Source organism: Apium graveolens, chromosome 1 (assembly GCF_009905375.1).
Source record: "Apium graveolens cultivar Ventura chromosome 1, ASM990537v1, whole genome shotgun sequence".
Lineage (NCBI taxonomy): Eukaryota > Viridiplantae > Streptophyta > Magnoliopsida > Apiales > Apiaceae > Apium > Apium graveolens.
The window spans coordinates 61240531-61312619 of record NC_133647.1 but is presented as its reverse complement, the minus strand read 5'-3'; the positions used below and the strand labels follow the sequence as shown (position 1 = coordinate 61312619).

The 72089-nt window shown below is 35.6% G+C and overlaps 1 protein-coding gene and 1 non-coding gene across 2 annotated transcripts; one reads left to right on the top strand and one right to left on the bottom strand.

Moving 5' to 3' along the window:
- Positions 1-30618: 30618 nt before the first annotated feature.
- On the top strand, positions 30619-30725 carry LOC141683367 (small nucleolar RNA R71). Its single transcript, XR_012560248.1, has one exon. It is a non-coding gene; the product is annotated as a small nucleolar RNA R71 (small nucleolar RNA).
- Positions 30726-47083: 16358 nt separating this feature from the next.
- On the bottom strand, positions 47084-48281 carry LOC141673051 (uncharacterized). Its single transcript, XM_074479817.1, has 3 exons — positions 47427-48281; positions 47260-47337; positions 47084-47167 (listed from the first exon to the last, which is right to left on the bottom strand). Exons 1-3 carry the CDS (start codon positions 48279-48281, stop codon positions 47084-47086), a joined length of 1017 nt encoding a protein of 338 aa, XP_074335918.1.
- Positions 48282-72089: the final 23808 nt, after the last annotated feature.

The following is a 72089-nucleotide window of genomic DNA, read 5'->3' as shown; positions in this document are numbered from 1 at the left end:
GTTATCCGCTTTTCTTGCCTAATTTGGTAACGATAACAAGGATGTTCTGGAAGATATTGGTCGTGTTCAACGTGAACCTCTTCTTAATAATTCCTTATTTACTTTTATTGTTTATCTCAACAGTCACCTCAATGTTGGGATATCTTTCATACCTGGCGTCTCCCTTTCTGGGTATCGAGCCACCGGTCTTACACTTCACATTCTTGAAGGTCACTTCCTTCATCCAATTTTCCTAATTTCTTACTTCCTTGTCTCCTCAGTCTATCCGCGTCTCATTATTTATCCTTCGAATTATCTCAAGCTTTCCTCGAATCCTCCCAACTTACAGGGGATAAAATATATGTATCACTTATGCCTTCAACCATCAATTTTTAACTCATGCTGAATCACCCTCATCCTGATGATTACATACTTTTCTATTTCTATTGCTACGAGTCTTTAGGGTTTCCTCATACCCAACTCCCTTATCATTCCTCAAACTCTATTGCCTTTATATTCCTTTCCACTTCAATTCCTTTTTATTTTCCTTTCTCTTATCATTATTTCATGAACCAACACAACATAAGCATTGATTTCAGATATCCCGTCATTCTGGATTCGTGTCTTCAGAACGAATCTTGACAACTTTTACAGCTTAGATTCATAATTCATCATACTCGTCCGCCTTTGTTCTGGCTCTAAAGCTTTTACACCATCTCCATAACCTTGGGAAGTACTTTCCTGAAAACAATTGACTGAACTTTAATCAGTTTATTGTAACCTCTTGCTCCATGCTTTTCTTGGTCTTTCACCAGTGGGTGGTCTCTCTCTTAGGAGGGTAAGTGACAAAAACACTCTTTTGTGATTCCTCAATCATTTAGAATCTCAAATGATTCCTGTATTTCCTTTAGCCAGGCTCTTGCCTCGACTGGGTCAGCTTGTTCCTTGGAACTCTGAGAGCTTAGCGACATAAAGAACCTGAAAGAATTTCTCACCGCATTGTTTCCTCAGGGTGGTGGTTGGGGATAATAGTATAAGTTATGTTTAGGCAGGTCCATGAATTGCCCAATAGGAGTACCATCCTGATTCTCCCTACCTTGTTCAACTTCTGTTTTCTCAGTATGAAATGTTCCAACCTTCTCCCATAATCGGGGTTATCTTATACGTTAAAAATCCTTGTTTTCCACTTCATTATGTTATGGGTTCCTTCTATCTTGATGTCGACCTCCCTGACTATCATGTTCAGGGTTTGCTCTAAATCTTATTCCTCAAACTAGCTTTCATCTAAGATCTCATCTTTAAGTTCTTGAACATTTGGAACCCAAATTCTGTAGAAATGCCTCATTATTCCCTTATCATCTTTCTCGGTATTAATCTCTTATCTATTTGTTGGCTTTCTGCCTTTATTCATCACTTTTTCTTGCACAATATGTTCTTTTCCAATAATTCGGGCTGTATTGCAATCTCAAACAGCTTTTCGGTACCGGCTCCGGTTACCTTCACTTCTATTTCCATTTTCTCAAAATCTCTTATAACTCTCCCAAAGACATTATAATCTTGAGTCTCTTCTTTTTACTAAGGGCATCAGCCACCACATTGGCTTTCCCCGAATGATAAAGAATCTCCCAATCATAATTCTTGATTAGCTCTAACCGCCTCCTCTGGTGTATGTTGAGCTCTTTCTACGTGAAAATGAACTAGAGCACTTATGGCTTAGGTAATTCTCGCACTTCTCTCCATACAAGTAGTGCCTCCAATCTTTAGGGTAAAACTATTGCCATGAGCCCAATCTCATAGGTGGGGATATCGAATTTTATATTCCCTTAATTTTCTTGACGCGTACGCGATTACCTTGCTGTGCTGTATAAGAAGCACCCTAATTCCTTATACGAAGCGTCAATACAAATCACAAAATCTCCTTTTTCCATCCGGCAATGCCAACATATGGGCCATCACCAATCTTTGCTTCAGTTCTTGAAAGCTGTTCTCGCATTTCTCTGTCCATTCAAACTTCTCAGTCTTACGAGTAAGCCGCGTTAAAGGGGCTACTATTGTTGGGTCCCAATGTGTTTGTAGAAGGGGGGGTTGAATACAAACAGTACCGAATAATCGAATTAAATGCGGAATAAAAAATGTGAAACAAAATTCAAGTTAAATAAAAATATTATTAAACTTGAAAGGTGTTACAACAACTGTATCGATTACAAGGAATTAATCTCAAATTAATTATCACAAATCTAGAATAAATTCGACATGAACTTTTTCTATTTTTGTAATAAAAAGATTCAAATGCTAAACGCAATTTGAGATTAAGTTCTAGGGATTTTGATCCGCTAGATTGTTACACAAGAACAAGATAAATAATTCTAGTGGTTTGGATTTAACATTAACAAACTAGAAATTGATCTTGAATTTCTGCAGAGAAGATGATTTTATATTTCAAGGCGGCTGCTCTTTTTTGTTCTTTGTTCTTCTGTTTGAATGATTGAGATTATGAAAGAAAAGTCTTCTGCTTCTTTTTAAATCAGCAAAACAATACAATTGAATTGGCATGACAATCCTATAGCTTGTATGACTTTCGGTAGGACAATTGAATGAACTAGCAAGACAATCTGAATGAACTAGAATGACAATCAGAATGAACTAGCAAGACAATCATCCTCCTAGAGTGACTTTCGGTGAGACAATGTAAAATGGCCTAGCATGACAATCGGTATGACAATCCTGATTGTCATGCTAGTTCATTTTCAATTGTCTTGCTGATTTAAGCCTTGAATTTAATCCAATTAAACTTCTGAAAATTCCTAAAATTCCTAGAATTAATTCAGAATTAATTAATCAATTAATTCAATTAATAAATAAATTATTCTTCGCAGATATAATTTATTTTCTTAATTAAATTAGATGACTTAATTAATTAATAGAGAATTAATTCTAGTCTTGAGCAGCAACCATTCTTCTGCAAATCTTCTGAAAATCACTGAAAATTATGAATCAATTCCATCACTTCAACGTTGACACTCGATGTACTGTCTGGTTCATGAGTGACTAACTTCCGTGACGTTTCTTCATGTCTTGACTTTGACACTTTGATTTTCTTCAGATTAAATCCTTGTAATTTAATGATACCCTGACGAGATCTCTGTCACTTGATTAAATCCACGATCTTGATTTATATCACTGAGGCATGATCAACTTCTTGAACTTCTTCCAGTGAATTAACTCCTCAAGTCTGTAGATGAACCTTGTCTCTGAATCCTTTGACAGATATTACTTTGCGAGATCTCTCTGACGGTCGATCCACTATTTACTTATTACATTCTTATTTGAGTTGAGTTGAATCCTCGAATATACAAATAGGTCTATGACATATGACTTACAATCTCCCCCTATTTGTTTGTTAGACAATAACACACAAATACCTAGAGGATAACTCAACTAACAAATAAGAAAAAGATATAAACATACATGCAAAGTAAATAGCAGAAAATTTCTGGATGAGATTTAACATTTTCCAGATTCCAAGTAGATGTTCCTCTAGACTGAACATATCTTCAAGTAGTTCCATCTTCATTTGTACAACCACATTTCCTGTTGAGAAGCCCATATCTCTTGCTTCTCCCCCTATGAGAATCAACTGATTAAAGAAGATCACCTTCGTTTTACCACCTCTCCCGTACAATAGGATCCGCAGATAAAAACCAATGGTACTCCCCTAACAGCTTCTTCCCTTATCAGAAAATCACCTTGTGTTTACCACCTCTCCCGTACAATAGGATCCGTAGTTAGAAACAACAATGGTGTGGTATCGATTACAAGGAATTAATCTCAAATTAATTATCACAAATCTAGAATAAATTCGACATGAACTTTTTCTATTTTTGTAATAAAAAGATTCAAATGCTAAACGCAATTTGAGATTAAGTTCTAGGGATTTTGATCCGCTAGATTGTTACACAAGAACAAGATAAATAATTCTAGTGGTTTGGATTTAACATTAACAAACTAGAAATTGATCTTGAATTTCTGCAGAGAAGATGATTTTATATTTCAAGGCGGCTGCTCTTTTTTGTTCTTTGTTCTTCTGTTTGAATGATTGAGATTATGAAAGAAAAGTCTTCTGCTTCTTTTTAAATCAGCAAAACAATACAATTGAATTGGCATGACAATCCTATAGCTTGTATGACTTTCGGTAGGACAATTGAATGAACTAGCAAGACAATCTGAATGAACTAGAATGACAATCAGAATGAACTAGCAAGACAATCATCCTCCTAGAGTGACTTTCGGTGAGACAATGTAAAATGGCCTAGCATGACAATCGGTATGACAATCCTGATTGTCATGCTAGTTCATTTTCAATTGTCTTGCTGATTTAAGCCTTGAATTTAATCCAATTAAACTTCTGAAAATTCCTAAAATTCCTAGAATTAATTCAGAATTAATTAATCAATTAATTCAATTAATAAATAAATTATTCTTCGCAGATATAATTTATTTTCTTAATTAAATTAGATGACTTAATTAATTAATAGAGAATTAATTCTAGTCTTGAGCAGCAACCATTCTTCTGCAAATCTTCTGAAAATCACTGAAAATTATGAATCAATTCCATCACTTCAACGTTGACACTCGATGTACTGTCTGGTTCATGAGTGACTAACTTCCGTGACGTTTCTTCATGTCTTGACTTTGACACTTTGATTTTCTTCAGATTAAATCCTTGTAATTTAATGATACCCTGACGAGATCTCTGTCACTTGATTAAATCCACGATCTTGATTTATATCACTGAGGCATGATCAACTTCTTGAACTTCTTCCAGTGAATTAACTCCTCAAGTCTGTAGATGAACCTTGTCTCTGAATCCTTTGACAGATATTACTTTGCGAGATCTCTCTGACGGTCGATCCACTATTTACTTATTACATTCTTATTTGAGTTGAGTTGAATCCTCGAATATACAAATAGGTCTATGACATATGACTTACAATCTCCCCCTATTTGTTTGTTAGACAATAACACACAAATACCTAGAGGATAACTCAACTAACAAATAAGAAAAAGATATAAACATACATGCAAAGTAAATAGCAGAAAATTTCTGGATGAGATTTAACATTTTCCAGATTCCAAGTAGATGTTCCTCTAGACTGAACATATCTTCAAGTAGTTCCATCTTCATTTGTACAACCACATTTCCTGTTGAGAAGCCCATATCTCTTGCTTCTCCCCCTATGAGAATCAACTGATTAAAGAAGATCACCTTCGTTTTACCACCTCTCCCGTACAATAGGATCCGCAGATAAAAACCAATGGTACTCCCCTAACAGCTTCTTCCCTTATCAGAAAATCACCTTGTGTTTACCACCTCTCCCGTACAATAGGATCCGTAGTTAGAAACAACAATGGTGTGGTGTAGTGTACATTTTTAGGATCTTTTTCTTCCTCCTTGCTATTTCTCCCCCTTAGTTGAGGAATCCTCCAAACTATTTCTTAAGCTTTTATCTCCCCCTTAAAGAAGGAATGTATGCCGTCGTCTGAAGGAGTTCTCATATTTCACTTGGTTGGAAAAGAAATAACAAGTGTTTCTCTTTCTTCCTCACTGTGAGTGTGTGATTGTGTTTTAGTGTACCTCACATGTGTTTCACTCTTCTCTCCACTCATGTTTACACTCATTCTCACAAGTGTATCACTCCTCTCATAGCTCCATAATCCAGCTATACCTGCAAGGAAAATCACCTTAGCCATCCTTAAGGAGGTCACAGGTGGTGCAATGGGAGTTCACAAATCCCCATCCTTGTTAAACTCGTCAGATGAATCTGAGTCATAATTTACAAGTTGCTAGTTTCCTTTTTAGGGTTCCAGATTTGAATTCTGGGAAGGTAAACAATGATCCAAAGAATTTAGCATAAAGATCACAGTTCCCTTCTAATGCCTGTGAAGACATTTCCTTGTGACTCATCAGGTAATATCTGAATCATTGTCAACAAGTTGCCGATCTGCACCTATGTCAGATCCACTATCCGCAGATGCATCCAGGGGATTTAAGCCTGGGGAGGTAGACACTGACCACTGACATATGGCTTTTGGATCAGTATCCTCTCCTAACACCTGTAAAGGCAATTGGTCCACTAACGAACCTTGAACAATCGAATCTGACCTTAAAATGGTCGAAACTCTTGTTTCCGTCAACTCATCCTTTGTGTGTGTAACCTCTCCTTGTGCATCAAGAATTGTTTATTTTTGAAGTGATGACACTACATCGGATACCTTGGCCGACAGGCAAAATTCAATAGACTCATCCTGTTGAGAGAATGAATCTAGTAACTGTTTTTATGCCTTTTCAACCATTACATCTTTTTGAGAAGATGTATGGGGGCTAGCAGTTGTCTCGGTTTAAATACTACTCATCTATGTAGGAGACAGAGCTACTGGGTTGACTACAGAACCTTCCTTATGTGGTGCACTAAGGCACTATCTCCCTCACGCTCATTCATACTACATTTAGTGGTAAGAGAGTGTTGGTTGGTTCTGTTTTTGTGTTTGTCTTTACAGTCTGGGATAGACGTTGTGGGTTTTCAACCTCATGACTGTCAATGAAAGAAAGTCATTGGAGACTGAACCTGTAACACAGAATATATGGTAATAGAGAGAAAATGATTTACAATAGTGATTTCAAAAGATTTTACATGAAATAAGAAATCACTAATGTAGAAAGAAGTTTAATTTTTGTTTTTCAATATGAATGAGTTTTTGATAAAACATTGATCACTTAGGGTAAAGTCTAAGTAATTCTCATTCATGTCAAAAGCTTACAAATATCTGCAACATAATGTTAACAAGATATCATTGACCGATACTTGTCAAGTACTTTAGATACTAATTGTTATGTTGCATAACCAATATACCACTGCACATATAAAACAATATGATTGTGCTTAGTGATAAGATAGTTATAAATATGACGACTCTACTAGTTCATATAAAATTATAACTTCTGTTAGAGTGCCATACCATGTCCTTGACGATTGCTTGAGCAGTATACTAGTTCATACCAACCTGAAGTGAGATTGTGAAGAAGAGATTGCATAGTCCAATAGATCTGCAGCTGCAAAGTCCATGAACTGTGGTGCACTGACTTCTTCTTTTAACTCACCAATCAGGAGTACACTTGTACACATCTTACTAGAGTACAATTCCAAGTGTAATGTGCAGCAGGTGCCTGATATGTCGTAATATTCTCAAGTCTCGTCACTGGTGCTATATGTTAGATACTGCTTCCTGATAATAACCTAGCACAATATACAAAATTACAATGATAACATTCCCAGCTTGCAAACAGCCATATCCCTCAGATAAACCTTTGCTGTTATCTCCAAAGGTAACCATGGGGCCAGCTTTCTCAACCACATTTGATAGCAGGGCTCTATCTCCGGTCATATGTCTTGATGATCCACTGTCAAGAATCCACACTACCGGTTATACTTGTTTAATGCCCTGCACTACAAATGGATTAGACCTTCTTCGGAACCCAAACTTGGTTGGGCCCGGCATACTTGTAGAACTGTCCTTTGTCAGACAAAACAACATTTTTAATTTTAACGATCTCAACATTCTCAATGACTGAACATTTGACCTTGTAAACAGCCTTAACAAATTTCTGTTTAAGCTTAGGCACAAATGTCTCCTTTCTAGCCTTAGAAGGACTAACAGTCTTAGACCTATCATGCTTCTTGTTATTCACATGCTGACGAGGAGTAGTCTTATCATTAGACACATACTTACCATTAAAATAAGCATACATCATATTAAAAGCACAAGACATACAATTAGCAACACCACATGCTTTATGAGAGTGATTAACATCAGGCAATTTATGCATGGTAGACATGGCATTATTGTTATCCAACTCATGTGTGTCTGAGTTAGTCTCAGTTGCTTTCACAACTTTGACTGAAACTTTCGACTCACTTGACTTGGAAACAATCTTCTCATAAGCATGATCCTCAGCACGTATTTCTTCTTGAATAACAGAAGAGGTCGCATCAAATGGTTCAGCAATTGATGCTTTATAGAGGGGTTCATCAACACCCTTAAGCACATGTGGTACTTCCCTCCCTTTAGCACAGACATGAGGAGGGGAGTTTATGCCTAATTCTCCAATAGCAGCATTGTAATCATATCCTATTCCAGATGTTTGATTAACAGCTTGCTTACTGTAGAACTCTTTAGCCTTCGAACAAGAATTGAAGTAGGCTCTAACCTTAGTCTCAAGACCGGTGATCTTGTCTTTGAGAATAGTTTCGAGTTTTCTATAACAGTCAACTCTATTCTCTAGAAAAGATACCTGTTCTTTTAATTTGTCTTGATTAATGTGCACAAGTCTTAATTCATTGACCTCTTTCTCAAGGTCTGTGATCTGTAAACTTAACAGTTCATTATCACGACGTGCACAATCTAAGTTACCTCTTAGATGATAAACCATTTCAGCATCAGAAAGTTTTACCTCTATTCTTGACGATGAAGCTTTTCCATCAATAGCCATAAGAGCAAGATTTCCTTCATCTTCATCTTCACTGTCAGTATCATCCCAGCTTCTTCCCTTTGCCAGATAAGCCCTTTCAGAGTTCTTTCTTACTTGCTTTGGCTTCCTACATTCTGTGGCAAAGTGTCCCAACTCATTGCAGTTATAGCATCTAATGGTGCTTCGATCAACCATCCCTGTTTTGTACCCACCACTGCTGGTGTTAGAGGATGAAGATCCACCTTTCTGGAATTTGTTGTAGTTGGACTTGTACTTAAGCTTGGGATTCCTCCTGAATCTGACATGGGAGAATCTCTTGACAATTTGGGCCATTGATTCATCTTCCAATTGCTCCAGCTCTTCCAAGGAATAAAAATCATCACTTGATTGATTTGTAGTAGGAGGATCATATTCTGCTACTAACTCATTTTCCTCACCCTTGGAAAACTGTACCATTCTTTCTAACTGTTGAGATTGTTGTTGTTGTTGACCTTCAGCTACAAGTGCAGTAGATGTGCTGACCATTCTATCCTTCCCGTAGACTTCCTTCTGTTGAATCTGCTCCAACTCATAGGTTTTTAACACTCCATAGAGCCTGTCCAAAGAAATCTCACTCAGATCTCTAGCTTCTCTAATGGCAGTGATTCTATGTTCAAGATGAGCTGGCAGTGTTAAAAGGAACTTTTTGTTGACCTCCCTGATTGAATAATACTTTCCATTGATGTTCAGGTTGTTGATCAACGCATTGTACCTCTCAAACACTTCAGTAATTCCTTCTCCTGGATTTGATTTGAAATGTTCATATTCAGAGGTTAGGATTTCCAACTTGTTCTCCCTAACTTCCTCTGTGCCTTCATTAATCACCTCAATAGTTTCCCACATGTGTTTGGAATTTTTACAGTTCATCACATGTCTGTTCATCAAGGGATCAAGGGAATCAATTAATATTAATTGAAGGCTGGCATCCAAGGAGGCTTCTTCCTTCTCAGCAGGAGTAAAATCTTCAGGCTCTTTTGGATAGGTTCTAGCTTCAGTAGTCACCACACCATCTATTATTACCTCCGGTTCAATAACCATCGGAGTTTTTATACCCTTCTTTAACAAGTTTGAATATTTGGGATTAGCAACTTGTAAAAATAATAGCATCTTCTTCTTCCACATGATATAATTCTCTTTATCAAATTGTGGAATTTTAACGGTTCCAACTTTATGTGAAGTCATTATGAATTTTTGAATGAATAAAAATTCAAGGAGTTGAAAAATCACAAAAGTCTAGGATCTTGATTTGTTCGTTAATCAGAAGGCTCTGATACCAATTGTTGGGTCCCAATGTGTTTGTAGAAGGGGGGGTTGAATACAAACAGTACCGAATAATCGAATTAAATGCGGAATAAAAAATGTGAAACAAAATTCAAGTTAAATAAAAATATTATTAAACTTGAAAGGTGTTACAACAACTGTATCGATTACAAGGAATTAATCTCAAATTAATTATCACAAATCTAGAATAAATTCGACATGAACTTTTTCTATTTTTGTAATAAAAAGATTCAAATGCTAAACGCAATTTGAGATTAAGTTCTAGGGATTTTGATCCGCTAGATTGTTACACAAGAACAAGATAAATAATTCTAGTGGTTTGGATTTAACATTAACAAACTAGAAATTGATCTTGAATTTCTGCAGAGAAGATGATTTTATATTTCAAGGCGGCTGCTCTTTTTTGTTCTTTGTTCTTCTGTTTGAATGATTGAGATTATGAAAGAAAAGTCTTCTGCTTCTTTTTAAATCAGCAAAACAATACAATTGAATTGGCATGACAATCCTATAGCTTGTATGACTTTCGGTAGGACAATTGAATGAACTAGCAAGACAATCTGAATGAACTAGAATGACAATCAGAATGAACTAGCAAGACAATCATCCTCCTAGAGTGACTTTCGGTGAGACAATGTAAAATGGCCTAGCATGACAATCGGTATGACAATCCTGATTGTCATGCTAGTTCATTTTCAATTGTCTTGCTGATTTAAGCCTTGAATTTAATCCAATTAAACTTCTGAAAATTCCTAAAATTCCTAGAATTAATTCAGAATTAATTAATCAATTAATTCAATTAATAAATAAATTATTCTTCGCAGATATAATTTATTTTCTTAATTAAATTAGATGACTTAATTAATTAATAGAGAATTAATTCTAGTCTTGAGCAGCAACCATTCTTCTGCAAATCTTCTGAAAATCACTGAAAATTATGAATCAATTCCATCACTTCAACGTTGACACTCGATGTACTGTCTGGTTCATGAGTGACTAACTTCCGTGACGTTTCTTCATGTCTTGACTTTGACACTTTGATTTTCTTCAGATTAAATCCTTGTAATTTAATGATACCCTGACGAGATCTCTGTCACTTGATTAAATCCACGATCTTGATTTATATCACTGAGGCATGATCAACTTCTTGAACTTCTTCCAGTGAATTAACTCCTCAAGTCTGTAGATGAACCTTGTCTCTGAATCCTTTGACAGATATTACTTTGCGAGATCTCTCTGACGGTCGATCCACTATTTACTTATTACATTCTTATTTGAGTTGAGTTGAATCCTCGAATATACAAATAGGTCTATGACATATGACTTACAACTATCTTTTCAAACTTGAACGAACCTCCGGTAGTGACCAGCCAATCCTACCTCTGGTAATTCCCCTAACCATGGTCATCAATTCCTTAGTGGTCCTTTATTCATTCTTGTCAGGACCCTCCACGGGATTCTTCTCAACAACAATCCCTTCTAGGACAACATCCTCAACCGCTACATCCTCAATATGAACATCATCCGGTCCTTCATTAGGGTGTTCCATTGGATCCACAATCTGATGTCCAATAACTAATAAAACATCATCGCGTTGTTGCTCCTCAACCTCAGGGTTCGGAGTCCCGCTACCATATATGATAACGAACTACGCTTCTATCACGATATTTATAAGGGTTCCCATAAGGGTTTTAACTGTTAGTACTACGTTAGGTAGCCCGACTATGAACTTGGCAAGAGTTCTTATTATCTTTGTGAACTTATTATCTTAACGTCACATCATCTCTGAGGTTTATAACGCTTAGCTCTGATACCATTTCTGTAACACCCCCAAATCCGGGGTCAGGGATTCGGGTTGTCACGAGTTCCATTTCCCTTAATAACACCCAATCTTAATAAACAATCAACTACTCTGTACTGTGACCCCATAATAAACACACACACCACAAGTTATAGTCTCAGAGATGAATATCCAAAAATAACACGAGTCATTTTATTCCAAAATTATGTGCCATTACACCTTAAAAGGGTTTCTGAATAGATTTACATTTCTTTGCCATTATTACAATTGATAAAGATACATAAGTCTGGTACATCAAAAGTTGAAAGCCTAGCCTATTGGTAGTTCCTACCTCAGCTACAACGACATCAACGCCTATAGGAAACTGCGAAACGTTTCCTATCCGCTCGCGAATTGGGAGCTTGGTTCTGTTCATCTTTTCTATCTGTTGTTGTGTGATGAAAGAAGAAAGCAAGGGTGAGTAACAAGCCCACCAAAATAATATGTATAGTGATTTACAATATATGAGCATTCTCATAGTACTCATGAAAGTCTTGGTCAAGAAGAAATGAACAAAGTTTGATATCTTACCGCGACCAAGTCACAAAATATTCAGTATATATGTACATATATACTTTTCACAATCTTTGAAATCCTCTGACATGTATAATATACACAGAGTTCCCGTTTATAACTATATAAAATATCGTTGCAAGGTGATCTCATATATCTAACCTTGTCTCAACATTTTTCCGAAAACCTTTGACATGCACAAGATAATCATTTACTAGATATAAGTTTAAAAGATGAAGTTACAAGATACTCCAATATACTTATATCCGAATACTACTTGAACTACCACCGTTCAAGTTATAATCAGTTTCAAAAGTTCATCACCCGGATGAGACTACAAGATAAGACTTGAATAGATTCAATCTTTGAAATATCATTATAAATAATGAAGTTACGAGATACTTCATTAAGTCCCGATATATATATACACCTATATATATATACATTTCATACACTCCTTGAAAACCTCTGTTATGAAAATTATAAACAGAGTTGCAATATCCAATGAATTTTGGAAAGGAGAAAACCTTGGCATAAACTTGATATCTTGCTGATCAGGCAAAGATACCAATAAGTAACCTTTTCTACTAGTAGATGGATGAATCCCCCACCGGTCATCACCCTGGCCACATAAGGACCTTGTGCTGGACCGCCACCCGGCCTGTTACGCGTTGATAGACTACCACCCAACCGCTTACACTTTGGTAGACCGTACCCCGGCCTGTCGCTTATGCCGACTCAATTAGATGGACTTACTTCCCGAACGTTGTGCAAGTAATCAAATTGGTTTCTCAAAACAGCAACCACGTTGCGAATGTAAAATACACCACAGAGCCGGATCCCCCAGGTTTTGAGCGAGTATTTAAATCCCCTTCGAAAGGAGGATCTTAAATATAAAAGAATGAGTTTTGGGATCCGCCCTAACTTTTAGAAATCATTTTGAAGACTCGAAAACAGTTTTAAGAATATTTGGAGTACTGCTGATTTATTAAAATAAATCAGTCCTGATATATTAGAAATATCTGAATATTATTATTTAAATAATATTCTCATAAAGATAATCCTTATAAAAATAATCGAAGTAGAAGTTTTAAAACTCATACTTGAAATGAATATTAAATAACCAATGATATACTTATACGAAAGTACTATCTTTATTTGAATAATCAAAAATAAGTTTGATTATCGAAACATTATTCTTTAATAAAATAAAGAATATTATTAAATAATAAGCGGAGTCATAATACCTCGAATGAATATTATAAATAATATTTATTAAATAAAATAAACGGAGTCATACATCCTCAAATGAATATCCAATTAATTATCATTAAATAGAATAAACAGAGTCATAAGTCCTCGAATGAATATTCAAATAATATTCATTAAATAAAATAAAGTTCTAGAATAAACCTTATTCGATCAATAGTTTTGAAAACTATATCCATATATATATAAATATATATATAATATACTCGGGAACATCGACTCCCGGTTTAGAAATATGTTCACCTTTGGGTCCCCTATACTAAGGGTATACGCAACTACTGCTTATCTCTAGCATAGGTATTATGCAACTATAAGCATTGAAATCAACAGATAGATAACCAGATTATGAAACAGACATGCATATATACCATATTAGCATGCTCCAATAAATCGCAAAATTTTCTAATAACCATCATGCACTTATCACAAGATAATGCATATATATATATATTTACATCACAACAACAGTATTACGGGTAGAAAACTTTCCTGAGTGTTCCCGGATTAGACTCAAGCTTAGAGTGGGTCCGGTAACCTATGAACAACAACATAAGCCGAAATTAAACCACGGTCGCTTAAGAAACTAGACTTTAACCATTTAGAGCCCTTTCGCTTTCACGCTTAACGACTCACTTAAGTCGCTCGAGTACCCTCGGCTCCACCATTTTTAATAAATTAACCATTAAGGGTTTTAAGGCGATTCTTTCAAAGTAAGGCGAGGGGTAATGGTTCGGTCGCGAAACGTCGTTACTTAAAACGGTCGTTTCTCCTAAACCGTACATCGGAATCAAACGAACTACATATCAAAACGAAGCTCGTAACATGAACTATCTAATCATGGAAATGGTCAAATCCTAGAAGTGAGTTCACGGGTCCTAATGGTAAGAACAAAAACAGCCTAAAGTAAATCGGACATTACGACGGCTATGTTTACGCGATTACCAAAATTTAAAACACTCCAATTCAACCCACAATCGATCCACAATCACAACCCAATCAAAACTCCATCCATACCATACTACAACAGCCCCAACAACTCAATATTACCAATTCATAGTTATTTCTCAATCATGAACTAAGAGTTTACTTAAGTTCATTAACTAATAACCAAGATTTCCAACTCCAAAAACATCACAAAACCAACCAATCTCTAAGCACACAATAATCATGCCTCTCATCAACTAAACTACTCATAACAAGCTCTAAACATGATTACACACCCATTACACTAACCCATCATCTAAACATTAGGAAATCTAAACAACAAAACTTAAGACTAAGATCATGAAGAGTTATACCTTCCTTGAAGCTTCTAATCCATTAAAGATCCTTGGAATGCCCATGGAAGCCTTAATCTAACCTCCTACAAGCTCGATCTTTCAAAGAAATCAAGAACACAAAAATTAATTTCAAGAAAGTACTATTCACCATCTTCTTGAATGATTTATAGGAAATGCTAGGAAAGGATTTTGAAGCTAAGATTCCTAGGAAGTATGTAATTTAACTAGGAGAAGCTAGGATAATTACCTTGTAAATTAGCAAGTGGAGGAGCTTGGACTTCCCTTTTGCTAAGAAAGAAGCCGAGAGCTTCATGAAGAAAAGAGAGAAAATGAACTTTTTTGCTTGCTTGGTGTATTTGTGTGGTGTTTTGTTAGCTTGGTTAGTTTAGAATTTACCATGGTAAATAATGCTTGGCTACAAATCAACAGACAAAACAATCTCACTTATCATGCTTATGTCACATTTCTTTTGTAATCCATTTGCCACATGTCTTTGTCTTGTGGTTTGATGATGTCACAATCCTTGGCTTCTTGTACAAGCTTGTCTCTTGGTCGCTTATTTGTTTTACGGTTTGCTTAACTTTCGTTCGCGTTTATCGTTCGGGGGATCATATCCGGGATCTTATTACTTGGGCTTCCCCTAAACCTTTCTCAATATTTTATATTCCATTTATGATCCTCTCTTAAAATCCTTGAATTTAAATCCTTTTTATAATGTTACCTTATACTCAATTCTTTCTGTATCTGGTAGATTTCCGGAAAAAATCAAAGTGTTCGAATTTGGATTCTGACGATCTTTACATACACTTATATATCATATAGAGTACTAATAAGATCTCAGAATAACAATAAAAGAACCCCTACATAGTGTGGCATGAAAAGTTTTTCTTATTCAGCATAATCAGCAAAATCACTATTCATAAGGGTTTCAAAAAAATTCGAAAAATTGGGGTTATTACACCTGGCTCTAGTTTCATTTGGCAAGGTATCATGGCAGCAAGAGATGTAGTTCTCCCATGGTATAGGTGGATTCTAGGGCATGGAAATTTAATTAACTACATTAAGGACCCGTGGTTATGTGGTAAAGTAGGGTTTAAAGTTGATCAGGACAGAGAGTATGTTGGTAACATGTTGACTGTCTCTCATTTGTTCCAGCAGAATAGTCGAGCGTGAGATGAAACCAAGATCTCTGATATATTCTAGGTAAGTGATGCTAGTCTGATTTTGTCAACTCGTATCCCCCTAATCAAGTAGCAGATCGTTTGACATGGTCTTTAACTATGAATGGTAAATACTCTGTGAAGACGGGCTATCAGCTATGGCACTCCTCTAATGTTGGTATTGGTTCGATTCCTCAGGTTAGTGGATGGAGTAAACTTTGGAGGCTGGACCTACCTCATAAGGCCAAGTTGTTTATTTGGCATTTTTGCAGGAATAATGTTCCCATTTGTAGCAGATAAAATTCTAAGGGAGTTCATTTGCCTCTTAATTTCCCAATATGTGATTCGAGTATTGAAGACCTTGTGCGTCTATTTTTTACTTGTCCCTTTATTGTGGCGTGTTGGTAATACTCGGGGTTGAGTGTTGATATATCTGGTGGGGATTATCCTCCATCCTTGTTATCATCCCATCTGAGTTGTGAGGACACTAGTCGAGTTCTTGGCATAGCTAAAGTGTTATGGGGTATATGGTTTTTTCGAAAGAAAAAAGTGTGGAAGGATAAGGTAGTAACAACAGCATTAGCCATGGACTGAAGTTCAAAAAATATTACGGAATGGAGGGATGCAAGAGATAGTCAGTCTACAAAGGCTTCATCAAACCTGAGTGTTTCTGTTAGATTACCTACTAAATGGGTTTGTACGGACCCTGGTACTTTTAAACTCAACGTAAATGCAGCTTTTTGTCCGGCAGCTGCATCATTTTCAGTTGGTTTAGTCATTCGTAACCATGCTGGTGAATTTATGGCTAATAAAACCTCATGTCAAGCCATGGTGTCCACTGTTGTTGAAGCAGAAGCCCAAGCCATCCTCGAAGGCCTGTAATGGGTTAGCTCGATGCCATATGAAGTGGTAGCTATCGAATCTGATTCTCTGGTTAATGTGAGAGCTTTTCAAGGAGCCTCAGACAATTTACTGGAGGTTGGGCATATTTTGGATGCTTGCCGTGTTATTCTTGATTCTACGCCAAGTTATGCCATTTCTTTTTTTAAAACACAAGCGAATAAGGTTGCTCATTTGGTAGCAAAATTGCCTTGTTCTCTAAATTGTCAAAACGTGTTGACATCTCCTTCAAACTTGTTGTTGGAGGCTCTTTTGTATGACTTTTCGTGGTAATGATATTGTCTTTTTCTTCAAAAAAATAAGTAAGAGATCTTTAAAAAGATAAAGATATTTATTAAAAATTAGGAATTAAGTGATATTATTAGTGATATAATAAATTATCTAAATATTATTAAAGTGATTCTTTTTAATTTTTTTCTTCATTAAAATTAAGTCGATTAAAATTAAGTTAAGAGTATGGATATTTACCCAATCCAACTTATTCTAAGGTTCTCAAAATGGAAGCAATGTGTATGTAATTAAATTTTTTGTAAGAAATGGAATAATTAAACTAATTAATTCTAAATTACATTTGCTTTTGAAAAACAGACAAATAAGAAGATTAAAATAAGAGAAGTAGTTGAGACTTGAGAGTACTTCAAAGCAGATTCATTCGTTATTTTCTTTCGTTAAAATAGAAAATTTAATAATATCACTTATGTTATAATATGATATAATAATGATTGTCGAAACTTAATAAAAAAGACTCATAAAACTTATCGAAGAAGTCTCTCAAAACTTATCGAGGAAGACCCGCGCAGTTTCTCAAAGAAGAAACTTATTAAAGAAGAATTGTAAAGTTTATTAAGGAACACTTACAAAATTTACTAGTGAAGAAGTACAATACTTATCAAAGAATATTTATATAACTTTCTTAGTAAGATTTGTCAACCAGCCTCTATAATTAGGATTTTCAGTTATTGGAATTATATATACTGAAATATATTGAAATACAATTCTCATTTCAACTTTTATTCTCTTCATATATGCAATTATTAAGTTATTCATAATCAAGTAATTCAAGATTTACAATACGTTATTTACACCACGTTATCAGCACGAGTCTCTGTCCGAGCAAACTTTATTCACGAATGAGGTATTGTCCAAGTAAGCTCTATTCACGAAGGTGGTATTACTAGAATAAATTTCGTTTAATGAAGAAGGTATGTTAGGTAATAAATGACACACGGGGGTGGGGGGGTGAATGTGTTTTAGTATTTTTATGCTTTTCTTGATTTATGAATGGTGATGAACAAAGTAAATTTAATCTTGTAGTGAAATGTGTTTAAACATAAAACAATTATAACACCGATCTTTCAAAACTCACTTAATTTTATATTAAAATTAAGAATGTCTTGCTACAAAATTTCTAGGCTTTTTTTCTTAGCTTCTTCCTTGAGAGAATACAATATTTTTCTTATCTAAATTGTTACTTCTAACAAAGCATCCAGTGTTAACTTTATAGAACAGTAAACACTGGTTATTACACAACATGCAATAACATGTACTAAACCCTATTTTTGGATAATCAAATAATTCTATTTCTGCCTTAGTGTATTTTTGCTAATCTTGCACGCCTGTGACTTTGCTTTGCCAGTTAATCTTGGCCCTTCATCTTGTACTCTTCAAGCTGCTTTTGTAGACTTGTCAATCCAACTGATTAGATTGTTTGTTGCTTGATAATCTTGAATATTGAACTGGTCTGCAATTTGTACTTTGAGAAGTACCTCGAGATTTCCAGTTAGGCATATAGAGAACTTGACATCTCGATAAGTATATTGGCTTATCAAGATCTCTCATCACTCTATAGTTGTTTTGACTTATAGAGGTCTTTGAGTTCTCTATAAGAGAATTTAGCTTGTCGAGATCTCTCATCTTCATGTCTTCACTTTGACTTATCGATATCCTGAGATCTCTAGTGATATTTTGGCTTGTCGATATCTCAGATATCTCTAGTGATATTTGACTTGTCGATATCTCTAGAGTTCTCTGGTGAAGGAATGACTTGTCGATATCTCCAATCTTCATGTCTTCAATTTGGTTTGTCGATATCTCTGAGTTCTCTAGTAGCTTTCTTGACTTTTCGATAAGTCTTTTGGAGTTCTCGAATGACTTCTCTATAATACTTAATCTGTGACTTGTAGAGAAATTGACTTAAAATATTTTTCCCAAAACAGATTTATTCAACTCCAAGCTTCTTCATAATTCTTCTGAGGCATGATCTTCTTGATCTTCTTCAAGATAGAATTCTTAGGCTTGATACTGTTTACCGAAAAAGACTCCAGTCTGCTCTTGAACATTTTTACAGACTTCAGAATTACAATACATAATGCAAACACAGATTATCATATAACTTACTTAGGGTTGTCAATTTGACCTAGTCTTGTTAATATACAGGCATGTCTTGCACAACAATCTTCCCCAATTTATGAGAAGATTGCTTAACATAAATTCATGCCTATTAACAAGACTAAACCCAAGCTAAAATGGAAAATAAGACTAACATATAAAAATGGACACAATTACAATCATTCACACATTTAGGTAAAAACTGTTTTTACTTCTGCTTCTTCTCTAATGAGATCCTTTAAGTACACAAGAATTTCTAGTTCTTCTATGATTGGAGTCCCACTTTGAGCTTCCACAAGCTTGAGTCTGTCTGGCTTTGGATAGACATCTAGTATATCAATCCTAAACCTTGTGAATTTGCCATCTTTTACATTTAGCATTTTTCCGTCCTTGGAAATTCTACTCATTCCTTTTTCCTTGAGTTCTTCTGATCTTTTGATGAACATTTCAATCTCCTCATCATACTTCCTTTTTCTTTCCTCATACTCAGCCTCATTCCTTTTTCTTCTTTCCTCCCTTACAATCAACCACTCAGTGAAAACAGATTTCCATGCTCTTGTAGCCGTATCCTTATCTTTCAGCAAACTTATCACTCTCTTGATTTCTGTGGGAGAGAGAGAGTCCATAAAGTGCAGCCAAGAAATCTGAAAGACCCATCTTTATAGTAGATTCTTACTTCCCTTAGAGTTACAACCCAGACTCTAACTATTTCCTCAGCTAGTTGTTGAAAATATAATTCATTTGAGATGCACCAATTTAAGGGTAGAAAGTTACTTTGCTTGAAACAGTTCCAGATGACCCTTTCAGTAACTTGTACTTTTTCAGCATCCTTAGCCTTCTTAGGTTTCCTCCCAACAGTTTTGTAGTGAATTTTGAGTGAAGGCTTGTCATAAGGTAAGTTTGTAATTTTCTTGAAAGATGTTTGGCTTGAGGTGATTGGTTTTTTAGGAAGGTGTTTGTAGTTTATTTGTATAGAAATTTTGGATTAGAGGTTAGAGGTGGTTTGATGATTGAGGTTGTTGGATTTGAAGGTTGAGCTAGATTTGTTTGGATTTTTAGGGTTTGTTGTAGTTCTGAGCCATCAAGCCTTTGATTACTTCTCCTTTCTCCTCTCCTTTTTTGTCACCATCCTTCTTCTCATCCTCCTTTTTCTCTTCTTGATTCTTGTCCTTGCTTCTAGTTGCTTTAGAAGATTGACTTGGATTTGAGCCAGAAGGTTTTTGTTTGTCATCCTTCTGCTCATCATCATCCTTGTATTTTCTTAAATTGTATTGAGTATTTGGCAACATGGTGTCATAATTTACAATATATCTATCTAAGATCTTTATCATCTCCACATCCTCATGCTTCTTCTTCCTTTTATGCTTTAGATCAGACTGTAAAGTCATGATCAGCCTCATATTTGATCTAACACAGTGTTTAGGAACAAGGAGATGTTTGGCTTGTTTGGTTGTTGGACATACATAGACTACTCCTTTGTTTGGATATAGATAGGCTTCAGGAAAAGCTACTATTTATGCCTTTTTGAGCTCTTGGAGAAGTTGAGTGTCTTCTGGAATAACCGGATTCACTCTGTCAATCATTACATCCAGTTCATATGCTCTTAAAGTTTGAAGATTTGCAAGAGTCACCTGAAGACACCTATTCACACCACCATCATTGATGTTCACCACAATCCTTTTTTCTAAAAAGTCATCAATTTTCACAACCACTTCCCTGATGAAGTTGATGTTCTTGGACAAAGCTTTCTTATAGGTCATATAGTTATTTTGAAGAGACACTCTTAGTGCTGTAAGAAGTTCACTGAATTCCTGATCCTGATTGGGTCCTTCTACAGCCTTTGAAAGTCTTTCTTTTCCAACATCAACATGAGAAGAGCTTTCACCAACCTGAATAGGCTCTTTAGATTTTTCTTTAGCATCCCTAGATTGTTGAATCCTAGCCTCAATCTCCCTCTTCGTGTTGGGGACAAGCATGAGTAGGGGAATTGGTTATTCTGGCTTTATTTGTTCAGGTAGAGAGGGAAATGGTAAGTTGAGTTTCCCCATGATGGCCCCTAAAGCAACAAAATTCTGCATTTGGAGATGCTTGTGAGAGTCCACCAGAGACTGGATATCTGATTATTGACTCTTGACTAGAGAAGTTAAGGCTTGAACTTGAGCATTGAGAGAGATATTGGAGGTCTGCAAGTCTGAGACTTGTTTTTGAAGAGATTGGATTTGAAGATTTGTAGAGGTTGAGACAGGCTGATGTGAACTTGCAGATGTTGAGGAGCCAAAAGTTGCTTCCACAACTTGTTTAATGCCATCCATAAGCAATATAGAAGGATGATATCTTGATTGATGAAGCTGGTCCAGCTTGATCTTTGCATCATTTGGATTAGTGATTTGCAGTTGGACCACTTCATGAAGAGCAATGAAGGATTGTTTAAGATTTTTGACCTCGTTTTCAATGGTAGTTAGATCCATCCTTTTCATTTGATCACCAAAGTGTTTGAACTTGGAAGTGATCTTGACCTGTGATGGTATAATCTCATCCATTTTCTCTTTCACCAGTTTCCTGATTTTGTCTTTATGGCCAACCAACTTGAGTTCTAGAGCTTTTCCAAAGTGATGGAAAGCTTTGAGTTGAGCCTTGGAAACTTCATTAATGGCATTATAGACTTCACCAGGAGTCAATACTTTAGCATTGCTGCCTAAAATAGTCAGATAATCTTCCGTGAACTTAGCTAAAACACCCTCTATTTCCAGATTGAGACCCTATATGTCTATAGAATTTGACAACACAAAGGTTTAATGCACAAGTTATCTATCTGGATTACATAGGGAAAGTAATATGGTTAAAATTACCTACGAATCATGAATAATAAATACATGAACCTATTCTAGTATGGCAAGTTCTAAACCTCTAAATTCATTGTCTCTTTATTAGAGATTAACACGCTATCTTATATGTACGCGACGCACATAAGACGAATAAGCACAACCAATACTAGTTTATCATACAATCACCACACACTAAGATATCGAAACAAGATTAACAATTGAAATCCATAAATAAATCTGCTAGAACCCCACGATAACGATTAGCCCATAATAGACTCATTATTAACGTGGGTTCCGATAAAAACATGGTATAATAAATGTAGTCTTTATACTAAATAAATAATAAACCAAGTACGTAAAAAAAGAGTATAGGTTCAACAAATAAGAACACTAGCATCCAAGATTACAACTTAAAACAAAGAATCACAAGAATAAACTAGAGCCTCTTCTCCTTGGTTGAATTGTTCTATACGGTCTTCTTACACCTTCTCCTTAAGCTCTGGTACATCTTCTTATGAAAAACAATCTTTATTTGTCATTATATAGCAGCCCATGCAGATTAGAAGCCCAACAATTAGAATCATAAAAGAATCAGGATTCTTGAAACCCGACCAGGCACAGCCGCGCACGTCACCGGCGCAGGCGCGCTGACTCTCTGGAACTTCGGCGGGGCCGCGCGCTACTACAGCACGGGTGCGCTGACCTTCTGGAAAATATTTATTTTTTTGTCTTCTTGGCTGGTTTGAGTTGGAAATCCATGAGCAATCTTCTTGAGCACCATCCTAACACCAAATTAGCACCAAAACAATGCCAAATCACCTGGAATATATGCCCGAAATGCAAAACACTACAAAAACATATTAAAAACACCAATAACTTGAGTACAAAACATCAATTCAAAGCTTAACGAAGCGTTATAAGTTGATATAAATGCCACTTAACATACCTCCAAACTTGAATCAGTGCTTCTCCTCAAGCATAAACAGACTCAAAGAACAAGAAATAAAAATGCATGAATGCAAACTATATGAATGCGATGATCCTCATAGAATAACTTAACCAATCGATGAGAAACATCTCAACAAATGTAATTATTTGCACAAGTTCAATCAAATTTCACAAATCAACTCACAAACTAGAAGCGTGCGTGTGTACAGTTACTTAACAGATATAATAATACAACTAGATCAATAATCATGACTCACTACTCATCAAGGAAATCACAAGGTTATAAATAGAATAAACGCTAAACTCAAATGACTTGTAACACTTCAATTTTATGTATCGGAGTTATACATGGATCCATGCTTTTATTACTAACACATAACAACACATATATGCTTATTTGATCGTGCAATGAGTAAGGTCCACAAAAGACTTATACAATAGTACCCATGTAGCAAGCGTTAGGTTAGTAGATCCCAGACTATGAAAGCCTTAGGTCACTAGGCACAAAGTCCCCTAAGAACTTAATAACTCGAATACTGAAGAGCCCACTCGTGATAAATTATACATAACACATTTTTTTTCTTTTTTTTCTTTTTTTTCTTTTTTTTTCTTTTTTTTTCAATTACAGAGCGAGTACGTTTCGCTCCATCTCGCTCAACCCTAGACTACTCATATAAAAAAAGCCGGCTACTAGCCATTCGACACCTAGCCATAACTAGCATTAAAATCCTATGTCTTTCTCCAATTTTTTAAACATCCATGTTATTTTACAATTAAGAGAATATCATACATTCTAACTATAAACATGTGATTAAACCTCGACAAACGAACAAACCATGGTCATGATCTAGCACGCAAGCAACCTATAAGGCTTAATGAAAAAATCTTGCTTCTAGCATGTAAATCAACTCGATAAGTCTGAACATTCCTAAATACGACATCACCACACTTGCATCAGTATCATAAATTAATCGGCAAACTAACTAAGGGATCATGTTATAATGCAAATGCATGAACTATATGCAACATATTATAATAAAAAAAACTACATGATAAATATTCAACTATATGAACTAAACTATCTTGAATATGTAAACTATATGGACTCACACAAACATATTCCTTAAAATATCACCCTTAAACTTAAAATGTTCACTGTCCTCAGTGAAGATAATAGTAAGGAATCAGGCATACCTTCTCGGAATCAGAATCCTCACCCTCAATAGGTGGAGTGTCTGGAGGCGGATACAGAAAGTCCTCACCAAAAACTGGCCAGTGGATATCAACTCCTGTGGCTCTGAATGCAGTCCCCAACGCTGGGTGAGATCATGTACAAATCGACTATGGATGTTATACATCACATACATCCTCCTCTCTAAGTGCCTATACTGCGCTGAACTCAAACCAACACTTAAATCCGCTTCCTCCTGCTGCTGTGACTGGGAAGGACCGGCTTCCTCACCCAACTGGGCTCTCCATGTTGCTTTACGGGCCTGCGAAGAACCACCAGCATATGTCTGATCTGCTGGCCTTCCACTTGGAAGATGGGCATAAGAATAACCAAGCCCCTTTGGATCGTGCTTCCTACCATACCACTCTTGCATAGTCAACAATATAGAATTGTCGATAGAAGCACTAGGAAGCTGAAGCTGCTCGTGTACGGGCCAATGAACTCCAACTGCCACACACAGCTTCGTCACAATCAAAGCATAGGGTATAGAACCTGTAGTACTCCCACAAAGAAATCTCAAAATACCCTGATGGATAACCATCCCAAGATCCATATAATCTCCCTGAAGAATGCCCCACAATAACCGTGCACGATCCACAGTAACATCATGCACATGAGAAGATGGCATGATGTTCGCACAAATAAAAGAATTCCATGCACGTGGAAACCTGTTCATACATCAGGCAGGGAACGTGTCATACTCGTTCACGCCCCTCTTGAACTTCCAATGAGTCTCGGGAACACACAATGTAGCAACGATCAAATCCAAGTTAAACTCCTCCGACGTGTTCTCGTTCCAATTATCCTGATCGGGCCTCCTCTCGGGCTGCTCAATCTCCCTTCGAATCGCCTCAGTACTATACTCCACAATCAACCCCCTCATCACATAAAACTATTCTTCTCCGCCTTTGCATTCGCATAGAACTCACGAACCATACTCATGGGCACATCAGCGGGTGCCTCACAAAAAGCAACCCAACCCATCTTCAAGATCATCTCCAACAACTTACCATCTATCCCCAATGGCAGAAAACCTCGTTCCTTGGCTATGGGCTGCAAAAGCAGTCTTTTATATTCAGCCTCCGCCTCGGGAGTTGCAAACCTTGGCCTCACACCCCTAGCACTCGAAGAATCGGTGGTGCTGCTGCTAACTTGAGTTCTTTGTCTTTTGGGTGCCATTGAGATTGAATAGGTTGAGAGAAAATATAAGTGTTTGAGAGAGATTTATGTTTGACAATTTGAGAAGTGATGGAGAAGTTTATGTATAAGTGTGTGTTTATATAGGAATTTGGTAGAGAATTATTTATGGAAAAGAAGTGGGATTAATGGGAGTAATGGAATTGAATTGGAATAGAAATTATGGGAAGTGGAGGAGGGAAATTCGGGTAGGAATTGCTTTTGTAATCAAAGTCCCGAAATTCTGTTATATTTGCTGCCTTTTTTTTTCTGAGTACAGGGGTGCAGCGCGGCTGCCTCACCTAATAGCGCGGGCGCGCCGTGTTACTGAAAAACCAGTGCAGCCACCCCGCTCATCAGCACGGGCGCACGCAGCTTCTGCTGCTTCATCGCGGCCGCCCCGCTTCTCAGTGCAGGCGCACTGTGCTATTGTAGTTGGCAGTGAATTTTTCTGATTTTTGATTTTTTTGTGTTTTTCTCCTTGCTTTTTCTTCATCTATCTACTAATATACAACAAACTTGAGTTACCTCCCAAGAAGCGCTTGCTTTACATCGTTAGCTTGACATAGAATTATGAGATCAAATGGCCAACAAAACGAAACTAACCACCTCACGGTTTGCCGTGTCACCATAGTAATGCTTCAATCTCTGTCCATTTACCTTGAATGCTTGGCCCGAATCATTCTCAAAAATATCCACCGCTCTATGTTGAAACACAGTTTTGACAACAAACGACCCTGACCATCTCGACTTCAATTTTCCAGGAAAAAGACGGAGACGGGAGTTCAACAAAAGAACTTGTTGCCCTGGAAAAAATGATTTGAGAACTAGACCCCTATCCTGCCACCTCTTGACTTTCTCCTTATATATTTTGTTGTTCTCATATGCTTGAAGTCGAAACTCGTCGAGTTCATTCAACTTCTTACCAGCTGCATCCAAATTAAGATTCAACTTCTTTAAAGCCCAATATGCTTTATGCTCTAGCTCCACAGGCAAATGACATCCTTTCCCATAAACCAACTGATACGGTAAAATGCAACAGCTTCATCCAGCTTCAAAGACCAATCTTTCCTCGATGGACACACAACTTTCTCTAAAATGCACTTGATCTCTCTGTTAGATACCTCAGCTTGACCATTCGTCTGAGGATGGTAGGCTGTAGCAATGTGATGATTCACATTATACCTTTACATCATAGCAGTGAACTTGTGCTTGCAGAAATGCGAACCCTCGTCACTGATTATGACTCTTAGAGTCCCAAATCTTGTGAATATCTTCTTGTGAAGAAAATTTAACAATACCTTTGCATCGTTCATCAGAAAATCCTTGACTACCACCCATTTCGAGACATAATCAACCACTAACAAGATATACTGATTATTACAAGATGAGATAAATTGCCCCACAAAGTCAATTCCCCAAATATCGAAGACCTCGACCTCTAGAAGCACATTAAGAGGCATCTCATCCCTCTTGGACATATTACCCACAAGCCGGCATCAATCACATTTCAAAATAAACTGATGAGCATCCTTAAACAATGTCTGCCAAAAGAAACCTACTTGAAAAATACGAGTTGCTGTCTTTTCTCCATCATAGTGTCCTTCATATGCCGTTGAATGGAAATTTCTTAAGACCCCCCCCCATTTTTCTGTAAGGACTACATCTCCTGATGATTTAGTCAGCTCATTTCCAAAATAGAAACGACTCATCCCACATGTACCACTTTACTTCATGCAGAAACTTCTTCCTTCGATCATTAGTCAAATCTGGAGGAATAACGTTGCTAACAAGGTAGTTCACAATATCAGCAAACCACGGTTCTTCTGCTTGGACTCTAAATAGTTGTTCATCGGGAAAAAACTCATGAATCAAAGACTTATCTTATGAAGTTGCACTTGGATCCTCTAAACCAGAGAGATGACCAATGACTTGATTTTCAGTCCTTTTTCTATCTTTTGATCTCCAATTCAAACACCTGAAGTAAAAGAACCCATCGCAACAGTCTAGGCTTCGAGTCCTTCTTCGAGACTCGATAGCGAATGGAAGCGTGATCAATGAAAACTGTCACCTTCGTCCCAAGTAAATAAGATCAAAACTTCTCAAAACCAAAGATAATAGCCAAAAGTTCTTTCTCAGTAGTGGTGTAGTTCAGTTGAGCACCATTGAGGGTCTTACTAGCATAGTAGACCACATGAAATATATTATTCTTCCTTTTCCCAAGAACTTTTCCAACCGTATAGTCACTTGCATCACACATCTTTTCAAACGGTTAAGACCAATCAGGTGCAGTTCTGACAGGTGCCATAATTAAACTCTTCTTTAAGCTCTCAAAAGCAGCAAGGCACTCATCATCAAACTTGAAAGGAACATCTTTCTCTAGTAAATTGCACAACGACTTTGAAATCTTAGAGAAGTCCTTGATGAAATGCCTATAGAAATCCGTATGACCAAGAAAACTGCGAATTCCCTTAACAGAAATTGGCGGAGGAAGATTTTCAATAACCACCACCTTGGCTTTATCCACCTCGGGACCCTTACTAGAGATCTTGTGACCAAGAATGATGCCTTTACGCACCATAATATGACATTTCTCCCAATTGAGAACCAGATTGGTCTCAACGCACCTTTTCAACACTACCCTAGATTGTGCAGGCATTCATCATAAGAAGTTCCAAAGACAGAGAAATCATCCATGACACTTCTACATTATTTCCAATCATATCAGAGAAGATAGACATTATGCATCTCTGAAATATGGCTGGTGCACCATATAGACCAAAAGAAAATCTCCTGAATTCAAAAGTACCAAAAGGACATGTGAATGTAGTTTTCACTTGATCTTCTGGAGTGATACAAATCTGATTATATCCCGAATAGCCATCCAGAAGACATTAGTACTCATGCCCAGCCAATCTATCAAGCATATGATCAATAAAAGGAAGAGGAAAGTGATCTTTCCTTGTAGCTTTGTTCAACTTTCTATAATCCATGCAAACTCTCCACCCGTGACTGTTCGAGTAGGAATGAGCTCATTCTTCTCATTTGCAACCACAGTGATACCTCCTTTCTTTGGCACAAACTGAACTGGGCTCACCCAAGACCTGTCAGAAATTGGATAGATGATCCCTGCATCTAGCCACTTGAGGATTTCCTTCTTCACAACCTCTTTCATGATCGTATTTAGCCCCTCCTCTGTTGTTCAACAGTATGCTTGCTTCCTTCATCTAACAGAATTTTATGCATGCAATAAGAAGGGCTAATTCTCTTGATATATGCTATAGTCCAACCAATTGCCGACTTGAACTCTATAAGAATTCTCAAAAGCTTTTCCTCATCACTACCTGAAAGGTTAGATGCAATAATAACAGGAAAAGTAGATGCACCACCTAAAAATAAATACCTCAAATGTTCAGGTAAAGGCTTAAGCTCAAGAGCAGGAGCTTCCTCAATAAATGGCTTGAGGCGCTTTGGAGAATTTTTCAGCTCCTCCAATCTAAGAGATTCAAATGGCATTTCCAATCTCCGCTTCCATGGAGAGGCATTCAAATATTGTAACTGTTGGTCGCTTTCCTCATTTTCACTATCTGAATCCCCCAATAATGCTTTCTCTAAGGCATCTGATTTCAGCACATGATCCAATTTTGAAGTACCCACAGATTCGACCAACTCCACCTTAAAGCACTCCTTGTCATCAATAGGGAATTTCATGGCATTAAAAATATTGAAGGTGATATCCTGATATTGAACTCGCATTGTGAGCTCACCCTTCTGCACATCAATCAAGGTTCAACAAGTAGCCAAGAAAGGACTTCCCAAGATTATGGGAATCTACTTATCTTCCTCAAAATCAAGAATAAAAAAGTCAGCAGGAAAGATGAGTTTGGCCACCTTGACCAGTACATCTTCTACAATGCCTCGTGGATATGTAATAGAGCGATCGACCAACTGTAAGGACATAAATGTAGGCTTTGGATCAGGTAGACCCAACTTCTTGAAGATCGATAAAGGCATCAAGTTGATGCTAGCTCTCAAGTCACATAAGCATTTATCAAATGACACTTTTCCAATGGAGCACGGAATAGTGAAGTTTCTAGGATCTTTAAGCTTCGGAGGCAACTTCTGTTGCAACACAACACTGCATTCCTCCGTTAGAGCAACGGTCTCTAAATCATCGAGCTTCACTTTCCGAGAGAGAATAACTTTCATGAACTTCGCATAACTAGGCATTTGTTCAAGAGTTTCAGCGAAAGGTATGTTGATATGAAGTTCTTGATAACTTCCAAGAACTTAGCAAATTGCTTATCCATCTTTTGCTTCTGCAGCCTCTTAGGAAAAGGAGGTGGAGGATATACCTGTTTTTCCCCTGTATTACCTTCAGGAGGAGTGTTGACAACATCTGTCTTCCTTGGTTCCACTTCTTCTTTCTTCAGCTCCTCTTCTTCAGCCACAACTTCAGATTCAAGAGCTTTAGCTTTTTCAGGATTCACAACATTTCCATACCTCAATGTAATTGCCTTAACTTGCTCCTTAGCTTCCCTTTTTCCTGACACTTCAGTGTCACTATGAAGTGTGCCAGGTTGATGATTCAGCAAGGCATTAGCAATCTACCCAATTTAATTCTCCAAGGTCTTGATAGAAACTGCTTGGCTCTTGCACATGAGCCTCAAGTCCTCCACCTTATATTTTTCATTATCTTGAGGTAACTGCTGATGTTGAAGTTGTTGCCTTGGTGCATATTACGGTTTTCAAAAACCAGGAGGGTTATACTGCTTTCTGTGTATGGATGATAAGGCTACTGCACCACATTTTGATTGTTGCTCCAGCTGAAGTTAGGATGATTGCGGTTGTTGGGATGATAAGTGACTGGAGCTTGCAGTTGTGACCTCTGAAAGTTGCTGAAAAACTGAGCTAATTCACTCGAAATAACACACTGCTCAGTCTCATGTGCCCCCACGCACAAAGCTCACAAACACTAGTGATCTGATTAACTCCATAATTATCCAAATAATCCACTTTCATCATCAAAGCCTTAAGTTGAGCAGCTATAGCAGTAGCTGTATCCACTTCCAGAATTCCCGCTACCTTGCCTTGCGAAATTCGTTGTCTTAGATTCTGGTACTCATTAGCTGCCATTAGCTCAATAACTCATAAGATTCATTATAACTTTTAGCCCATAAGGCTCCACCAGATGCTACATCGAGCATAGGTCTAGACTGTGCGCCCAACCCATTGTAGAAACAGTTTATGATCGTCCAATCAAGCATGCCATGGTGTGGGCACTTTCTAAGCATCTCCTTGTAGTGATCCCAAGCCTCACAAAAAGATTCTCCAAATTGCTACGCAAACTGAGTAAGAGCATTCCTGATTGCAACCGTCTTTGCCATAGGGAAGAATTTAGTGAGAAACTTTAGAGCAATATCCTCCCAAGTAGTCATAGAGCCTACTAGTAGAGAATGTAACCAATACTTAGCCTTATCCCTCGGAGAGAATGGAAAAAGTCTTAGCTTTATAGCATCTTCCGTCACCCCATTGAACTTGAAAGTGTCGTAGATCTCGATGAAATCTCTGATGTGCATGTTGGGATCTTCTATAGGAGAACCCCCAAACTGAACTGAATTTTGTATCATCTGAATCGTGCTCGACGTGATCTCAAAGGTGTTAGTCGAGATGGATGGTTTGATAATGCTGGACTGAATATCATTGATCTTAGTCTGAGAATAGTCCATCAAAGCCTTCAGATTTTATGTTTAATCTCCCATGATAACTAGTGCTTCTTTCTCAACTTTCTCTTTTTCCTAAAAAACTTGCTGATGAACCACAACTTCTTCCTCGGCTTGATCCAGAGTTCTCTTACGAGATCGCGAACGTGTATGTATACACACTCGCTAGAGTACCTAAAACACGACAAGGAAACAAGTAAGTAACAATGTCCGAGTCAATGAACTTTAACGATCACTAATGACAAACACATAAACTAAAAATTAACACCGAGTCCCCGGAAGCGGCTCCAAAAACTTGTTAGGGCTAAAACACGCGCTAATAATTCACGTAAGTATACGCGTTCACAAGTAATATAGAATTAATTCTTGTTCGTTCCCACAAAGACTCTTTTGGTTAACTTAATGATTTATGCGCTTATGCAACAATGATATGGTTATTATTAAATGCTAAGACGAATAATAAATTGAGATTGTTATAACTAAGGTATTAACTAACATGCAATAACTAAAGAGAATAAAGGGTTTGATTTACTATATGAGACAAACATGAGATTCTAACTTCATTAAATACTTCATCCAAAGCCTTCTTATTCTTAACCTTAGCATGCAATGGTGATGACACTAACCAGATAACACGAAACTGATAAACGCCAACTTTTGTTGCACGAATAACATACTACTAGACATCCAAAAAAGAGATAGAAGTTGAACATACACCAATTTGTTTTGAGACCCTATATGTCTATAGAAGTTGATAACACAAAGGTTTATTGTACAAGTTATCTATCTTGATTACATAGGGCATGTAAGATGGTTAAAATTACCTACGAATCATGCATAACAAATACATGAACCTATGCTAGCATGGCAAGTTCTAAACCTCTAAACTCACTGTCGCTTCATTAGAGATTAACACGCTATCTTATATGTTCGCGACGCACATAAGATGAATAAGCATAACCAATACTAGGTTATCATACAATCACCACACACTAAGATATCAAAACAAGATTAACTATTGAAATTCATAAATAAATCCACGAGAACCCCACGATAACGATTAACCCATAATCGGAGTCATCATCAACGTGGGTTCCGATGAAAGCATGGTAAAATAAATTTAGTCTTTATACTAAATAAATAATACACCAAATACGTAAAACAAGAGTATGTGTTCAAAAAAGAAGAAAACTAGCATCCAAGATTATAACTTAAAACAAAGAATCACAAGAATAAACTAGATCTTCTTCGCCTTGGTTGAATTGTGCTATACAGTCTTCTTACGCCTTCTCCTTAAGCTCTGGTACGTCTTCTTATGAAAAATGATGTTTATTTGTCATTATATAGCAGCCCATGCAGATTAGAAGCCCAACAATCAGAATCACAGAATTATAAGGATTCTTAAAACCTGGCCTGACGCGGGTGCACGCGTCACCAGCGCGGGCGCGCTGACTCTCTGGAACTTCGGCGGGGCCACGCGCTACTAAAGCGTGGGCGCACTGACCTTCTGGAAAATATTTATTTTTTGTCTTCTTGGCTAGTTTGAGTTGGCAATCCACGAGCAATCTTCCTGAGCACCATCCTAACACATTAGCACCAAAACAATGCCAAATCACCTAGATCCTTTATATATGCCTGAAATGCAAAACACTACAACAACACATTAAAAACACCCTTAACTTGAGTACAAAACATCAATTCAAAGCTTAACCTAGCGTTATAATTTGACATAAATGCCACTTAACAAAACACCCTGTTAAGAGGATGCTTCTAGAGTCTGTTTAGGCCCCATTTTACAATTGCATCCTTTTGGGAGGATATATAGGTGTTTTGAGTGGTCAGCTCAGTTTTCTTTTCCTTCCTTGTTTTTCTGACCAAAGGTGACTCAGTTAGTGTTTGATCCTCACCACTCTCATTCATCACTGTAAGTGTTATCTCCTTTGTCTTCTTTTTACTCACTTCATCTTTTTGAGAAGATGAAGTGGTTGGTTTCCTAGCTGCTAAAGGTTTTGAAGGATTGGTTTTAGCATTGGAAGATCCCTGTTGGTTTTCCTGTGTCTGTACTTCCACAGGTTCAGGGACCATTGCTGTACTAGGTTGAGCATTAGCCCTCATGTCAGGCATAGGGTAAGGGTAAGTCCTAAATCTCTCCATCATGAATGGAGTGATTTTTTGACTTACAGGTGCCCTATTCTTTGTAATAAGTGATCCAAGTAGAATTTTGGACACTTGTTTACAATTTCCTATTTGTGACCTATCAACACCATTTATCAAATGTATGTCATTCACTTTATAGTTTAAAGAAGACATAATGAATCTAGGAAGAAAAATTTCTTTACCTCTTGACTCCAATGGCATGGTTAGCCTGGTGTTCAGCTCCTCTATTATATAGTGTCCTACATTGAGCTGTTTGTTGTGAGCCATTGAGTAGACCAGCTTCTGGACATTACATGATATGTTGTCAAACCCTGACCTCCTACAGGTGAAGGCCTTTATCACTGAATAAAAAATAAAGGACTATTCCCTCCTTAGATACTTCTTGTTCATGCTGGCCAGGTTGATCTTTTCAGAGTAGTTAATGAAATCCATGAATTCATAGAGTTCATCTTGAGTTGGAGCCTCCGCCGGCTTGTCAGTAGGTATTCCCAAAGCCATATTGACATCATTTTCAAAGATCTCCACCTGTTGGCCCTTGATTGTGCAGTTTATCACAATTGATGCAGCTTGGTTCTCATGCACAATTGTCCTTGTTATTCCTGTGTTCCAAGAATCCCCTAACACATCCAAGTAAAACACAGGATTAGCAGTAAGAGCTGTAATATCCGGGATATCGTGTGTAATTATTTTTATCAATAAATGATTATTATGTAAATTATATGATGATTGATATTGATATTTAGATGTTTTGATGTGATAAGATGAGAGTATGTTAATTTTATTATATCCAGAATAAAATGTAGATAATTGTGATATTTTCTGGTAATTTTTGGATCGTTATATGATTTTATAATGATTTATAGATTTAATAATTATTTTCTGAATAATTGCAAAAAAACTATTTTATAAAACCAGGAGTCGTCCAACTTCAACCATTTTTACGTTTTTACGACCTGAAACTCTTCGGAAAACTCCTTCCTAACCTTAACTGATCATTCTAAACATTTTCCATGTTTTAACTTTTTCAATCCGGATTACGGTTTCACCCGTACGAGTCCCAACATAAAATTTTTGATACAATTATAAATTCGATAAATCAACAAAACCCGTATTCTCGAAAGACAGGATAATATTACATTATTTTCGTATAAAGTGTTTTATAAGAAGTCCGATTTAAATAATTATCCAATACGGGTATCAAAACGGATCGTTTTTGCTGTTACTTAGCGGTTAAATAACTTATTTATCGATCCAGTACGATCCAACACGTACTAATATTTCATAAATATAAACAGTCCTTTAGCTTATTTCATTTTATTCATATAATCATAATCAATTAGTAGAAACTGATAAAATACAGAGAAAACCATAATTAATCGTCGCGTTCTTGAAAATCAAACTCACAAACGAAGGCGTTATCGAATTCAGAATTAAGCTTGCAATATATCAAATCGAAGCACTCAAAAAGTCCTTTCATGATCAATCATCCATTTTAGTGCAGAAATCAAGGTAATTTTCTTATTTAATTATTTTAATTCAAATTAATTAAAGATTAAATTATGAAATTTTGATTTTGATGTTGTTGATATGATTTGATAATTGTATCTTGTAGATAATTTTATCCTGGTCATTTTGGTATATTAAATGAGTGATTTAGAGTTCAATAACATGTTCCAATTGTTGTTTGATTCTCATATATAAAAAACTAGGGTTTATAGCTTTGAATGTTCTTAATTAAAATTTGATATTTCTTTGTTTGGGGTTATTGTTGTAAATTGATAATACTATGTTGTAGATCGTCTAAAATCCAATCGAATGGTATAGGTTAGATTAACAGAGCATTCCTAGAAGAGGCTCATCGGAAAAATGATTCGAACATCGGCGAAAATTTCCAGTTAAAATTCCGGCCAATTCGTTTATCTATTGATAATTCTGATTGCACGACCGTGTTTCTGGAAAGCAAAAACTGATTTCCTGTGATTTTGGATGATTTCTGGGCTAAGATTTGGTCATGGAAAAGCTTGGTGGCCGCCGTTAATGGCAGCCGGCCACCAGAGTTTGAACGGGGAAGACGAAAGGGGCAAAATTTCAATTTGACCCCCGAAGTTTCCCTATTCTGCAGAATTAATATTTTAGTTTTAAAAACATTCGAAAATCATATTTTTGTTTTATTATTTTTCAGAAATAATATTTCTTTTTTATATTTTTAGAAATTGATTTTTTTTTTGAATTTAAAAATTCCAATTTTTTTTATTTATTTCTGAAAATTATTTTTAATTATAAAATAAATCTTAATTAATTAATTAAATAATTTTAGTTGATAATTAATTATTTAATTAGTCAATTAATTAAAATATTATTTTTTAATTAATATAATTAGTTATTAATTAATTTTAATTAATTAATTAATTATATTTAATTATTTGTTTTTGATTTAAAAGTTCTGAAAAATAGTTTCGAGCTTTAAGCTATTATTTAAAATTATTTTCAAACCTCGATAATTAATATTAAATCATTTTAAAATCAGATTCGGGTGTTCGAACCTTGTTATTTAATTATAAAATGATTCGGAGACCCGTTTTAATTTCGAAAAATGTTCAAAAATTCGTATTAAATACCTAGAAAATCATTTTTAACCCCGAATCTTCTTTAAAGAATCATTTTAATTGAATATCTTACGTGCTACGTGTTATATATGATCTGATTGATATATACAATGACTGTACTTGCATTGTTAGCCTGTTTTTGCTGTAACTTTCAATCCGTACGTCGAATTTGGGTGAAACAAAGGGTAGATAGAAGCTTGTAACGAGTAAACTGAGATGAGAATGAGTATTCATAAATACATATGATGTTAACAGAGAAAGCGAGATGTATAAAGGGAAAGCAAGTGATTGGCGAGTGAAAACCAGTAGACTAGTACTAGTAAAGTAAAAGCGAATTGATAAGGCAAGTATTTCTGCTCTTTCTTGTAGTTTAATTGCAAGTATTCTCGAACACTCTCCATTATGTTGCAATTATTCCAAATAGTTCTTATTCTATATTGCAAGTACCTTGAAGTACTTAACCCTAAACCCTGATTCTTATTGATCTTGAGCCATAAGCCTTCTTCTTCGTAAACCATTGATTGTTGAATCCTTAGATACGAATCACATATACGATACTACTCCACAAATACATATATACCACATACTGATTCTTGATATTTAATTTCTTAAAATAATAACCCGTATGTCTTGTATAACAGAAGACCAATCCTTGTAACCCTTGAACTCTTAGTCTTCTACTTTCTGATTCTTTCCTTGATTAAAAGACAATCTTTATGATTTCCTTGTTTTACCTTCATGGAATTGTGATACACCCTAGGTTTGAAGATAAATGTTGTTGATAATTCAGCTTATTGATTTACATTGATTATCATATTTTTATTCCAGAATTGGATTATTTTCAAATATGGACCAGATTCGTGGTCATAATAAGCCAATGTGAGCCATGGATCCAGTATATATAACAAAGCTGGGAGCCTTGCTCGGGGTTAGTGCGTGACTGATCGGCAGCCTAACCTTGGTTTTTAAAATGAAAGTGAATATCCAATTCTAATCATTTCTTATTAGAAAACGTAATTGCTTATATCATTTCAATTGATCATTGTTTAATCTCAGTGTTGTCATTGTGACTTGCTGAGCTAGTTAGCTCACTCTTGCAAATCTATTTATATTCTTTTCTAGTGAAAAAGGAAACTAGTGGTATTGAGGATCCCTAGACAAGCGTGCAAGCTAAATATCCAGGTTGAAATGGAATAAACTAGCAGATGATATTTGGCTTAATTTGTGTTGATAGTTTGTAATAAAGTTTACTTCCGTTGTAAGATAAATAAACTGGGATTTGGTACATTTGTAATATAAATAAAGTTATGGCTTGTGGGCATACTTTAAATTGCTTCGATCCGTGGAATATGGTAAGTAGGGTCATTGCATATATATTATCATTTTATAAACAGGTTTAAATATGGTGTGTATGTGTGTGTTGTGGACCCCAAACTTCTGACCCGGGTTTGGAGGGCATCAGAGGTTTGGTATCAGAGCTACAGTTTAAAAGTCACTGCCACAAGCTTAGATTGTCGGGAATGGGTAGAGGGTTAAGATCAGGACTAAGAAGTAGAAAATTAGAATGTCGAGAGATTGAGTGTGACTAAATAATAGGTTTTGGTATGATTCGTTACGAAATTCAAGATTCTTATCTAGTAACATGATTTCCAGATAGCAGCGATGGAAAATTCTTTTATCTCGATATCATTTAATCATTAAGAGCCTTCAGTTGGAAGACCGTCATCTGATCCACACCCTGATTTTCCACCGGTGTTCGCTATAATACCTGTTACGACGGTTGCACCACTTCGAGCTATTCCATTTCCTGGTGTGAGACCACCTATTCGAGGACCCACACATGTTGATTCTGACTCTACTGGACATTCAGTTGTGGGTGCATCTTTTCAATTTACTTCACACCCTATTTCATATCCTAAATATGAGGCTCTTCTTTTAGAACGAGAAGCCATGTTGGCCCAGATCCAGGAGCTACATCACATTATAAGGACTATTGATGTTGACAGGAATGTGAGGGAGCTGCGGAATGAGATTTAGGTGACCCGGAGGATACTTGAGGCTAGACTTCATGGAGCTACTTGTGGGTATGCAGCCCCAGATGCTCTTATGAGATGGGCCATAGAGGTATTGGAGGATTTGGAGAGGCTTGGTGGACCAGAGTTTCCCTGAAACTAAATGACGGGAATGATGTGATAACTGATATATGTATAATAGTGTGTAATGTGTATTATCAGACTTTTGGTGGGTATATAAATAAACCAGACTTGCTGAATAATGGATAGGCCTGTTGTACCTTTGCCTTTAATAAAATGTTTCACGTTTGTACTACCAAACTTTGACATATATATTAGTACCTTTCCTTTTCCAGCATTTCTATTTACTTTACTATACATGTTTTATCTTATTGCACAAGTTATAAAATCTTGTGATAACATGTACCTTTTTCCCCTAACTGGTTATATTCTGTAAAGAAGCATGCAATCTACTTAGTTCAACGATTGAAAATGTTTTCAAAAAGAGATATTCTATTTTACAAGAAAACTTTTCATAAAAGGGGATTTGATTTAAAGGCTAAATAAATTGTTTGATTCTTTACAAAAAATGCTTCCCAGAAGAAACAACCGTTCTACCAACCAAAATGAAGAAACCAACAACACCCAAGACATAAATAACCAGAATGTCAATCCAGGTCCCATATACCCAACTCTAGTCCATATTCTTCAAAACATGGCTCAACAAATAGTCCACCTGACTCAACAACAGTAAAGGCAGACCAATCCTCAGGTAACCTTTAAGACTTTTCAGGCAGTGAATCTACCGGAATTTAAAGGTTCTGTAGATCCTATTGAGGAAAGAGTTTGGTTGAAGGAAATTGAGAAGGCATTTGCCTTAGTGCAGGTGAAAGAGGGGCAGAAGACTGAGTTTGCAAGTTACTGTCTGAAGAATGAAGCCACCTACTGGTGGGAAACTGTTAAGACGTTGGAAGGTACATATGATGTGGCATGGGATAGATTCAAGGAGTTTTTTTTAGAAAAAGTATTTCCCTCAGTTTGTTCAGGATCAAATGGAACTGAAATTTCTGGAGCTCAGGCAGGGGAATATGTCAGTAGCAGATTATGAAAGTAAGTTTGAAGAATTGTCTAGGTTTGTACCATCATATGTTGACACTGTTAGGAAGAAAGCCAAGAGGTTCCAACAAGGTCTTAAGCCATAGATCCGAGGGAAGGTGGCCATATTTGAATTGGATACGTATGCGGGAGTTGTGCAGAAAGCTATGATTGCAGAGACAGAGAGTGAAATGTCTCAGAAAGAGAAGGAAAGTAAGAAAATAAAGTTTGAAGGGAGTGAAGGACAGTCCCAAACATGGAAGTTTCCAAACTTTAATCAGAGGAAAGGAAAATTTCAGTCTAGAAGGAATTTTAATAGGCAGAATACAGGCAATGGAGGACAAGTTAACCGTCCAGCCACTGGGAACTAGCCAACCCAGCAGAGGCCATCTCTACCTGACTGCCAAGTATGTACGAAGAAGCATGGAGGGGTTGCAACAAGCTGAATGTGGTCTGCTACAGATGTAACCAGAGGGGGCACTATTCAAGGGAGTGCCGTAACCAGCCAGCCAGAGAGCAAGCCAACAAGGATCAACCTACCAGGAATCAGGAATGAAAAGTTCCAGATATTAGGTATACATGTTTCAAGTGCGGAAATCCAGGACATATAGCAAGGGATTGTAAGATACCAGTTCTAGTTAATAATATACTCTGAATCATGGGAGCTACTCCAACAGTGAATGAACCTTCCAGAGCTAGAGTTTATGACATGTTTGTGAAAGATGCTATCATGGACACTGATGTTGTGGCAGCTACGCATACTGTGAATTCTTTATGTGCTAAAGTGCTAGTAGATTCACGAGCAACTCGATCATTTATTTCTCAAGATTTTGTTGATAAGTTGAATTGTCTAGTGGAATTGTTAAGTGAAACTATGACGGTAGAATTAGCAAATCGGGAACGTGTATCTGTTAACCAAGTATGTAAGAACTGTGAAATTGAGATTTTTGGAAATATATTTGACGCTGACTTGATACTGTTTAAGGTAGGAGAGTTTGACGTTATTTTAGGAATGGACTGGCTATCTAAGTGTGATGATCAGATAGACTGTCATAACAAGAAGGTAATTTTGAAGATGTCAAACGAGAAAGTGGTGACATTTGAAGTTCAGAAACAACCAAAGTGGTTCTTGACGATGATTCAAGCCAAGAAGTTACTGCAACAATGATGTAAGAATTTCATTTCCTATGTGATAGACAAAAGTCAGGAGCCAACAATATTGGAAGATATTCCTGTGGTAAATGAATTTCCAAACGAGCTACCAGGACTTCCTCCAAATAGAGAAATTGAGTTTGCAATCGACTTAGCACCTGGAATGAAACCAGTATCTAAAGCCCCGTATAGAATGGTGCCAGTTAAAATGAAGGAATTAGCAAAGCAATTGCAAGAGTTATTGGAAAAAGGAGTTATTCAACCCAATGTATCCCCATGGGGTGCACCAGTATTATTTATTAAGAAGAAAGACGAAAGTATGAGGTTAAGCATCGACTATCGAGAACTCAACAAGCTTACAATTAAGAACAAGTATCCATTACCTCGAATTGATGATTTGTTTGATCAGCTAAAATGAGCTAAGTATTTCTCTAAGATTGATTTGAGATTCGGATATCACCAATTAAAGATTAAACCTGAAGATATACCAAAGACAGCTTTCAGAACAAGTTATGGTCTTTATGAATTCTTAGTAATGTCTTTTGGATTGACCAATGCCCCATCAACATTTATGAACTTGATGAACATAATTTTTAAGGAATATTTGGACAAGTTTGTCATTGTGTTTATTGATGATATTTTGATCTACTCACATTGAACGGAAGATCACGCGGAGCATCTAAGGATATCTTTGAAAATTTTAAGAAAGAAGAAGTTGTATGCAAAATTTTCAAAGTGTGAGTTTTGGTTACAAGAAGTTCAATTCTTAGGACACGTCATAAGTAATGAAGGGATCAAAGTGGACCCAACAAAGATTGAAGCTGTTATGAACTGGGAAAGGCAAAAAACACCAACAAAAGTGAGAAGTTTTTTAGGACTAGCGGGATATTATCAAAGAGTCATTCAAGATTTCTCGAAGATTGCGACGCCTTTGACAAAGCTTACCAGGAAAAATGAAAAGTTTATATGGAACGAGAAGTGTGAAGAAAGTTTCCAAAAATTAAAGAAGAGATTGATCATGGAACCTATTTTGTCACTTCCAGATGATCAAGGAATTTTTTTAATCTATAGTGATACTTCTCATAAGGGATTAGGTTGTATTTTGATGCAGCATGATAAAGTTATTGCATATGCATCTCGACAACTGAAACCTCATAAGCAGAAGTATCCTACTCATGATCTGGAACTAGCGACAATAATATTCTCCTTGAAGATTTGGAGACATTATCTATACGGAGAAAGATGTGAAATTTATACAGACCATAAAAGTTTGAAGTACATATTCACACAAAAGGAGCTTAACATGAGACAGAGAAGATGGTTGGAGTTGATCAAAGATTATGATTGCACAATTAACTATCATCCATGAAAAGTGAATGTGGTGGCAAATGCGTTAAGCAGAAAGGAAAGACTGAATGTGTTGACAGTACCCTAGGAATTATACAAGGAATTTCAGAAATTGGAATTGGAAGTCGGGATTTGCAAGCCTAATGAAGTAAATATGTATAGTATGACTTTTCAGCTAGAACTGTTAGAAAAGATAAAGAAATGTCAAGAGGAAATAATGGATCAAGATATCATTTATTTGGTAGTAGAAGAATTATGCATAAAAAAGGATGAACAAGGTATACTCATATTTTCTTCCAGAATTTGGATTCCACCAGTAATAGAATTGAAGAATGAAATTCTACAAGAAGCTCACAACTCAAGGTATTCCATCCATCCAGGAAGTACCAAGATGTACAGAGATCTAAAGGAAAATTATTGGTGGCCAGACATGAAAAGAGAAATTGCAGAATGGGTTAGTAAATGCTACACGTGTCAAAGAGTTAAGGCGGAGCACCAAATACCAAGTGGATTATTACAACGGTTAGAGATTCCAGAGTGGAAATGAGAGCACATTCCTATGGATTTTATAGTCGGATTACCAAGAACGAAAGCGGACCATGATGCTATTTGGGTTATAGTGGACAGACTAACCAAATCAGCTCATTTCTTGCCTATTAATGAAAGAATTTCATTGGAGAAATTGGTTCACATATATTTGAAGGAAATAATAGTCCATCATAGAGTCCCTGTGTCTATTTTTGTGACGCCCTCCAAACCTGGGTCAAAAGTTTAGGGTTCACAACACACACACAAACAATATGAACCTGTATATAAAATATTATATGCATTGACCCTTATTTACACGACCACGGATCGTAACAGGTTAAAGTATGAAAACAAGCCACAACCTTAACTTTTATTACATCGAACCGAATCCCAACTAGTTCAACTTACAGCTAATAATGATATCATTTTTACACCATTACATAACTCATCTACAATATAAAGCTCCTGCTAGCTCGATCCAACTTAAGATGGAATCCTAGCTTGCACACTGGACTGGGAATCCTCGTTACCAATAATTTCCTTTTTGACTGTAGAATGACATAAACAGATTTGCAAGAGTGAGCTAACTAGCTCAACAAGTCATGATAGCAATAATTGAGGTTAAATAATTATCAGTTGAAATGATTAATATGAATCAAGTTTCTTGATAAGAAATGATTAGAATTGGACATTCACTTTCATTTTTAAAATCCAAGGTTAGGTAGTTGATCAGTCACGTACTAAGCCCGAGCAAGGCACACAGCTCTGCTCTATATACTGGATCCAAGGCACATATTGGCCTAATATGACCACGAATCTGGTCTAACCACGAATCTGGTCCACATTTATAAAACCATCCAATTCTAAAACGATTCAATATGATAACCATTGTAATTCAGTAAAAACAGAATCATAATTAACATTGATAAAATATTTATCTTAGAGCATAAAATATTTCAAAGGTATCACCAGGGTATATCAAGGTGTAGATATGAAGAACAAATTCAAGCCTGATGAAGAATCAAGTATCTGATGAACAATGGTTCAATTATAAAACAGGGTATAGATATTTGATATTATAGGGTATTATAGGGTATATAAGTTTCTGTATGCTCAAGTAATTCTGTTTCAGTATTTGGTTTATGGTATGTATGTACTTGTGGAGAAGTATTATATTTGTATGGTTTAATATCTGGGAAGTCAACCGTCAATGGTTTACAAGAAATAAAGCTTACAACACAAGTTCAATGATATAATCAGGGTTCAAGGTTGAACAGTTTAAAGCGCTTGCAATATAAAACATGACTTATTTTGAATACTAACAATATGTTATGAGAAAGTTCGAAAATATTTGCAATATATCTTGAAAAAGGTTCAGGAGTACTTGCATTATCATAGATGATATCCAATTTTACTTGTACTTATCTAACAGTTTTACTCATAAATCACTTTTCTACTTTTTCTATGCTTCGGTTTTATTTACGGATCATTGGCTTTCTTTTTCTATGCCTCGCTTACTCTGCTAGGCATCACAAGTATATTTCAATATTCAATCTCATATTATTCTAATCGTCACTTAGACGTCATAAGCTTTTATTTACCCTTCGTTTTACCAAATCCGATTTACGAATTGAAAGTTACAGCAAAAATCGTCAAACAATATTTACATAGACATATAACACCTCATCAGATAGCACGTAGCATATAGCACGCAAGATATTTGATCAAAGTAATTTTTTTTCAAAGAAGATTCGAGGTTAGATTGATCTTCGAGGTATTTAATATGAATTTTTGAACATTTTTCGGAATTAAAACGAGTCTCCGAATCATTTTATTATTAAATAACAGAGTTCGAACACCCGAATCTGACTTTAAAATGATTAAAATATAATTATCGAGCTATAAAAATAATTTAAAATAATATTTTAAAACTCAAAACTATTTTTCAGAATTTTAAATCAAAAATAAATAATTAAATATAATTATTAAATCAATTAAAATCAATTAATAATAAATTAGATCAATTAATAAATTAACATTAAATTAATTGATTAATTAAAATATTTAAAACCTTATTAAAATTAATTAATAAAATAAATCAGATTTATTTTTAATTAAAAAAAATCAAAACAGTTTTCTGATTTTAAAATAATTAAATAAACATTTTTCTGATTTTTAAAATAATAAAAATATCATTTTTAAAATAAAGTAAACATAAATCCATTTTTTGTACAAATCCTACAACTTCAGTGACTAAATTGTAAAAACAAATGTTAAAAATTGATTTAGGAAAAATTTGGATTAAAACTGGGTCAAACCCGGGTCAAAATTGACTAGAATGGGTCACCCAGTTTCTGAAGAACACGGCGGCCGGAAAATAATCCGGCGAGGCTAATTCAGGAAAATACTGAATCGTTTGATTCGATTCTACACTCTAATCGATCCCTGAACACAGCAGCAACTCAGAGAAGGTTTTAGTTCGGGTACACAACCCCTGGACAATGTTTTCCGGTGAAAAAACATATAGAAATCCGGCGAGCTCGACTAAAAACCGGCGAGCTCAATTACGGGTTATCCAATAATCTTCTATTGCACAAATATACATGAATCGATTCCAAATTCAACAAAGAACATAACATATTTAACAGATGCAGCTGATAACCCCTAATCAAGAAATACCCAAAATCAATCAATAACATTCATATGAATATAACCCTAACATATTAATTCGAGAATCAAACATCACTTTAGACATGTTATTGAACTCCAAATTTGACGTATAATATACTAAAATGACCAGGAAGAAAAGATCTACATGATTCTAGTATCAAATCACACAAACAACATCAAGAACAAAAATTCTTACTTTAATCATTAAATAATTCAAATTAAAATAAATAAATAAGAAAATCACCTTGATTTCTGCACTAAAATAGATGACTAATTATGAAAGAGCTTTTCCAGAGCTTCGTCTCAGTATATGGCACGCTCGATCCCTAATTCGATAATGCCTTCGTTTGTGAGTTTGATTTTCAAGAACGCAGTGATTTATTAGGGTTTTCTCTGTAAATTCTATATTTTTATTGACTGATTATGATTATACGAATAAAATGAAATAAGAAAAGGGTTATTTATATTTATAGGATATTGGTTCATGTTGGATCAAAAAATTAGTTGCTTAGCCGCTAAGTAATTGCAAAAATGATCCGTTTTGGATAATTATCAACATGTTTTGGATAATTCTCAAAACCGGGTTTCTTGTAAAACACTTTATACGAAAATAATGTAATAATATCTCATTTTTTGAGAATACGGGTTTTATTGATCTATTGAAATGATTATCGTATCGAAAATTTTGCGTCGGGACGCGCACGGGTCTAACCGTAATCCGGATTGAAAAAGTCAAAACACGGAAAATATCTAGAATAATCTGATTAGGTTAGGAAGTAGTTTTTTGAAGAGTTTCGGGTGGTAAAAACGTAAAAACGGTTGAAGTCGGATGATTCCCGGTTTTATAAAATACTTTTATAATGATTCAAAAAATAATTATTAAATCTATAAATCATTATAAACTCATATAACACTATAAAAATTGCCAGAAAAATATCATAGTTATCTATATTTCATTCTGGACATAGTAAAATTAACATTACATATACTTTATCTCATATAAACATCAACATATCAACACCAATCATCAGATAATTCACCAAAAACATTTAATAATCACACAATAAATATTTATTGATAAAAATATTACACGCTATATCCCGGATATTACATCCTTCCCCCCTTAAAAGGATTTTGTCCTCAGAATCACACTAAGGATCAGATAATGATACATTCGAGTATCTCACTTTAACTTTCTCAGGTTGATACTTTAACCTTACAACTGTTCATAAACTTTATCTTGCAACATCAATCATTACTTTAAAAGGAATACGTCCTAAGTCCAATCATGTATAAGGATTTAGGAATAACTTTTATGTAATCTGTTTTAATTTCATTGATATTAATAAAAGACTTGTTTTGTTTTTATTACGGGCTTTATCTATTTAAGTGTTGGGTTAAATGGCAGTTAGGTCACTCAACTCACTACTAACTTTCAGTTGGGTCATCCAACTCAAAAAGCTTTCAGTCAACTCACAAATCTCTTTAAAATTTGCACGTAGGTCACTTGCCGTTACTGACGTTAAATCTTGGATGGAAAAATGACTCAGCAATCTGACATGGCTGATTTGTGGCATATGGACCTCATGTAACCCTTGTACCCGACCCAAATACTAGATAACCCTGTATATCATCCCTCTTTTATAAACTCTCCCCCTTTTATAGAAAATTAGGATTCATATCAATCTCAAAGCATCTCATAGAAAATTAGGGTTCATATCAATCTCAAAGCATCTCCTATGTCCAGTACGAAGAGCAGTAGTTCGTCAGTTAGAAATCCGTTCGGAAGTAGCAGTAACTCTTGGGCGGGTGGTAAACATTACGACCCTGATTTTGAATATCGTTTCAATGGTATCAAATGCAAGTGCGATCTTGTGGCACCATGTCAAGAAGCTTGGAAAGAAGGGACATTGGACCCGGGAAGAAGGTTTTTCGGTTGCAGTCAATGGAAGGCAAGTGTATTTTGCATTGTTATCTTGTTTAATGCTTAAATGTATTTAGCTAACTTGACTTATAATTTGATTAGGATTCGAGGAAAAAATGTAACTTTTTTCTATGGGCTGATCCTCCATACACCGATAGAGCAAGAGAAGTTGTTCAGGATTTGAAGGCAAAAGTGAGAGTCAAAGATGATCAACTGGAAAGAGCTATAGCAGAGTTACGTTTTGTCGAAAAAAAAATGTTGGTTTTGAACGAAGAATGTATGTCACTTCGTAAGAAAAATGGTGAATTAGCAAACAATGTTCTTAGTAACAAACTAGATGGTAGCAAAATGAAGAAGTTAGTATTGCTTATAATTATAGCTTGGTTTGTTTTTAGGTTCTTCAAGTAATAAACTAGATGGTGAACATTGGTTACAATGTTCTTAGTGATTTCATGTAATTTGTACTTCATATAATGGATGCTATCAATGTTATCAACATTTTGTTAGTAAAAGATTCTACTCTACCCATGTTTCATAATATAAATGCACTGTGATGTTCCAGAAATATGCAATATGCATCAAAAGTTTAGATAAAATAAACTGGGAACATAAGATTCTCATTACAAAGAGTTTAGGTAGAACTTAATAAAGCTACATAATAAATTGGGAACATAAAATAATAAAAGAGTCACACTGTCAATGACAAAATGTCGGGTGCAAAACCTGTGTTCCACCTGAGGTAATAATTCCTTAATAGCCTTGTCCAACCCCTACATCCAGTCATATAACAAGTTAAAAAGTGCATAAATTAAAGTCAGAAATTTAAGTCAGAAATTGAAGATATAGGACGAGCAGTTACCTTCTGTTGGTCAGAAATCAAAGTCTTTCTGTGTCCATCTTCAAGATCTAGGTCTACTATGAGAAGCTCTAGAAACCACTTCCAGGAGTCATAGTTTTCACTCTCTACCACAGCCATTGCAATAGGCATAATGCAGTTATTGCCATCTCTCCCTACTGCAGAGAGCAACTGTCCACCTGTAACTGTCTTTAGGAAGCAGCCATCTAGTCCTAAAACTGGTCTGCATTCATCTTTCCAAGCTTTCTTCAAGGCAGCATAACATATGTATATTCTTCTAAATCTACTAACATCTCCTTCCTGCAACCTAGTTGTAGAGATCTTCACAGTATTCTGTCTATTACTCCTACGTATCTCTCCACCAAATTTTCTCAACTTTGCATAATGTTCAGCCATCTTCTCTACTACACCAGACAATGCTGCTTTCCTCACTCTACTACATTTAGCATCACATACATCAACCTTAAGTACCCTCTTGAACTCTTCTTGCATATCACATAATTTCCAGTTAGGATTTTTTCTTATCCTATCCCCAAACACTTCGACAAGGTACTTAGTAGTCACTAGCTTATTTTTATGGTTCCAAACACAATTATGGTCATTTATTATTGATTTTATCTGCCACCTGTCCTTATCTTTATCATATCCCAACCATATTTTAAATGGGCACCCATGTGCACACACAACTTGAACCCTTTTTAAATCATTATGTGCATACTGGTAGGGTCTGCCAGTCTCCATTGAACTTGACCTTACTGCTTCTTTAAAGTCCTTTTTACAACCAAATATCTGACCAACTTTAAATTTTATGTCTTTGGCAGGTGTATGCACATTAAAAAACTCATCTACATATTTCATTTTATCATATCCAGGGGGGGATTAGCATAACAAAAATCTTCATCACTCTCCTCACTACTAGGATAAAACCCCCTATATGATTCACTATCTTCATCACTCTCATACATTTCATTCAAATTTGCTTCCCTCTCATGTTCATCCATCTTCTTTTTTTCTTCTCTACTGGATTTCCTAATCTCTGCAAACTCATCATCACTATACTCCCTTTCAATATCAGACTCATCAGTAGGTACAATAACATGGTAGACATACAGGACAATGTTATTACCACATTCCTTACCCAACTCAATTATTATTGGCTTCGATTCAGCATTAAGCAAATAAATCTTAAGTTCAGGAGTTCTAAAGTACAGGGAATCATACTCACCAACAGGACCACTAAATAATTTCTTCAAATCATCAATACTAAGCTTCTCCAAATCAATACGCTTATAAAGTTTTCTCACATTACTTGTGTACGATTGATAAGGAACATGAACAAAATGACATCCATAGTATAATATAACATTATACAAATTATCCCTGTTAAATGTAAGTAAATAATTAAAGAACCCTAATTTACACAGGTACAGAGCATTCTAATAAAATAGAAAAAAAACAAGACGGGTTCAACCCTAATTGAAGCATCCTAATAATTAAAAAACACAAGACGAGTAATTACTTACGTTGTTTCTTCTCCGGTGGTCGCATTTTCATCCACTTCATCCTCTATGCCAGCGTCGTCATCTTCAATCACAATTTCTTCTTCATCATTTGGTTCTTGAATTGTACGAACTTCAACTCCTGATCGAGTTCGAACCATCTCCAAAATTAGGTTTACAGATGAAGTGATTTTGGGGGATTTTGTTATCTGGTGGAGTGATTTGGGGGGATTTTGTTACCGGGTTATAAGAGGGAAGAGGATGGGTTATAATATAAACGGGTTTTTAGATGGGCTGGGTTATTTAACTACGTGGCATCTGATCTGGCACTCATCTCGCACTCATCTGGCAGCAATAGACGGACTTCCGTCTATTGTCAACGCGACTTAACGGTCATGAAATTTTAAACGAGTACAATGACTTAAATGAATATTTTTAATTCACATATGACCTCAATGAGAACTTTTTGAGTTGGATGACCCATCTGAAAGTTAGTAACGAGTTGAGTGACCTAAATGCCATTTAACCCTTTAAGTGTTTAAATAAGATATACCATAGTTTAGAGTAAAGCTTTTTATGGATTATGATGAGATCATAATAGTGAGACCTAAAAAGATGATAACTCTAAACTTAAATAGTTCCTGGTCATAGGATTACTAACTGGTAATTAATAATCTGCAAAGATCGGTACATACTATGCTTGCTTCATTATGAAGGATGTATGTTCTCATAGACATTTGTGTGGTGACACTATAGCTAGTATGTAGGTGCTTATTATAGAATAAGTTCACTGAACATGACTCGCACAGCTGAACAACTGATGGAGTTCACTCACGTGTCAGCAGTTGTTCATATAGTGATAGTTGTACAAGTATCCTTAGACTTGAGGTCATCATAGTCATCTTGTGTACACTGAACTATGCTTTGGTTTAGTTCTTAGTCTCCAGGGACAATTATTAGGGCTCTTCTGGGTATATGAATTTGTACACGAAGATAGAGTATGATCAATAAAGAATCTACCCCTTCCAGTGAAGGAAGCGAATGTTCAAGGCTGATCCACTTATGCTAGTTCAGGAATCTCTGGCCAGAGTGAATGAAATTAGAAAGGAGTTTCTAATTTGCATAGAACTACGCATAGTAAATGGTAAGCAAGTGATTGAATTAGATAGGCTTGACACGAGATCCATGCCTTGTATTTAATCGGGACATTGTAGGGTAGAAGGAGTTTATTGTACGGTAACTATTCACTGAATAGGTTCTTGGTATTCTAAGCAGTGAATTCTTATTATCCGGATAGTCGCGATATGCTGAGAAGTATCCCTCACGATGTAGAATAAATGTGATTAATTAATTAATCATATTTAATAAATTAGAGTATTTATATATATAATGATAAAATAGTTTTATTATTATTTATTTCTACTACCGGCTTAATATTGAACCTACAAGGTCACACCATAAAAAGAGAATGATTTAATGGTGGAGGAATTAATTAATAATGGCTAATAATTATTTATTTACGAAATAATTAATTAATTGGCAAATTTAATAATTGATTAAATGAGATTTAATTGATTATAAATTAATTAAGAAAAGTTCTTAATATTATTAATTAAAGAATTTAATTTTTGGAAATTAAATCAAGAGAGAGAATTATTTCTAAAGTGTTTAGAAAAAGGATTAATGATTAAAAGGTATTTTAATTATTAATGAGAATAATAAATGGGATAATAATAATAATATTTATGGGAAAATTTCAGCTGAAAATTTTGCCTATAAATACACTATTATAGACCCTAATTTTATTCTAACCCACACAAAACCCAAAAAGTTTGGAAAACCCAATTCTCTCCACCTCCTTCCTCCTCCTTAACATCGTTTTCTTGGTGGATACCGGTGGAGTGCTTCACACTTGAGGAGCAACTGCTAAGGATCTCTGATCGTTGTCTCCGAATTATTTTTAAAGGTTAGATTCGATCCCTCGAATTTTTATTCATGATCTGTATGCTTTTATTTGGATTTTATATGTGTAAAAGTGTTTTGCCATGCCCCCTCTGCGTTTAAAATCGAACAATGGTATCAGAGCATAGGTTGTATGCATATAGATCTGTGGTAAAAATTTCAGAATTTTATGTGCTTGTATCAATTAATTATGATTTTTACAAGTTATATTATGGATTAATTTTGTCTGTTGAGAAATCGTTTCTCATAATAATTTTGAATGTTGATCTGGGTTCTACAAGTGTTGTACATCGTCTGGGTATTTTTTTCATAATTTTATGATGTATAGATTATTTATTATGAATTTTTGAAGTTCTTGCAATTAAATTCGTAATTAAATAATTATATATATATATATATTATTTGTAAGTATGTATGTATATATCTGCTGCATCTATTATGCTATTGTCTGCTGTGTTGTTTGCACGGGTAAAGAGAAGTCAGGTACACAGATGTTTGTCATGCACGCTGTTCGAGAGGAGGAAAAAGACGGCGGCTGGTGCAGAAAAACAAAAAAAAATAGGGGTGTCACGCATTCCGGGAATGCGTTACACACCTATGACGCATTCACGGAATGCGTTACACCCTTAAATGGCTTAAAAGGTGTGTAACGCATCACCGGAATGCGTTACAGGGCTTGTAACGCGTTCTTGTAATGCGTTACAGCCAGTCTGTTGATTTTAAAATTGATTTTTGGGAGTTTCGTAACTCCGTTTTGGGCGTGCAATATACCGTTGGATTTGTTTTTCCGAGACGGATCTAATGGAGTGATCAATTTTAGTTTATATAAAAATTTTGAACTGTTTATATTCCATGAAGTGTTTTAAAGCTGTTTTTGATCGTTTGAATTGATTTTAAATGCTTCTTGTGATACATAGAGATGTATATTGCTTGTTCTAATATGCTAGATGATGTAACATGCCTACCTTGATGTTTATTCATGTTGATATATGTGATATATGCTTAGTTTATCATGCGATGATAGATTTAGGTGAACTTAAATAAACATAAGGCGTTTGTTAGACAACCTAGTATAGTGAAATTGTTTCATAACCTTAATAATAATATTATGAATACAATCATGAGATTCTTGTGTTTATGAAACACATAATTGAATATGAATTTTCGATATGAGAGAAAGGATGATTCTGTCAATAACAGATTTCTATCTGTAAGAAAGGGTTATTAAGTGACGCCTCTTGACAATGCTCCACCCGATCTGGGAATCATCTGATTATTGATTATTGATTTGAAATATTTAATTTAAAAGGAAGAATCTCTTTATAATATGATTATGATTGTAACGTAATATAATCCCTCTAAAATTAAATAATATCAAATAGTAATTGGCCAATGACATAATGGGCTTGTGTCGGTCATAGCCTTCCAACATGGTAGAACGTAGTTCTTATTTTTGAATCATTGTCATTTCGTGCCACAGCCGAGGGCTTTGATTTCGAAATAAGAAATACTTGTCTATTACATAGAGATGTGTACATTGAATAAGAATCTAAAGGTCGTTACGTGCCACAGCCGTGGGCCTTTGGGGACTGATTCAATTGTACGGAATATTGGGTTAGACTTGACTTATAATATTGAGTTTGTCGTGCCACAGCCATGACTCAATTATTCAAGAGGCTAAAGTTTGATTAGGGAATAACATTAGATGTAATTGACAAGAGTTGTCTGCCTATTGAACATTACATGGCGTTTCGTGCCACAGCCGGGGTTGTGTAATGGAATGTAGGATCCCTATTCCCACTAGCATTATGAATGCTTAATTTTTCATGTAGGGGGTTGAATAAATTAGGAAAACTAGTGGGAGCCACTTATGAATAAAGACCCGATTCATATAGTGTTTTGAAATGAAATCGAATATTTGCTAAGTGTTGTTATGTGTTTATCATTTACAGATTTTCTTTGTACGTTATGTCTTCTGCACTATCACTCAGGAGCATACTAGATGCTCACAAATTGACTGGTCCTAATTATGCTGACTGGCTTCGAAACTTGAGAATTGTTCTCAGGATTGAGAAGCTGGAATATGTGATTGACTCACCTAAGCCTACTGAACCTGCTAGTGATGCACATAATGATGAACATGTTGTGTATCGTAAGTGGATAGATGATGCAAATGTTGCTCAATGCATCATGCTAGCTTCCATGAACATTGAGCTACAGAAGCACCATGAGCATATGGATGCTCACACTATCCTCATGCATCTACAAGAGTTGTATGATGTGGCGGGGAGGACAGCTCGATATGAGATATCAAAGGAGCTGTTCAGTTGTAGGATGTCTGAGGGATCATCTGTGAATGACCATGTACTTAAGATGATCAATTTGATTGAACGTCTTGGACAACTTGGTTTTGTCATGGATGGGGAGCTGAGCCAAGACCTGGTCTTGCAATCGCTTCCGAGTTCGTTCTCGCAGTTTGTTGTGAACTTTCACATGAATAAGTTGGATGTCAGCCTGCCTGAACTCCACAACATGTTGAAGACTGCGGAATCGAATTTCCCCCCTAAGAAGAGTTCTGTTCTTCTAATTGGTGAAGGTTCTAGTCCTAAGAAAAGGAAGAGGAACCCTTCTAAGAAGAAGAAAGTAGGTGAGAAAACTCCGGTTCCACAAAAAGCTGAAGACCCCAAGAGCAAAGTTGTTTGCTTTCACTGTAACAAGGTGGGGCACTGGAAGAGGAACTGCAAGGTTTACCTTGCAGAATTAAAGAAGAAGAAGGGTAGTGAGACTACCGCTTCTGATTCAGGTATGTTAATGATAGAAATGAATATGTCATTAAATCAAATTTCTACTCGGGTATTAGATACCGCCTGTGGTTCTCAAATCTGCAATTTGTTGCAGGGACCAAGGAGAAGTAGGACTCTTGAGGAAGAGGAGGTGATTCTACTGATGGAAATGGAGCAAGAGTTGCTGCTGAAGATGTAGAATCATTTCATTTACATAGGCCTACGGGCAAGACTATTGTTTGAAATAATTGTTATTTTGTTCCCTCGATTGTGAGGAATATTATTCCCATATTAGACTTGGCTGGATTTTCATTTATTATTGAGAATAATGAATGTTCTATTTTTAGAGATAATATTCTTTATGGACATGGTGCTTTAAATAATGGTCCGTATGTATGTGACATAATTTATTTCAGATTGAACAAACTAATAAAAGAAAAGGGATGATGAAAATCTCACTTTATAGTGGCATTGCAGTCTCCATTTAGTAGACATGGAGAGAGGGCTGCAAATTTGCTAGGAATGGTACACACAGATGTATGTGGACCAATGTCTACGCAAGCCATGGGTGGATTTTCATACTTCATTACTTTCATAGATGATAGATCTGGATTCGGATATGTGTTTGATGAAACACAAGTCTGAGGCCTTTGAAAAGTTCAAAGAATATAAGTATGAAGTGGAGAAACAACCAAACATAGTATTATAACTCTTCGATTAGATCGAGGTGGTGAATACTTGAACGGAGAGTTTTTGGATTATCTCAAAGTAAATGGTATAGTCTCCTAGTGGACTCCTCCAGATTAGTATCTGAAAGGAGAAATCGAACTTTGTTAGACATAGTTCGGTCCATGATGAGCTATGCAAATCTTCCAGTATTCCTATGGGGTTATGCATTGGAAATCTCAGCATATTTACTGAATAAGGTGCCTTCCAAAATCTGTTCCTCAAACTTCATATGAGATATGGAAAGAAAGGAAACCGAGTCTTAAACACGTTAAGATTTGGGGATGTCCAGCTTATGTCAAGAAAGTTGACCCAGATAAGCTGGAATATCGATCCGGAAAATGTAGTTTTGTGGGATATCCTAAAGAGACTTTAGGGTATTACTTTTGCACCGATCATCGGGTGTTTGTCTCCAGACATGCTACCTTCTTGGAAATGGAGTTTATCCTTGAAGGAAACAGTGGGAGTAAAATTGAACTTGATGAAGTTCAAGAAGCACAAACTACTACAGATCGAGTGGAAACACCTGTTCTGACTGAACAACCTTTTGTGGAACAGCCCATTCATAGGTCAGGGAGAGTGTCTCGCCAACCTGAGAGGTAATATGGCCTTGTCATTGAGAATGACAATGAGTTGTCGATCATTAATGATGACGACCCTGTGACCTATAATGAGGCTATGAGTAGTGTTGACTCAGTGAAATGGCATAGTGCCATGAAATCCAGAATGGAATCTATGTATACGGTATACAAAAGATAGATTATAGCAGATGGCCAGGTGGAGACCTTTAAGGCCAGGCTTTTGGGAAAGGATTCAAACAAAGGCAATGGATTGACTTTGATGAAACCTTTTACCTGTAGCCCTGTTAAAATCAGTTCGGATTTTGCTTGCGAATGCTGCGTACTACGACTATGTGATCTGGCAAATAGCCAGATGGTTTTCTTTCCAAGGGAAATGAAAACCTAGTGTGTAAGCTGCTGCGAATCATATGTGGTTTAAAGCAAGCTTCTCGAAAGATGGAACATTCGTTTTGATGAGACAATCAAAGAGTTTGATTTTATCAAAAAACGGAGATGAACCATGCGTCTACAAAAGGGTTAGTGGGAGCGCGGTAATATTTCTTGTATTGTATTGAATTAGAGTTGACATACATAATAACATAGCAGACCCACTCACAAAGCTACTTTATGAAAGTCACTTTGATCGTCATAAAGACAAGATGGGTATTAGATACCAGAGTGATTGGCTTTAGTACAAGTGGGAGATTGAAAGGAATATGTCCTAAGTCCAATCATGTATAAGGATTTAGGAATAACTTTTATGTAATCTGTTTTGATTTCATTGATATTAATAAAAGACTTGTTTTGTTTTTATTACGGGCTTTATCTATTTAAGTGTTTAAATAAGATATACCATAGTTTGGAGTAAAGCTTTTTATGGATTATGATGAGATCATAATAGTGAGACCTAAAAAATGATAACTCTAAACTTAAATAGTTCCTGTTCATAGGATTACTAACTGGTAATTAATAATCCACAAAGATCGGTACATACTATGTTTGCTTCATTATGAAGGATGTCTGTTCTCATAGACATTTGTGTGGTGACACTATAGCTAGTATGTAGGTGCTTATTATAGAATAAGTTCACTGAACATGACTCGCACAGCTGAACAACTGATGGAGTTCACTCACGTGTCAGCAGTTGTTCACATAGTGATAGTTGTACAAGTATCCTTAGACTTGAGGTCATCATAGTCATCTTGTGTACACTGAACTATGCTTTGGTTTAGTTCTTAGTCTCCAGGGACAATTATTAGGGCTCTTCTGGGTATAGGAATTTGTACACGAAGATAGTGTATGATCAATAAAGGATCTACCCCTTCCAGTGAAGGAAGCGAATGTTCAAGGCTGATCCACTTATGCTAGTTCAGGAATCTCTGGCCAGAGTGAATGAAATTAGAAAGGAGTTTCTAATTTGCATAGAACTACGCATAGTAAATGGTAAGCAAGTGATTGAATTAGATAGGCTTGACACGAGATCCATGCCTTGTATTTAATCGGGACATTGTAGGGTAGAAGGAGTTTATTGTACGGTAACTATTCACTGAATAGGTTCTTGGTACTCAAAGCAGTGAATTCATATTATCCGGATAGTCGCGATATGCTGAGAAGTATCCCTCACGATGTAGAATAAATGTGATTAATTAATTAATCATATTTAATAAATTAGAGAATTTATATAAATAATGATAAAATAGTTTTATTATTATTTATTTCTACTACCGACTTAATATTGAACCTACAGGGTCACACCATAAAAAGAGAATGATTTAATGGTGGAGGAATTAATTAATAATGGCTAATAATTATTTATTTATGAAATAAATAATTAATTGGAAAATTTAATAATTGATTAAATGAGATTTAATTGATTATAAATTAATTAAGAAAAGTTCTTAATATTATTAATTAAAGGATTTAATTTTTGGAAATTAAATCAAGAGAGAGAATTATTTCTAAAGTGTTTAGAAAAATGATTAATGATTAAAAGGTGTTTTAATTATTAATGAGAATAATAAATGGGATAATAATAATATTTATGGGAAAATTTTAGCTAAAAATTTTGCCTCTAAATACACTATTATAGACCCTAATTTTATTCTAACCCACACAAAATCTAAAAAGTTTGGAAAACTCAATTCTCTCCACCTCCTTCCTCCTCCTTAACATCGTTTTCTTGGTGGATACCGGTGGAGTGCTTCACACTTGGGGAGCAACTGCTAAGGATCTCTGATCGTTGTCTCCGAATTATTTTTAAAGGTTAGATTCGATCCCTCGAATTTTTATTCATGATCTGTATGCTTTTATTTGGATTTTATATGTGTAAAAGTGTTTTGCCATGCCCCCGCTGCGTTTAAAATCCAACATACTTAGCAGCCTCTTGCTGACATCATAGTCTATTTGTTGCTCATATAACTCAATTCAAGTCTCCATTTTATATATAATGGAGCTAAATTAGTCTTCCCGAGCATATACATATAAACACCCTATGGACCTGCTATACGTGTGGCGGTGAATCCAACTCACTTACACTTATCCTGACTATTTTACTATCTCAAAAGGACCAACATAATGCATATTAATATTCTTTTCTTTCTAATTCTAGTAATTCGTGTTCATGAACGTTTCCAATAGTTATTGGTTATTGAACCTCATTCCCACATGTTTTTTTGCTCAATTAACCTAGTTTATAATAACTTCTAATCGCATTCGAGGATCTTTAATTGTTCCCTTAATCTTCTTGTCCATCTGCAAATAATATACTGAAACCATGGCGTATTCGGTTTCTAGCGTTCTCGAAATTACTCTAGAATTAAGAATCAACGAGAAAATCTCGACTGGATATGATTGACGCACAAACTTATCACCATATCTTATTTTCCTTGAATCACAATCGAGTACATTTATCGAACGAAAATTTATTACTATTTAGAAGAAAATATACTAACCTGGATGCATCACCCGCATCTTCTAACCCATATTATCACTTATTTTGGTTCTAGGGAGTTCTCATACGAAACTGACTGTAATGCTCTTCCTTGACGTCTAGTCACATATAACGTTTATTATTTCTTTATGTCATATTATCAAAAAGCCTTCTTTGACATCTATGTCTTGTATCATATTCTCGGAGTAACTTGAATCCCTTGAGTTATCGATGTTTAGCCAAATTCCTATCTTTTAGTTCTGCCTTACTTAATGCCCGTTCATCTAGGTGTGGTATATACTATTATGGTTCAACATAATTCATCGTATTCTGAAAACTTCTTGTCAAATCTCAAGTCAAATAATTTTGATCATTTACAATCAATTCCTGGATCTGATGATGTACCACCATTTCTTCAAGCAATAACTAACCCATTTATTGGATAAACTATATATCAGTATTAGAGAATGACTAGGTTTGGGATAGCCTATCAGTAATTATTCAATTAACACTTCCCCCATTTTCTATTCCTGTCTGGTCACTAGATATTTTTTTTCGCCTTAGTACTTAATCGTACTCCTGAGATGCATTCCCTATCTCAATTTACAAAAGGTTCATCAATTCTTTACTTTACTTTTGTCTCACATAATACCCATATTTTACCTATATCATAGAATCTTCTAATGTTTCTTTATCATCCCTTTTGATTTCACTTACTTTCCTGTTTAAGTTCTTCATTCTTATAGCTCATTATTTCTTCTTAATGTAAGTGAGTTTTCCAATAGTAATGTTCGGCTCTTCATCAAATAAACCATTCTAGTGGCTAACGCTGGAACGAAATCTTTCAATTCATATATGTTACTATCATTATTAATTTCTATCACACGTCTTATACTTGTATTCGCGAGTTTTCCGGTATTTTGGAGTAATTCTCATTACATCGTCGGTCTATATTGGTATACCTTCAAGTCTTTTAATAAAACCTTGTTACGGATGATAAAATCTCTTTGATAGTCTAACAAAATCCATATTGGTGTAGTTACTAATCTCCTCTTTATTCCACCTCCCTTCTTCCGTTCCTTCCTTCTCTTTGCTCTATCTTGAATCTTTAGTTCTTAAAAACATTCTTCTCACTTGTCTATACAAATAAATTTTTATTTCTCTTGTCTATTACAAATGGCAATTTCATCCAAGTAAAGCCTCACACACTTGCAGCAATTTTTGAATTCTACTGGTGTCATTACTTTCTCCAAATTTCACATTGCTTTGACTTCGAATTTGAAATCACACCAAAATTTGACTTAATCTAAATGGAATTGATTTCCATCTAACTGATCATTAATTGGTAAAATTAACCAATTAACTCACTTAATTGATCAATTGCACCAAGTGATGACTAGTTATATGAAATCAAAAACCAATTATATATAGTCAGATTGTTTGCACCAACCTCTTTCAAGAACCGAGATCACACTTATTTGGAGTTTCAATAGGAATATTAATAACACACGGAAGTATACTTTCCATCTTTAAAAGTAGGGTATTTTTCAAAAATTTGGGTAGCATCTCCTTTATTATTGACTACCAGCTGGACTTAAGCTGTAATATATGGGATATATCGTGTAATTATTTTTGCTAATAAATAAATGTTATGAATATTCAATATTTATTATGTGAATTATTTTGTTAAGTGGTATATGTGTTTGGATATTTAAAAATAATATAAATTGAGTATTTTAATTTTTATATGTCCAAAATAAAATATAGATAATTGTCATATCTTCCTATTTATTTTTATGATGATTTATGGTTTTATAGGAAATTTATGGATTTTATAATTTCTTTTTCCGAGTATTTATAAACTATTTTATATAATCGGGAACCAGCCGACTTCACCCGTTTTTATGTTTTTATAACCCGAAACTCTTCTAAAAACTTCTTCCTAACCTAATTGTAATATTTCGAGCATTTTCCATGTTTCGACTTTTTCAATCCGGCGTACGGTTTGTCCTGTGCGGGTCCTGGTGCAATATTTTTGATACAAAATTCATTTTGGTAAATCAATAAAACTCGTATTTTCGATAAACAAGATTTTTTTATTAAACTATTATAATTATCACCTCGTAATACGTGTAACCAGGCGCTGAGACCAAGACCGTAGTATAAATTGTACAGATTTGGATAATTATCCCGAAAACCGGTAACGTTTGGATCTGTTTTTATAAATAAACGTGCTATTTTATATCTGGAATGATCCAACGGGATACTAATTTTTCGTAAATATAAATAGCCTTTACCGTATTTTATTTCGTACCGAAAATCATTTGCAAGCAGTAATTATAGAATTTTCCAGAGAAAAACCCTAATTTCATAAAACCTTCTGAGAATCAAACTACAGTATCAAGGTGTTATTGAAATCGGTTGGGAAAGTTGTAGTAACCAAAACGAAGGATTTGGAGTGTACTTTCAGATTCCAGAACTCGTTTGACTGCAGAAATCAAAGTTTAATTTCTATATTTTTCTTTATTTTCGAATTATTTTGATTAAAATTATGAATTTTTGTTCGGATGATTGTTTGGATGATTTGATGATTGCATGTTGTAGAGCTTTTATTTCTGTTGATTTTGGTATGTCATATGACTGATTTGGAGTTCAATAACATGGTCAAAATTGAGTTTAATTCTCGAATTTCAAAATTAGGGTTTATAACCCGTATGAATGTTCTTAATTGAAATTTAGGCCTTTTTGTTCTATGGGTTATTAGACGTTTTTGTTGATTCCTTCGTGTTCTTTTTTGAATTTGCAATCGATTCATATATATTACAACAACTGACGATTCGTGGTTTGCTCAAATCGAAGCGAACAAGTTCGCCGGAAACCGGCGAACTTCTCGGCCAAATTCCGGCCAACTCAAGGGTTATTAGAACGATTTGAATACATGGTTGTGTTCCTTGTGAGCTGTAGTTGTGATCTGGAGGTGATGGTGGTGTGAGGATGCTGGAATCGAGTTCTCCGGCGAGGCAGGGGAATTTTTCGACGAGGGGTGTAAAAATTGCACTTTGGCCCCTGTATTTTTGAAGAAGATGAAGTTAGGTCCCTGTGGTTTTCAGAGTTTGCAGAAATTGGATCCCTGTTTTAAAAATGTTTAAAAAGAATATTTCCTTTTTATTTTAATTATAAAAATTCATTTTTAACTATTAAAAATTCTAGAAATTATTATTTTAATTCAAAAAATTATTTTTAATTCAAAAATAAACCTGAATTAATTAGTTTATTAATTTTAGTTAATAATTAATTGATTAATTGGTCAAATAATTCGAAAATTAATTGATTAATTGATTTAATTAATTATTAATTGATTTTAGTTAATTATTTAATTATATTTAATTATTTATTATTATTTTAAAAATTCTGAAAAATAGTTTCGAGCTTTAAAATATTATTTTAAATTATTTTCAAGGCTCAATAATTATTATAAAATTATTTTGAAGCCAGATTTGGCCAACCAAACCCTGTTTATTGCTTTAGAATTGATCTCACGATCCGTTTTGACTCCGAAAAATGTTTTAAAAATCATATTAAATACCCGAAAGACTATTTATGACCCGAGACTTCCTTATAAATGAAATTTCATTGATTGTTTGACGTGCTATGTGTTATACATGACTTGTTTGTTTGACTGTCGGACTATGTGATCACTGTTTACTTGTGTTTAGCATAACTTTTAATATGTTAATCGGATTTGGGTAAAACGAAGGGTAGATAGAAGTGTATACCGAATAGAATCATATGAGTTGAGTATTGATAGATACTTATGATATGTGAGCAGAAGAGGCAAGGTGTAGGAAAGGGAAGCAAGTAGTCGAAAAGTAGGTGATTATGATTGGAAATTGGTGAAGTATAGTAAGCTAGTACCAGGCAAGTGTTTTGAACCTTCTCGAGATATATTATAGATAATTGATAGTTCTATTTTATATTGCAAGTGCTTTGAAGCACTGAACCCTAAACCTTGATTCCAGTTATTGATCTTTGAGCCGTAAACCTTATTCTTTCTAAACCATTGATTGTTAATTACCCGAATACAAACCACTGAGATACGATACTACTCCACAAATATATACAAACTGAATACCAAACACTGAACGAAGGTTGCTTACATACTCAAACCATTGTACCTTCTACATTGATAGATCAAATCCACTTAACACTGAACTTTGATTCTTTTGTTATCCAGTCCTTTTATCACTTGTTAGCCATACTTCCTTTGTGAAGATTGAAACCATCTCTTGATTGGTAATCCAACGTTGCTTATGATTCTGTTTATTGCTTTACATTGTTTATTCTATTATTATGTTAGAATTGGATTGTTTTATAAAATTGTGGACCAGATTCATGGTGAGACCAGATTGGTGGTCAAGTTAGGCCAACGTGTGCCTTGGATCCAGTAATTAGAGCAGAGTTGTGTGCCTTGCTCGGGGTTAGTGCGTTACTGATCAACAGCCTAACCTTGGTTTTTAAAATGAAAATATAATATCCAATTCTAAATTATCATTCATTGTTCACTTGATACCTCAAATCATTTTACTTGATCATTTTATTCTCAGTATTGTCAATGTGACTTGCTAAGCTAGTTAGCTCATTCGTGTGATTGTGTTTATGTTCTTTTCCAGTTAAGAAGGAACCTGTTGTTAGCGAGGATCCCCAATCCAGTGCGAGAGCTAGGGTTCCAGGTTGATCGAGTTAAGCTAGCTGACAGCTTTTGGGATAGTTTAAGTTTGTAAATTTTGTAATGATGTTTACTATTCAGTTTTAAGTTTGAATAGTTGGGATTTGGACATTTGGTATATAAGTGTGTGTGTGTGGCTTGTGTACATACTTTAACCTGTTGTGGTCCGTGGTAGTTGGTAAGTAGGGTCACTACATATTAGTATTATCTTTATTATTGCTATAAGCAGGTTATAAATAAGGTGTGTATGTGTGTGGATCCCAAACTTCTGACCCGGGTTTGGAGGGCGCCACAAGTTTGGTATCAGAGCTACAGGTTATAAGTCACTAACACAAGACTAGGTTGACGGGAATGGGTAGAGGGTTAGGATTAGAAGTAAGGAAATAGAAAGATAGAATGTCGAGAGGTTGAGTGCGACGGTATAACAGGTATTAGTATGATTCGCATTGTGGTTTGAGATTCTTATATTGTGATATGATTTCAGATAGCAGCGATGGCCGACTCTTTCATCCCTATATCAGCTGATCACTCAAAGCCCTCAGTTGGAGGACCATCTTCAGATCCACGTCCTGTTGTTCCACCAGTGTTGGCTATTTTACCTCCACATGTGTTGCATCCCGTACCACTGCAGGCTATTCCACCCCCAGACATGAGGCCACCTATCAGAGGACCCCCACCTGCTAATTCAGGTCTTACTAGTCACTCAGTTATAGGTGTACCTTTTCAGGTCTCTTCCTATCCTGTCCCATATCATCAGTTCGAGGCTTGCCTTATGGAGCAGTGATTCCTACGGGGTCAGATTCAAGAGTTATTACATATCATGCGTACCAGAGAGGTCGGGAGTGGTGAAAGGCGACTCAGAGAGAGGCTCCGGGTGTTTCAGAGAGCAACTGCTGTAAGGATTTCCGAGGCTACTCATGAGGATATCACCCCTGATTTTCTTGTAGAGTGGGCTAAGTGGGTTCTAGAGGAGCTTGAGGAGATTGAAGGTCCAGACTTGCCATGAGCCAGAGGCACAGAGATGTAGATGCTGATCAGTGCTGTTGTGGTTGTTTAGTATGTACAGTAGTGTGTAGTATGTATCAGTAGACTTTTGGGTTGTATTTATAGACTAGATCTGCTGAGTAGTGAGTAGGTTTGTTGTACCCCTTTTGTTTTTACTTTTGAAGCGTTTTAACGCTTGTACTACCTAAAACTTTTGATCTATATATATCAGCACTTGGCTCAACAAAGAGTTCAGATCTTGGCTCAACAAACAGTTCACCTGACTCAACAACAACAAAGGCAGACCAATCCCTAGGTAACTTTTAAAACTTTTCAGGCGGTGAACCCACCAAAATTTAAGGGTTCCTTAGATCCGATTGAAGCGAATGTTTGGCTAAAGGAAATAGAGAAGTCATTTGCTTTAGTTAAGGTAAAGGAAGAACAAAAGGTTGAGTTTGCGAGTTATTATTTGAAAAATGAGGCCACCTATTGGTGGGAAACTGTGAAGACACTGGAAGGTATAGATGTTATTACGTGGGATAGGTTCAAGGAATTGTTTTTAGAAAAATATTTTCCCTAGTTTGTTCAGGATCAGATGGAGCTGAAGTTTTTAGAGCTAAAGCAAGGAAATATGTCGGTAGCTGATAATGAAAGTAGGTTTGAAGAGTTGTCGAGGTATGTACCATCATATGTGGACACTGACAGGAAGAAGGCCAAAAGATTCCAGCAAGGTCTGAAGCCATAGATCAGAGGGAAGGTATCCATATTTGAATTGGATAACTATGCAGGAGTTGTACAGAAGGCCATGATTGCAAAAACTGAGAGTGTGATGTTACAGAAAGAAAAGGAAAGTAAGAAGAGAAAGTTTGAAGGGAATGAAGGACAGTCACAACCAAGGAAGTTTCCAAATTTTAAGAAGGGTAAGTTTCAGCCAGGGAGAAATTTTAATTTCAAGAAGCAAAATGTAGGCGATGGAGGTCAAGGCAATCGTCCAGTCAATGTAAATCAACCGAATCAGTTGAGGGTAACTTTTCCAGATTATCAGGTATGTGGGAAGAAGCACGGAAGAGTTTGTAGTAAGTTGAACGTGGTTTGTTTCAAGTGTAATCAGAAAGGGCACTATTCGAGAGAGTGCCGCAATCAGCCAGCAAAAGAGCCAATGAACAAGGATCAGCCTACTCGGAATCCAGCAATTAAGGTTCCAGCTATTGGATTTACATGCTTTAAATATGGGAAGCCAGGACATATAGCCAGGGATTGTAAGACACCAGCCCTAGTTAGTAATGCATTGAGAATTATGAGATCTACTCCAACAGTGAATAAGACTCCAAGGGCTAGAGTTTTTGATATATCTGTGAAGGACGCTATCCAGGATACTGATGTCGTGGCAGGTACGCTTAATGTGAATTCTTTATGTGCCAAAGTTTTAATAGATTCAGGAGCAACTCGATCATTTATTTCTCAAGATTTTGTTAGTAAGTTAAATTGTCCAATTGAGTATTTAAATGAAATAATGACTGTGGAATTAGAAAATCAAGAGCGTGTATCTGTTAATCAAGTTTGTAGGAATTGTGAAATTGAGATTTCTGGTAATAAGTTTTATGTGGATTTGATACCATTTAAGCTAGGAGAGTTTGACGTTATCTTAGGAATGGATTGGTTATCTAAGCACGATGCCCAGATAGATTGTCAAAATAAGAAGGTAATGGTGAAGACGCCAGACGAGAGGATAGTAATGTTTAAGGGCCAGAAACAAGCAAAGAAGTTCTTAACGATGATTCAAGCTAAAAAGTTACTATGGCAAGGATGCAAGCATTTCGTTGCTTATGTGATTGATAGAAGTCAGGAGCCAGCAAAACTTGAAGATACTCCAGTAGTCAATGAATTTTAAGACGTGTTCCCCCATGAGTTACTAGGACTTCCTCCAAACAAAGAAATTGAGTTTGCGATTGACTTAGCACCTGGAACGGAACCAGTATCCAAGGCCCCGTATAGAATGGCGCCCGTTGAGATGAAGGAACTAGCAAAGGAATTGCAAGAGTTGTTAGAGAAAGGAGTAATCAGACCCAGTGTATCCCCGTGGGGTGCACCGGTACTATTTGTCAAGAAGAAGGATGGAAGCATGAGACTGTGCATCGACTATCGAGAGCTCAACAAGCTTACAATCAAGAACATATATCCATTACCTAGAATTGATGATTTGTTCAACCAATTAAAAGGAGCCAAGTACTTCTCCAAGATTGATCTAAGATCGGGATATCACCAACTAAAGATTAAGACATAGGATATACCAAAGACAGCTTTCAGAACAAGGTATGGACATTATGAATTTTTAGTGATGTCTTTTGGATTAACCAATGCCCCGGCAGCATTCAGAGACCTGATGAACAGAATCTTCAAGGAATACTTGGACAAGTTTGTTATTGTGTTTATAGATGATATTTTGATTTATTCAAAGACAGAAGAGGATTATGCAGAACATTTGAGGACAACTTTAGAGATTTTGAGGAAGAAAAAGTTATATGCTAAATTCTCAAAGTGTGAGTTTTGGCTACAGGAAGTTCAATTCTTAGGACATATAGTCAGTAATGAAGGGATCAAAGTTGACCCATCAAAGATTGAAGCAATTACAAATTGGGAAAGACCGAGAACACCGATAGAGGTAAGAAGTTTCTTGGGATTAGCGGGATATTATCGCCGATTTGTTCAAAATTTCTCAAGGATTGCAACACTATTGATAAAGCTTACACGGAAGAATGAAAAGTTTATATGGAACGACAAATGTGAAGAAAGTTTTCAGGAATTGAAGTAAAGATTAATTACAACACCTGTTTTGTCACTTCCAGACGATCAAGGGAATTTCGTAATCTATAGCGATGCTTCTCATAAATGACTCGGATGCGTTCTGATGCAGCACGACAAGGTTATTACGTATGCGTCAAGGCAGTTAAAACCACACGAACAAAAGTATCCTACTCATGATTTGGAGCTAGCAGCCATATAGTATTCGTTTTGAAGATTTGGATACATTATCTATATGGAGAAAAATGCGAGATTTATACGGATTACAAAAGCTTGAAGTATATATTCACACAGAAGGAGCTTAATATGAGACAGAGAAGATGGTTAGAGCTGATTAAGGATTACGACTGCACGATTAACTATCATCCCGGTAAAGAAAATGTTGTGGCAGATGCGTTAAGTCGGAAAAAGTTGAATGTGTTATCATTACCCGAAGAGATATACAAGGAATTTCAGAAACTGGAATTGGAAATCAGAGTTTGAAAGCCTAATGAAGCAAAAGTGTATAGTATGACTTTCCAGCCAGAGTTGTTAGAAAAGATAAGGAAGTGTCAAGAGGATGTAATGGATCAGGATATAAATCGTTTGGTAGGTGAGGAATTGTGTACGGAAAAGGACGATCAAGGTATTCTTATATTTTCTTCTAGAATTTGGATTCCACCAGTAACGGAGTTGAAGAATGAAATTTTATAGGAAGCTCATAATTCAAGGTACTCAATCCATCTAGGGAGTACCAAGATGTACAGAGATTTAAAGGAAAATTATTGGTGGCCAGATATGAAGAGGGAGATTGCAGAATGGGTTAGCAGATGTTATACATGTCAAAGACTTAAAGCAAAGCATCAAAGGCCAAGTGGATTGTTACAGCCATTAGAGATTCCAGAATGGAAGTGGGAACATATTTCCATGGATTTCATAGTCGGATTACCAAGAACGAAAGCCAATCATGATGTTATTTGGGTTATAGTGGACAGACTTACCAAGTCAGCTCATTTTCTACCTATAAATGAAAGATTTTCACTAGACAAGTTAGTCCATATGTACCTGAAAGAAATCGTTGTTCGTTATGGAGTCCAGTGTTAATCATATCCGATCGAGATCCGAGGTTTAATTCGAGATTTTAGAAGAGTTTTCAAGAATGTTTGAGAACGAAACTGAATATGAGTATGGCTTACCATCCACAGACGGACGACCAGAATGAAAGAACAATCCAGACAATCGAAGACATATTACGTGTTTGTGCTATTGATTTCAAAGGAAGTTGGGATGAGCATTTACCCTTGGTAGAATTTTCTTACAATAATAGTTATCATGCCAGCATTGGGATGCCACCCTATGAAGCTCTTTATGGACATAAATGTCGATCTCCCGTATATTGGGACGAAGTAGGAGAACGCAAAATACTTGGACCTGAATTAGTGTAACTGACGAAGGAAGTTGTTGAAGTTATCCAGAAGAGATTGATAGCAGCACAAGACCATCAAAGGAAGTATGCAGATCAATCAAGGAAGGATATGGAATTCGAAGAAGGAAATCTGGTATTACTGAAAGTATCTCCGTGGAAAGGATTGACTAGATTCGGGAAGAAAGAAAAACTGAGCCCTAGATATCTCAGACCTTTTGAGATTCTAAAGCGTGTCGGCAAGGTAGCTTACGAGTTGGCGTTACCCCCGCACAAGGAGCACATTCACAATGTTTTTCACGTATCGATGCTTAAGAAGTATAATCCAGACTCCAGGCATGTAATCGAATACGAGCCAATAGAACTTCAACCAGATTTTTCGTATGTAAAAAGTCCAATAGAGATTCTAGAAGAAATAGAGAAAGTGTTAAGAAATAAAGTGGTAAAGTTAGTAAGAGTACTGTGGAGAAACCCAAAGGTTGAAGAATCGACCTGGGAGTTAAAAAGTGATATGAGAGAAAAGTACCCTCATTTATTTTCTTAGGAGATTCTGAGGATAAAATCCTTTTAAGGGGTAAGGATGTAATATCTGGTATATATCGTGTAATTATTTTTGCTAATAAATAAATGTTATGCATATATAGTATTTATTCCGTGAATTATTTCTTAAGTGGTATATGTGTTTGGATGTTTAAAAATAATATAAATTGAGTATTTTAATTTTTATATGTCCAAAATAAAATATAGATAATTATCATATCTTCCTATTTACTTTTATGATGATTTATGATTTTATAGGAAATTTATGGATTTTATAATTTCTTTTTCCGAGTATTTATAAACTATTTTATATAATCGGGAACCAGCCGACTTCACCCATTTTTACATTTTTATAACCCGAAACTCTTCCAAAAAATCCTTCCTAACCTAATTGCAATATTCCTAGCATTTTCCATGTTTCGACTTGTAACACCCCCAGATCCGGGGTCGGGGATCCGGGTCGTCACGGTCTTTCTTTCCACAATATCACTTCACTTAATTAATAATAATAACCTTATGCTGTGACCCCACACTAACACACACCACAACCCGTTATAGTCTCAGAGATGAAATTGAAATAAGTACAAGTCTTTGAATCCACAATTTAAAATTATTACAACCCAAAATGATTACTTGATAAATTTACAGTTAATTGCCATTATCTGCCACAAGTTATAATTATACATAATTGATTCTCAAAAATAGAATGCCTGATCTACCAATAGATCTACCTCTGCAGCTATAGCAGCCACAACATCATCGGGAAGACGCGGGACGCTTCCCACGCGCTTGCGCTGGGTCTGCTGGAGTCTGGCCATCTTTCCTAACTGTTGTTGTGTGATGAAGAAATAAAGCAAGAGTGAGCCTTACAGCTCGCAAGATAATATATAGTGATAACAATAATATAAGTATCTAAATGGATACTTACTAGAATCTTTTATCGTGTGTAAGATAATTACTAGTATATACTTACTAGTATATGAGCCTTCTCTTAGTACTCATGAAAGTCTTGGTCAAAAGAAATGAACCAAGTTTGATATCTTAATGCGATGAAGTCGCAAAATATTCAGTATATATACATATATACTTTTCAAAATATTGGAAGTCCTCTTCCATGCATAATATACACAAAATCCCAGTGTATAACTGTATATAAAAAAATATCGTTGCAAGGTGATCTCATATATCTAACCTTGTCTCAACGTTTTTTTGAAAATCTTTGTCATACATAAGACAATTATTAATTAGATATAAGTTTAAAAGATGAAGTTACCAAATACTTCACTACACTTATATCATTCCCAAATACTACTTGAACTACCACCGTTCAAGTTACAATCAATTTCAAAAGTTCATCCCACTGATGAGACCACAAGATAAGACTTGAATAGATTCAATCTTTGAAATATTATTGAATGAAAAAGTTATGAGATACTTTCTTTAGTCCCGATATATATATATCCACACATATATACCCCTTTAAACATTTCCTGGAACCTCTGTTATGTAAAGTATGAACAGAGTTTGAAACATCCAATGAATTTTGGGAAAGGAAAAGAATTTTGGCATAAACCCGATATCTTGCTGATCAGGCAAAGATACCAATAAGTAACCTTTTCTACTAGTAGATGGACGAATTCCCCACTGGTCATCACCCTGGTCATAATTAAGACCTATGCTGGACTGCCACTCAGCCACCTATGCATTTGATGGACTCCCACTGAGCCACTTACACAATAATAGACCGTACCTCGGCCTGTCGCTTATGCCGACTCAATGAGAGGGGCTTACTTCCCGAACGTTGGGCAAGTAATCAATTCATTTACCAAATCTGCAACCTTGTTGCGAATATAAAATACACCACAGAGCCGGATTCCCCAGGTTTTGAGCGAGTATTTAAATCCCCTTAAAAGGAAGATCTTAAATATAAAAATGAGTTTTGGGATCCGCTCTGACTTTTAAAAATCATTTTGAAGACTCGAAAACACTTTAAAGAGTGTTTGGAGTAAGGCTGATTTAATGAAGTAAATCAGTCCCCGGAATATTTAGAAAATGACTGAATATTATTATTTAAATAATATTCCCATAAAGAATAATCTTTATAAAAATAATTGAAGTAGAAGTATTAAAACTTATACTTGAAATAAACATTAAATAACCAAAGATATACTTATATGAAAGTATTATCTTTATTTGAATAATAGAAAATAAGTTTGATTATTGACATCTTATTCTTTAATAAAATAAAGAATATATCTCAGCAAATAATCGGAGTCATAGATCCTCAAATGAATATTCAAATAATATTCAATAAATAAAATAAGCTGAGTCATAATACCTCGAATGAATATTATAAATAATATTCATTAAATAAAATAAAGGAGTCATACATCCTCAAATGAATATTCAAATAATATTCAATAAATAAAATAAGCTGAGTCATAATACCTCGAATGAATATTATAAATAATATTCATTAAATAAAATAAAGGAGTCATACATCCTCAAATGAATATTCAAATAATATTCAATAAATAAATAAAAGGAGTCATAAGTCCTCGAATGAATATTCAAATAATATTCAATAAATAATATAAAAGAGTCATAAGCCCTCGAATGATATTCGAAATAATATTCAATAATAAAATGAAGTTTAAAGTTATCGAATAAACCTTATTCGATTAATAGTTTGGAAAACTATAACCATATATATATATAAATATATAAATATATATATATATATATCCATATCCATATAAAATCTACTCGGGATCCTCGACTCCCGGTTTTAGAAAATATTTTCACCCTTGGGTCCCTATACTAAGGGTATATGCAAGATACAACTATCCTCTAGCATAGGTATTATCAAATAAACCAACAGATATATATCTCAAGAATATAAAACAGGCATGCATATATACCATATCACATGCTACAATATATCGCAACATTTGCTAAATAACAATCATGCAATATCACAAGATAATGCATATACATACATTTACATCACAACAACAGTGTATCGGATAGAATACTTGCCTGAGCGACTGGGGGTTACGAATGGCTCGGGACGAGTCTGGTAACCTATAAACAACAAGTAAGTTGGAATTAAACCAAAGTCACTTGTAAATCTATGCTTTAACTAACTTAGACTCTAATGCTAGTTTTACGCTCACCGATTCGCTTAAGTCACTCGGGTACCCTCGGCTCCACCATTTTTAATAATTTAACCTTTACGAGTTTTAAAGCGATTCCTTCGCGAGTGACTTACCAACTGCCTAAAACACTTACCATAAATGTTTCATGCATTAATTAACCCTTTTTGGTCTTTAACCTACATTTCAAAGTAAGGCGAGGGGAAAAAGTTTCGTTCGCGAAACGCCGTTACTTGAAACGGTCGTTTCTCCTAAACCGTAAATCGGAATCGAACGAACTACATATCAAAACGAAGCTCGTAACATGAGCTATCTAAACATGGCAGTGGTCACAATTTAGCAGGGGGTTCTCGGGTCCTAATGCTATGCACAAAAACAGTCCAAAGAAAATCGGACGTTACGACGGCTATGTTTACGCGATTTCCCATTTTTTAAACCATTCAAACCCATTCCAAATCAACCCCAAATCCAATCTCAATCCATCATACAACAAACATCCATCCTTATCACATCATAACAATCCCAACAAATCCACATTAACCATTTATACTATTCTTTATCATGAATTTAAACTACACTTAAGTTCATTAATCAACAA

Coding starts and splice junctions, on each gene's coding strand:
- LOC141673051 (XM_074479817.1), bottom strand. CDS start 48,281: ATGAAATATGTAGATGAGTTTTTTAATGTGCATACACCTGCCAAAGAC. Junction 47,338..47,426: donor TGATTTCTGACCAACAGAAG/GTAACTGCTCGT, acceptor GACTGGATGTAG/GGGTTGGACAAGGCTATTAA. Junction 47,168..47,259: donor GACATTTTGTCATTGACAGT/GTGACTCTTTTA, acceptor TTATGTTCCCAG/TTTATTTTATCTAAACTTTT.